The sequence below is a fragment of the Salvia hispanica genome, chromosome 6, assembly GCF_029641045.1.
Source record: "Salvia hispanica isolate PSC_SH4W2 chromosome 6, Shi_PSC_v1, whole genome shotgun sequence".
NCBI lineage: Eukaryota > Viridiplantae > Streptophyta > Magnoliopsida > Lamiales > Lamiaceae > Salvia > Salvia hispanica.
Window position 1 is genome coordinate 10,614,816 of NC_142697.1, and position 72,089 is coordinate 10,686,904.

Consider the following 72,089-nt stretch of genomic DNA (forward strand, 5'->3'; position numbering starts at 1 on the left):
CCGGAGATATTGGTGAAGTGCTCGGAAAGATCGTCGACGAGATCGTCGAAACTGTTGATGAGTCCGAGAAGGCCGGACGACTTCCCATGGCCTTCGCAGTCGATGCCGTGGACTTCATACCCGGCCTTCACTAACCGATCAGCACACCCTGTCAATAAACTTTCACCAATTATTCAAAATTAAAATTAAACGATTCGAATTTTCCATGAATTGTCATATATATCGATTATACACACCTCTCATGGAGATGCTACACTCCATGGCGTATCCATGGCACAGGAAAACCAGAGCCTTCGCCTCTCTATCCGCTGGCGCCCATCGGCAACTGAACAGCTTCACTCCACGTCGACTCACTATGAATTTCTGTATCCAAAAATTATATAATTCAATTTTTTTAAATTCAAGGATTTTGAATCACTGGGTTTAATTCTAATTACCTCTTCGTACATGACGTTGTTGTTCTTCTCAAATTCCTGCAAAAAAGGAAAAAAGGCTTAGAAATTTGTTAATTTTATATAGAGATGTGTGTATTCTTCTTATTCTTACCATTTGAAAATCGAATAAAATCTTGTGTGGGAGATATGAATTGAGGGGTGGAGTTCGTGTTTGGACGCTATTTATGGAATTTGATTGGGACGTCCAAATCGACGGCTAACTCTTTCCTTATGGCTGGCTTCGTCAATTTGACTAATCTTATCTACTTTTTTTTTTTATAAAACGTGATATTAATATTAATTAGGGTGGTGCCCAATAATGCGCAAATCGGAATCATGATATAACGGATTTTTGGGATTCGACATCTGGAGGGGTATTTAAAAAATAAAACTAAAGTTACTTTCGCTTTTTGAAATAAAATTCAAGATTAACTAGTCCGTTGTTATCCTTTTCTTTGCAGTTTGCATTTTGGATAGAAAAATGTTTTTTAGTTTAAAAAATATATAATTTGTTTGGTTCATAAGATCAATCACACGATTTAAAGTTAGATGAATAATTATGAGATATTTAGTTATAGCTAACCTATTATGACTGAAATAATCTCATAACTTAATCCTTGATTATAATATTTTGATGCTATTTTTTCTTGGAAACTAAACACGACCTTAAGTGTTTATTTTATTTTTCTTTATTAAAATTCGGACAATTGCCTGAATGATTTCTTGTTTCACAAGTATAAATTAATTTTACGTAAAGTTAGGAATAACCAAAGTTAATGACGACGTATTAGTATCATTAATTTGGTTTATGATTTTTTGCATTTGAACTTTTTTTTACAGCGTGTCACCGGACAGATTGTTTGTTTGTTATTATTTACATGGAGCATTTAATAATAATCTTAGCTTGTTATGTTTCTAAATATTTTTATATAATCAACTTACCGGTTTTTTCGTTGTCTTTCGTACTCCATATCTTTTATCCCATTGTGAAGGCTATTATTTCATTTGATCTGCTGGCAGAAATATTATTAATATTAATTATTATTCCCTCCGTCATGAAAGAATATACTCTTTAGATTCGGCACGAATTTTAATATAAAATTGGTAAAGTAAAAAAGACGCATAGAGAAAATGTAATTAAAGTATTGGTGGTAGAGAATGACTCCACTCATTAGAGATAAAAGAGTTTTAAAAACTAGAAGGTGCATATTTTTATGAAACGAACTAAAAAATAAAATAGTGCATACTTTTATGGACAGAGTAAGTATATGGATAACTTCGTACTTTTTAATTTTTCAAATTTAGTGTAAGGAAGTGGGAACTAAAAACCCCAGTCGCATTAATATTAAATACTTTCAATCCAATTTGTAAAAGAAAATTATGATAATATTTATGATAAATATCTATTATTAAGATACTGTCTTTTAGGGTATTCCCAGAAACAGATTCAGTGGAGACAAGGTGAATTTCTCAAACGTCCGAGAGATTCATAAATCGGGATCCTGATACGTGTAGATACAAATGATCTAATGGGAGTAAGAATTTCCAAGAATATTTGGAATATTTCATTTTTGAATAGAAGAGTCATTTTCAAATAGTGTTCAATCAATTATGTACATTAAACAATATTCGATTAATGGGTCTATTACCAATACTTTCACCATCGACAACAAATACTAGTATGTCCCAACATGAAAATAATTGGAAATAAAACCAACAATTCCCAAAATTTACATTTGAATGTCAACAAAAATATTTTATCGCCCACAATAACCTAGCTATTAGACTTTGGACATGCTTAAATATGTATTCCCGTCGTTCGAATAAATTATACTCACTCCGTCCACAAATAATAGATCTATTGTTATTCGGCACGAGTTTTAATGAAGAATTGGTAAAGTAAGAGAGAGGAGGAGAAAAAGTAGGTAAAGTAAGAGAGATAGGGAGAAAAAGTGAGTAAAGTATGAGACATGGAAGAAAAAGTGGAAAAAGTATGAGAGATAAACTTTCCATTTTTAGAAAGTGATCAACTTTTTGTGGACGTCCCAAAATGACAAAAGTGATCTATTTTTTGTGGACGGAGGAAAGAGTATGAAACGTTTGCATTTCGGCACGTGATTTTATGTAGTGTAGTTTTGTGAATTTAAGAAGAGAGATTAAAGTAAAAAAGGAAAAAAAATAGAGATAATGTAATTTCCATTTTAAAAAAATATTTAATTTTTAATAGAACAGCCCAAAAAGTGAAAAGTTTCATTTTTAATAGACTGATGGAGTAAATGTCACGTGTGAGCTTTTGGTGTGTCACACATATTATGGGGGCCCGTAAACATTGTTTCGGACATATGAGAATGAGTGAACTTGTTGATCACGTTTCCCAGCTAAGCATATAAGAGCATCCGCAACGCGGGCTCGATTTTGGCTCGGTCTCGTCTCGACGAGACGAGCCAGCATCGAGTCAGCGTTGCGAGGCTCGTCTCGTCTCGACGAGACGAGACATCTCGTTGCGCGACGCGACACGGCGAGGCCGGCCTCGAGCTGGCGAGACGACGCGTGCGCCCACGTGGCGCGCGCTGGAGCGTTGCGTGACGCCCACTCGCCGGCCCGCGAGTGGGCGTCGTAATTATGACGTAATAAATTTTTTTTTTATAAATTCGAAAAAATCGAATTTAATAAAAAAAAAAAAAAATTTCAAACGGTCAAATGACCGTTGGGGACCAAACGGTCGAATTTTTCAAATTTTTTTATTTTTTTTTAATTTTTTATTCTTCTATAAATATACTCCACACTTCATTCACCATTTTACACACAAACACAACTTTCATTCCTCATTCCTCTTCCATTTTACACACAAACACTACTCTCAAATTGTTGAAAAAATGTCCGGCGATGGAAACTCCAACGGCGGCGGCTCCGGCGGCTCCGGCGGCTCCGGCAGGTTCGACTTGAACTCGTTCGACGATTGGGCGAGCATGTACAACTGTTTGGGTACTCCCGGTTCGTCGCCGGGCACCCAAGGCTCGACCACCCCGCCGGCGTACCAAACACCACATTTTGATGTGGATGCATACTATCGTCCCTCCCCCCCCAGAGGTACGGGCAATCGCCGGGATTATCCCAAATTCCGGAGAATTTTTTGGCGCCTGATCGCAATTTGCCCGACTGGCCAATCGGTGGAGGCTCCGGCTCCGGCTCCGGCAGGATGAACCTCAGTCTCGGTGTCAATGCCGAGGAGGAAGAGGAGGAAGAGGAGGCAGCGGCTGCAGAGGTTGGTGGAGACGGCAGCCGACATGCATACAGCCAAGCTGAGACGTTGGCTCTGTACGACACTTGGATCAGCGTCTCGTACGATCCTGTCGTCGGGAATCAACAAAACCACAAGTTCTTTTGGGAAAAAGTTACCGGACTTTACAACGCCCGAAGGCCGACGAATACCGTTCCCCGCAACGTGAAGATGCTCCGCAGTCATTGGGAGCGAAGCGACAAAGATGTCAAAAAATTTTGCGCGATATACAGGGGAGAAGAGGCGAATTATCAGAGCGGAGCCAGTGGAGCCGACATTCTGAGAGCGGCGTTGCGGGTCTTCAAAGACGACGTAGGCAAAGATTTCAAGCTTGTCGATGTTTGGTCGCAAGTCCACCACCTTGACAGGTGGGCTGGCGGTGTCGAGTCGGCCTCGGGCTCGAAACGCACGAAGCGCACGGCGCGTGGCCACTACTCGTCTAGTGATGGCGGCGAAGGCAACACCTCACGTGAGGGCACGCCAACCGATGATGCAGGGGGGTCTTCTTCCGGTGCACGACGTCGGCCGCAAGGGACTAAGGCGGCGAAGGCGGCTAGAGCCAGGGGGAGAGCGAGAGCGAGAGGGATGGGCCGCGGCGGACCAAGCCAGGCGGGCGAGGGCTCGGGCTCCGGCACGGGCACGGGCTCGCACACCCTAATGTCCATGTACCTAGTCGCCACGATGGCGGACCTCTCAAAAATGAATCCTGGCCAAGTTGCAGCCCATATGGCCGGAATTGAGTATATGAGAGCTCAACTTGGTATAGTTGTACCGCCGACTTCGGGGGATGATGATTCGCCGGCGGAGTAGTTTTTTTATTTTTTAGGATTTTAAATTATGTACTTTTTTTATTTTTTAGGATTTTAAATTATGTATTTTTTTCTATTTTTTAGGCTTTTTTTAAGTTGTAATATTTATTTTATTTTAATGAAGTGTGTTTTTATTAATTGAATTTGTTGGAATTAAAAATAAAAAATGAAATTGAATGAATAGTTAAGAGATGGTTAAGAGATGGTTAAGAGATGGAGGGTTGCAGGTGCTGTCTCTTAGTTAAGAGATGAGCTGAAAAGTACAGTGGGGCCCATGAATAGTTAAGAGATGAGACGGTTAAGAGACAGATAAGAGATAGCGTTGCGGATGGCCTAAGCTTAGACATATCTATTGCAACAGGGAGCAATAAGTGAGGTTTCATCTGTTCCATGTTAATTGAGTTATTTTTTTTATTTTAAAATTTTTTAAAGTAATTAAATTATTTTTATTTTTGTCAAAAAGTAATTTTTCTTTTTTTCCTCTCTTCATCTCTCTTATTTTATTCACTGTCCATTTAACACACTATTCTAGTATTCATAAACTCGACGCAGAAGAAATCAAATAAGAAACGGTGGGAGTAGTATACGCCTAAACTAAAACTAGATGTTGGATTGTATGGATAGTTACTCATAATTGTCCAAATATAAATTCTTTCCATGCTAGGGCTGTCAAATCGTGCGTGCTGGGTCGTTATCGTGTCAACCCATTATCGACCCAATCCAATCGTGTCCCAATCCAACCCAACCCGAAATCATCGGGTTCTTATCGTGTCCCGACCCAACGGGTTCGTGTCGGATTCGTGTGTGTTATCATGTACCCAAAAAAAGAGTAAACTCTCTATTAATGATAGTAAGTTAGCTTGACACGACACTATAACGACTAAAACATGATGTTATTATACGATTTAAACATGATATTACACGATAAAATAAAAAATTACCAAATTAAAATAATTATTTTCTTAATCAAAATAATAAAATTAAAGTATAGTAACATTTAATCTATATAATAAAATTAAATAATTAAAAAATAATAATTTTTAATAAAATCTAAGCATAATATTTTTTTAAAAATCATAAAAAATTAAGTTTAATTAATAAAATTAAAGTATAATATTTTTTAATTAATTAAAATTAAAGTATAATATTTTTAAATTAATTAAAATTAAAGTATAATATATTTTTAATTAATTATAATTAAAGTATAATATTTTTAATCAACAAAAATAACTAAAAATTAAAGTTTAATAATTTTTTAGTTAATAAAAAATAATTTTTTTTTCTTAACATGTAACACAAACCCGACCCAAACACGACCCGATATCTTCATGTTCTTATTGGGTCGACCCTATAATGACCCAAATCCTGAACGTGCGTGTTCGTATCGTGTTAATTTCGTGCCGGTCCGTGTCGTGTTATCGTGTCGTATCAAAAATTGCCAGCCCTATGCCATCAACGTCGGAGCATTTTTTTTTTTTGGGCACACACAGAAATTAAGGAATGCATATTTTAGCAAATTAAGTGAAGGGTAGTGTACAAGAGACAGTAAAATCTAGAATGCATATTTTAGTAAATTAAGTGAAGGGTAGTGTACAAGAGATAGTAAAATCTAGATAAATAATGAGATACTATAGTAGATGAAAGAATAGCGCAAAAAAAAAAAAAGATAATAAAATACTTCATCCGTCCCGTAATAGGAGTTATATTTGGATATGACATGAATTTTAAGAAATGTAAAGAAAAGTAGGTTGAATAAGTTAGTGAAATATGAGTCTCATTTTTATATATTAATTTTATAATAAAATGAGAGTGAAATAAGTTGATGGAATGTGAGTCTAATTATCATTTGTAGTAAAAGTGAAATAAAACTTTTATTATGGGATCAGAGACCGAAATTATAAAATATAACTCTTATTATGAGATGATAAGGATAATAAAGTAAGAGAAATTAAATGCAACAAATTTTTAAAAAAGTAAATAAATTAATTATAATGAAACGACTCGAACACTCAGCAATAATGGAACAAAGGAGGTACTACACTTGTTTAAAATTTTGAAGACATGTTTAACTACTAAATTTTTTTTATCTTGAGCTCATCCACAACGTAGGCCTCTCTTCGTCCCTCTATGAATTTATCTATACCTCTCATATGCCATGTGATCATTCATCTCTTGTTTTTTAGCTAGACAATAACTCTCATAATCTTTCCCCACCCATCTATCTATACTCGTGCTCCCTCCGTTACCAAAGAGTATAAATACTTGCTTCGGCACGGGTTAAAATCATAGTTGGAAAAGTAAGAGAGAGATAAAAAGAAAAAAATTAGTATTGTTAGTGAAAATTAGTCCCACCTCACTAGAGAAACAGGAATTTCCAAAACTAGAAAGTTCATAGGAGTACTTTTTGAGGACGGACTAAACAGAAAATAGTTCATACTTTTTAGGACGGAAGGAGTATATTAGTTTACACTATTAATTCAAATTATATAATAATAATAATAATAATATTTATTGCTAAATTAAAATTATAGTAAATTATAGAAAAATAATTACTACAAAATAATCATAATAATAAAAAGTCTTTTCCAATCTTAACTATAAGTATTCTAATAATAGTAACAATAATATTATTATTATTATTATTATTGAATTATAAAAAAGTAACACAAACCCTTCCCTCCTTCCCCAACTTATTAGTGTTCTTTTTCACCAGTGGCCAAACCAGAGGCCTCTTTCATCCCCCTCCCCATCCATGGCGCTAGTTCGCATCAACCCTGCCCCTCGTCATCCAGCACGGCCCGCACGCTAGCCTCCCCTCGAGGTACAATGGCGGTGCAACACCCCCCCGTCCACTTCTATGTTGCTAATGATCTTATATCGTAAAAAGTGTTATCTTGTACTATTATAAACTCATATACGTATGAAATACTGTATGCTTTGGGTAAAATTAAACATAATCATATTGCACTATGCCTATTTTCAATTTGAAGTTACCAAATTCCTATGAGATTAGTTTTAGTGATGTTTATAAATTTGGAGACCAAGTACATAAACTCATGTATATGAATTTTACGCATTCGGTAAAGTTTAAACATAATCATATTGCACTATCCCTAATTTCAATTTGAAGTTACCCAATTCCTATGAGATCACTTTAGTGATTGATGCTTTGGAGGCTAAGCAAGTTATTTTTTTTTTTAATTGATTTTTTAGTTAGTAGAATTAGTAGATGAAAAAATCTGGAGTAATTATTTTTCCTTCTATCAAATTATGATTTATTTCTTATTTATTTCCTTTAAGTTTTATTTTGTCATAAGTTTAGGATTTTCCTTTGTCTATGTAAAAGCCTCATTGTTGAACTAAAAATACTGATTTTAAATATTAATTCTGTACTTACTAATAAGAATATTAATTTTACTTTGAGTTTCTATACTTGGAGTTCTCAATTCATTGAGTTATTTATTACTATCAATTTAATAATTCTCTATATGTTTCTGCAGTAGAAATTTATCTTATTTATGATGGTATTGTAAGTTGGTTTTTGTTCAACAAGTGTTTCTATATTCAATTTCTTAACAATGTAGTTACCTATAGCTATAGAAGAAAACATATTTATGCATAGCATGATATGTGTAAACTTTCATGATGTCATGTAACACTTCATAAAGTAGTAGTAGTAGTACTATAAAAGTGACATAGATAGTGATACGTACATATTTTCTGGATGTGCTTTGGGGTAGTTGCCTATATCTAGAAATCGTCATTAACTCATTAATGCATGTTGACTGTGTAGATGCAATTTATTAATAGTGGAAATTGAACTTTTCCATTTTGGAGTTCTTGTATATGATTATTTTGCTATTTCTCGTATTAATGGCGTTCAATGAAAATATGGCGAGAGCAAGAACAAAACTGTATTGACCTTATCCACTCCATTCACATTTCTTTTCCACTTTTAGACCGTTGAATGTAACATTAGTTATGTGTTCCCTATTTATTCATCCCACTTGTTAGAACAAGAAAAAATTTGTTATTGATCTTAGGCCAGTCGACATTAGTATTATTTATTCCCCTTGTTTTACTTAAAGTGTAAGACCTTGGAAGTAATCCAGATGTTTTCGTTATAAAAAATAATCATATATTTTGTTATTTTGACTTATTTTATAAAATTAATTAATTTTTATTTTTGAGAAGTTATTATCACATAATTATATAATTATATGAGTCTCACTAGTCACTAACAATAATTCAATTACTTTTTTCTTTATATCATATAGTTTTATAGTCACGTTGATAACTGAAAAACGGTTTTCGACTTCAATCCTACTTATAATGTGATTGCCTAATTCTAAGGAAGATGACCCTTTTTAATGGGCGGCACAAAATTTATGCAGTTTTATTTTGTATGTTAAGTGGAGAGAGTAAAAAGTAAGAAAGAGGGAATAAAGTAGAGATAAATGTGTTTTCATTTTAGGTAATTGGTCATCTTAATTAGGACAAATAAAAGAGGAAAGTGAGTTATCTTTAATGAAACGGAGGAAGTACGAGGCAAGTGGTCCTCAACAAACCATAGATATGTTTTTTGTTTTGTATTATTTTGTTTTGATGGGGATGAGATTCAGATGCAGAACAGAAAATGTGTTTTAACATGTGTAAAGTACACTTTATTTTTCTTTGGATTTGGGCATATGGTCCGGTCACTACATGTAGACACGTGAAATAAATTGCGGAGGTCTTTTTCATCAGGGAACGCGTAAATAACCATGTACCCTACAAAATTAATTCAATGCCGTCTCCTTCCATACTAGTTGTAGGTTTTCAATTTTTTAATTACTCTCTCATAAAAGTATATTTTATTTCCTTTCTCCTCTGATCCGCAGAATAGTTCATATTTATTTATGAAAATATTTTTCTCATTCTTTTTTACTTTATCATTTATGGAAGTCCACCATTCATTCATTATACAAATTGAACTATTTTTTTCTCCTTTTTTACTTTATCATTTATGGAAGTCCACCATTCATCCATTATACAAATTGAACTATTTTTTTTTCTTGAATGACTTATTTTTAATTTTTTATGGGACAAATGGAGTATTTTTGTGCGTACTGTCATAGGGTAGGGTGATCCTTTTATTTTTTTAGTTTATAACTTTCTCAACAAAGTTTCAATATCTGGTGCATGGGATATTTTTAGTTTTTAAATTTTATTCTTTCTTAACAGAGTTTTGTCTATTTACATTTTCAATTACTACCTGAAAATTTGTTATTTTAGTTTAAAATTCTCTCCGTCTTAATTAAGTTGAGTCAAAAACTTTTTGGACACAGAGATTAAAAAAATATGTTAAAAAGTGGGAAAGACAAAGAAAGAATAAAGTAGGTGGTGGAAAAGTAAGAGTGACGGGTCAAAAACAGAAATGACTCAACTTAATTGGAACTCCCAAAAGGAAAACGATTCAACTTAATTGGAACGGAAGGAATAATTTATTGTATCTATATTTATAGCATTGTGATTATATATGAAGTACTTTTATTTTATTAACTCATTTTGCAATATTTTTACAATATCACAATCTCTATGTCTCTATTAATATAAAATGGTACTAATATTTACTTCGAATCCATAAATTGACAATTATGATGCGAAAAACTAGTACCACTAGAATAAGCTATCCGCTTCGAAGATAATAGAAGTGTCATTGTCGCGCTGTATTGTTGTTAAATTTTGTCACTGACTTCTTTACTTTTTTGGTTCTGTCACTGCTCATATGAGCTTGGCAAGTATGTTAAGTGGATGCTCAATAGCTAGGTCGACTTATTTTAGACTAGATATAACTGCAAGTATATGGTGCAATTATAGTCATGGGCAAGCATAGAATATCGTATAACCAGAGATCAATGAATTAATCCCAAGCACTACGAATCAACTGTTTCTAGTTTCTACTATCTAGACAATTGTTTGCTAACTCTACTATAGTCATAGACAAGCAAAAGGTATTGTATCCATAGAGACCAATGAATTAATACTAAGCACCATGAATTCTATCGAGACAATTTTTTCTAAATTGAAAGCATAAACAATAAAATAAAGGGTTTCAAAAAAAATAAAGCAGAAATCATTGTATCTCCCCTATAACTCTACGAAAGATTCGGCTAGACACATGTATAGCAAAAGTCCAACAACTAATAGTAGAAATCATGTTAAAACTAAACTAACTACACCCTTGTTCGAAGGAACCACGAAGATCCGTCTGCAGCCCGTTGAATGGTTAGGAAAGTCTGTTCTTCAACCCGTCGCTCTATGGTATGTGTGTGGGGTGAGGAATTGTGTTGAATTTGTGTGGAATAAGTTTGTCACACTTTCCTTTTTAGTTTGTACTCCCTCCGTCCCACAAAAGATGTCACACTTTCCTTTTTAGTTTGTTCCACAAAAGATGTCACATTTCTCTTTTTGGAAAAAGTTTTCCCTCACATAAATATAAAAATTATATTTTCTCTCTCCATTTAACACACAAAACAAAACCTCCTAAAATCTCGTGTCGTCCCTGATAAGGCTCGTTTCATGCATTGGTTTTGGGTTAAAATTCTGTGCATTTGGGGCGCTAATCTGTGTTTATGAGTTCAGGTGCGTAGTAAATCTGTCGGACCTAGGAGTTGCTGTTACCTGACCTGGCAGATGCAAAAGAGATGGAATTGAAGTAAAAATCAGAAGTCGTTGTTCGGACCTGGGAGAATTAAAAGTTGGCGACAGGAGCAGAATGGAGTAAGAGCAAATTATTTTAAAGGGTCTTATTCAAGGGAAAAAGCGTCTAACTACTAGAGGGATACCCTAGGGATCAGAGCCTCACATATATAAAGAGCTCAACCTTGAAGAACAAGACAACCACTTCTACGCACACTCTTAGCTCAAGCTCCCGTTCCATTCCTAAGTTCCACACTTTAAATTTCTCATTTCACTTGTTGCGCACTTGGAGATGGAGTGATTCTGGCCACCGTGGTTCTCATCGTTGTTTTGCTGCTGTGTAACACCGCCTTGTGAAGGCGAAGAAACAATATTTACTTTGCTTTGTTTAGTTTGCTTTCGGTTTCAAGTACTTGTTGGTTTTTAAATTTCGTAACTCTAGTTTCTGACTTTGATCTGCTGGATTCGAACCTATTTCTCGTTGTTATGGAAGTTCATGTTGGTTTTTGTTGGATCTTGCTGAGTTGATGTTTATTTCTTGCCTTTTACTTTCGCTCTTGTTTATTGTTGGATGTTTGGAGCTGAAATTTGTTGGTTTGCTGATGAAGGTTGTGGATTTGCGTATGGAGATGCTTGGATTTGTTGAATCTTGGTGGATTTGAGTTGGAGTTTCGTGTATCCGGTGTCTGCTGTTTACGTTGTGCATGATTATGGCTATTTACTTTCTGTTTCCGCATCCTTTAGGTCCAGTAGCGTAGATCTGTTAGTTTAGGCTTTAATTTCTCGTTTTAAGTTTAGATCTGAAGTTTGCTCTGTTTTTATGGTGTTTAATACTCTGTTTTATCTGCTATTCTCGTTTGATTCCCGAAGAAGATGAAGTTGTTGGTAGTTAGAACCAGATCTGCTTTTGTCAGTACTTTCTGCATATGTACTTTGCTTTTTCTGTTTGTCCCCCAGACCCTGTCAGTACTATCTGCATTGTCTTTTTACTTTTATGCATGCTTTTCCAGACCCTGGTAGTTTAAGGAAACTTGTCCCCACTTTTCGCTTTATACTTGTCTGTCCAAATTAGGAAAGTTCGTCTAGTTAAATTAACTTCAGTTGTCTTAGAACTTCAAAATATTTCGTTTCTCTAAGTCATGCATGTTCCGCACGTTCTCATTTCTCAGACCCAGTAGTTTTAAGTTCTCGACCCACAAAAATTGCGTGGCAGCAGCTAGCCCCCTTTTCCCAAAACATCCTCAAATGCAGTTTCGTAACACATTCGTCCTCGTGGGATCGATTCTTTACTTCCCTTTGCTAAGTTGTAGTACAGTGGGTTGAGGTTTTGAACAAATAGAGTGCATCCAACGACCCCTGTCTGATAGTTTCATGATCTTCTAGCCTCTGAAGTCTAGTCGAATCCTCTTGACCTGTTAGATTGAGTGATATCACAAACCGCACGCATCACTCTAAGCTTCTTCACCCAACGAATGAGAAGGAAATTCGAGGATTCTTGGGGCATGCCGGGTTCTTGAAGGGGTTGGCAGCGGAAGCGCATGCATAAATCAATTACATAATAATCAGATCTATTTAGCGGATTATTTAGACAAATTCTATTCGCGTAATCATCTCACGTATCATGCTCATAACTCAAATAATCACATGCTTTAAATTAAATGAAATCTAAAACATGCTGTTCTAGGGTTTAGCCATTATACCTTGATGATTCTCCAAAGAATCGAAGATAGCTAGCGCCTTCTCCTCGTGAAGATCTTTAGTACAAAACCACGGATCTTCTGACTGGTTCCCGGACTGTGAACTGATATCAGGGTGGGCTGATCTCACCAGCGCACTAGGACTTAAATAGAGAAGACAGAAATCCTTTCCCACGGAGGAGAAAAATTCGACCTCTACTAGGAATAGAGAGGGCCGAAAATTTTGAGAGAAAAACAAGTGTATTTTCTGTCTCCTTTATTCTCCTATTTATAATAAGTCACATATTGGGCCCAGACAGGGATCTATGGAAGGCTTTGGATATGGGTTCCTCCAATTAGCTTTTTACTAATTGAATTAAACCCAATTTAATATAAGCTTAAAATTGGAATATTACGAGCAGCCACTACAGAAGTAATACTGCACTCCCCATCCAAATCCGAAATTACAAGTACTTCGGGTTTCCAATACTTTATATTTATTTCCCGCACTTAAGATAGAAACATCCATTAATTAATTATTGTCTGCTATGGACTTAATTAATTAATATCTTGTTTATTCCAAGAGAGGACTCAGCAAGAAAATCTTATTCATTATTCATAGAGTAATTAAACTCCAACTAGCTAGGTTCCGAATAATAAAACCTTATTTCAAGCTTCTCTTGAGGATGTTATCAAACGAGACTCACCTCGCGCACGATTCAACATAATAGCAATCCTAGCACCGCTAGATACTAATCACCACTACCCAATATACCAGGCTTATTGGGTTACAAAAAACCCGCACCATTTGGTAAGTCAAAGTAGTGCATAATCAATACCGTATGCTCAATGCTAACGTACATTGATTTAGAAATAATTTACGAGACCTCGTCTTTCAGTAGATAGCATAAAGACTGTCTCGCTGTTAGATCCATTCAGTGCTATACCACACCAACGTCATCTTATTTCAGTAAAGCTTAGAAATAATCGGACTGACATTGCAACCTTTCACGATAGGTAGTCTAAGCCTATCTAGGTTGTGAAATTCTTCTTTTTCTTTGTTTAGAACTGACCGTGTTACCTTAAAGTGGACGACGCCCACAACCAGTCTACTAAAACAAAGACTTAGACTTTGTTAAATTACTTATACATTTAAATATGCAATTAACATCCATTAAATGTAAAATATAACAACATTATGACAAAAATAATCTGTTTATTCATTTGGAAAATAAAATAAGAGTTTTAACAGTATTCAATCACTCGAAAGGTGATTTCTAGTATACAAACTCTAACAATCTCCCACTTATACTCAAAACAGCTTTCGAGTATACAAAAATTGTGCACTACGTCTAATTCTCCCACTTATACTGAAAGCGAGTTGAGGTCTCGAGCGAGTCGAACTCCCATTCCTTCTACATGGCGTTCGAACGGTTTGACCGCCAATGCCTTAGTGAAGGGATCTGCCAGGTTGTTCTCTGACGCAATCTTGACCACTTGTATGTCTCCTCTCTGCACTATATCTCTGATGATATGATACTTCCTCTCAATGTGTTTGCTCGCTTTGTGAGCTCTTGGTTCCTTCGAATTAGCCACAGCACCAGAATTGTCACAATAAATGGTGATGCTCTTGGGCAGATTCGTAACCACACCTAAGTCCATAAGAAAGTTCTTGAGCCATACAGCCTCCTTTGCAGCCTCCGAAGCGGCCACATATTCGGCTTCCATGGTAGAGTCTGCAATGCATTTCTGCTTTACACTCTTCCAAATCACGGCTCCACCTCCTAAGGTAAACACATAGCCAGAAGTAGATTTCCTCGAGTCTTGATCAGCTTGAAAGTCTGAATTAGTATATCCCAAAGGGCATAGCTCGCCTGCTTTGTAAACTAGAACATAGTCCTTAGTCCGTTTAAGGTACTTGAGTATGTTCTTTACTGCAGTCCAATGTCCTTGGCCAGGATTTGATTGATATCTTGCTACCATGCCAACAGCAAAGCAAATATCGGGTCTTGTACAAAGCATAGCATATATGAGACTACCAACAGCCGAGGCGTATGGTATCTTTCTCATCTCTGCTATCTCAGATGCTGTCTTAGGACACATCTCTTGAGATAAATGGATGCCATGTCTAAAAGGTAAGAAACCTTTCTTGGCATCTTGCATGCTAAAGCGACTAAGTACAGTGTCGATGTAGGGTTCTTGGGATAAGCACAACATTCTTTTCTCACGATCCCTAAGGACTTTGATGCCTAGAATGTATCCCGCGTCTCCCATATCCTTCATCTCGAACTGGTTCGACAACCAAGTTCGTACTGATGACAACATCTTTTTATTGTTTCCAATTAGAAGAATGTCATCTACATATAAAACTAAGAACACCACATTCCCTTTTTCTACCTTCTTGTACACGCAGCTCTCGTTAGGGCATTTCTCGAATCCAAACTTATTAACAGTTTGATCGAAACACTGATTCCATGATCTAGATGCTTGCTTGAGGCCATAAATGGCTTTCTTAAGCTTCCAAACCATGTGCTCTTTGCCCTTGACGGCATAACCCTCGGGTTGTTCCATGTAGATGGTCTCCTCAAGACTGCCGTTCAAGAACGCAGTCTTAACGTCCATCTGCCATACATCCCAATCCATGTAAGCTGCAATAGACAATAGTATCCGGATCGATTTGAGCATGGCCACTGGGGAGAAGGTCTCGTCGTAATCGACACCTTCCTTTTGGGTATACCCCTTAGCCACTAGTCTTGCCTTGAAGACTTTAACTCGTCCATCGGGTCCACGTTTACGTTTGTATATCCATTTGCTCCCAATGGCAGTACAGCCTTCGGGTAGGATGGACAAATCATAGACGTCTTTGTCTATCATAGATTGTAGTTCCGAATCCATTGCTTTCACCAATTCGCAATGATCGATATCCGCCTGCGCCTCTGCAAAATTCCAGGGATCTGGTACACTACTGTCCGAGGAGTGATCCATAGATTCTCCCAAACCAATGTACCTTTCGGGCTCATGAGAGACCCTCCCACTGCGGCGCGGCACTACAATGTTAGGTGTAGTAGTTGAAGGTTCGGGAATTGGTTGTACTAATGGTACTTGTTCTTGGTTAATGGAACTTGTGACTGAAGTGAGCTCATCAAGAGCTACCTCACTGCTGGGTTTATGATTCCTAACAAAGTCTTCCTCTAAGAATGTCGCGTGAGTACTCACAATGACTTTCTTGTCTCGGAGACTATAGAATTCATAAGCTTTCGAACCTTTGGGGTACCCTATAAACAAACATACCTCTGTCCTTGAGCCCAGCTTAGTTGGATCCTTTTCCAAAACATGAGCTGGACACCCCCATATCTTGAGATGTTCTAGATTTGGCTTACGCCCAGTCCACAACTCATATGGAGTAGCAGGAACAGATTTTGACGGTAAATTGTCTAAGATATGACTTGCGGAAAGCAAGGCATGTCTCCAAAACGAAATAGGCAGTCGTGCATAACTCATCATCGATCGGACCATATTTAACAAGGTCCTATTCCTTCTTTCAGCTACGCCATTCTGCTGAGGTGTGCCCGGCGCAGTCATTTGGGATTCAATTCCCTCTACTGATAAGTAGTCCAAAAACTCGGCACTGAGGTATTCGCCTCCACGATCAGATCGCAGGCTCTTGATACGTTTTCCATGATGCGTCTCAGCATAAGCCTTAAACTCCTTGAACTTGTCAAAAGCTTCAGACTTAAAGCGCATCAAATAAACAAATCCAACTTTCGAGTAATCATCAATAAAAGTGATGAAATAGCGAAAGCCGCCTCTTGCCTCGGTTGACATTGGTCCACACACATCAGTATGAACGAGTTCTAGTGCTTCCTTGGCCCTATTTCCTTTCACTCTAAAAGGTCTCTTGGTCATCTTGCCTTCCAAACAGGATTCGCACGTGGAAAATGATTCAGTATCTAGCCCTTTAAGAAGGTCTTGATCCACAAGTGTTTGAATCCTCCTTTGGTTGGCATGACCAAGTCTAAGGTGCCATAGGTCTAGCTGTAAGCGTAGCAGTTTTAAATTCCCAAGTTAAGTTTATTTTCCTCAACCCAAGAAAAATGCGTGGCAGCAGCCAACCCCAAAAACAAGTCCAAATCCTTGAACATGATTATTACGCATCCATCTCTGTGGGATCGATCCCTACTTCTCTATGCTAGGTTTAGTAAAGTGGTTGAGGGTTTTTGAAAGAGTGCTCTGTGTGTCCGACGACCAGGATTTTCCGACGACCAACGAGTTCCTAGACCGCGTGATCTAGAGGATTTGCTGGACCTAGGGAACCTATTAAATTCTTTCTGTGCGCACAGTGTGTTTACCGACCAGAGTTTCGCTCTTTTCAAATGGCGCCGTTGCCGGGGAAGGATGACGTTTATTGTTATTGCATTTAAGGATTTGGTGTAAATATTTTAATTTCTGTTATTTTCTTTCTATTTGACAGTTTATGAACGCAGGCTTCCATTCTGGAAGTTGGGCGAGCTCATCTGGGTCAGGGAGTGGCCAATACAAGTGGCGAGTCAAGGAATCTACGTCTACCATCACCACCAGGTCAGGTTTAAGGACGAGAGACCCATTCCCGTTCGAATTAGAAAGTGAGAAGGAGTGGAATTCATCGGGAGAAGAGGACCCGAAGTCGTCAACAGAAACAGAGCATTCCGAGATCGAGGAGGAAGAGGACCCGAATATGGCTCATCTAGTAGACCCCGATCCGGAGATAGGGTCACTCACCGCACATCTCGACGGTGAACCTGCCCATGCTATAGTCTCAAACCCGCGTCGGAGGTCGATCGATATCAAAACGAATGTACTCGGAGTTCTACCTATGTTCTCTGGACGAAGGAACGAATGCCCTTATGAATTTTTGAACGAGTTCAGTAAACTATGCAGCATTCAAAAGCGACCCAACGAGGCGACAGAGGAGGACTACCGTCTACGAGCAATCCCGTTTGCTCTCAAGGGGGAGGCGAATACTTGGCTGCTAAGGCTCTCACCGGACTCGATCAACACATGGAAGGACTTTAAACTAGAGTTTTTGGACTACTTTTTTCCGTCCAACAAGACGAATGCCTTGAAGAAAGAGATTCAGGAGTGCAAGCAGGATTACGATGAGTCTTTGAGTTCTTATTGGTCCCGGTTCAAGGGGCTGCTGGATGCTTGTCCGAACCACAGGATGATAGAAGCGGAGACCTACTATCTGTTCTACGAAGGTGCAAATCCTGAATCAAAGGACTTGATGAACTCCTCGAGCGGGGGAAATTTTACCAAGAATAAAGCAAGTGAAGCTAGGGAAACCTTGGGAAGGCTGATCGAGGCGAAGAAGGCCTATGATAACCCGCGAAGCATATTGAGGAGAGGGTCAGCCAATGCAGTAATAGAACAAGATGACAAGAAGGTGGAAGATAGGATCGATAAACTGGAGAAAGCCTTGCTGAATGCAATTGAGAAATACAATCCGCATGCTCCAGTGGAAATTGAGAAACCTCCTGGTCAAGAGGAAAGGCAACTTCAGTCGTATTACAGTCAGCCCTGCGAAGGGGAGTGCCAAGCTCAAGCAAATTCGATGGGAAGTTGGAATCTCAACGGAAGTTGGAACCAAGGAAGATAGAGGGATGCTCCATGGAGGACTCACCCAAACTTTAGATGGACTGACCATGATCAAGGCCAGCCACCCCCACTTCAGCTCACGAATTATGCACACCCTCCGGAGAGGCAATCCAACTGGTCAGGGAAAGATCAAGAGGGGCAATTGCAACTGGGGTACAGGAATCAGGACCATACTAATTGGGGAAATAGGAATCAGAACAATCCAGGGAGCTCCTATGTGCCACCTCATCAGAGAAACAACCAAGGGAACTACCAGAATTCTCAACCAAATCATCAAGGGAATCAGGGATCTGGTAACCAATACAACAATCATCAAGGTAATTATCATCAGAACCAAGGTCAAGGGCCAAATTCTAATCAGTTCAGCTCCAGATCACAGAGGAGTTTGGATGACATGGTCCACGACCTAGTGAATTCACAGCAGTTCATGCAGAGTAACCTGCACTCCAACAATGACGTGGTGCACAAATTACAAGACGCTCAGTCTGAGCATAAAGCCGCCATGGATATGATGGCAAAGCAACTGTCCCAGATCGCAGTCTCCTTGAATGAGATGCGGGGAAATGAAGGGAAGCTACCTGCCACCGTCAAACCGCCAGACCGAGCAAACATTAGTCAAATCACCTTGAGATCTGGGCGGGGTTATGAAGGACCGACGTTGGAAATTGATGAGGAAGTGCCTATGCAGGCTAGTGAAGGAAAAAAGAGTCAGCTGCATCAAGAGGATAGCTCTAGACCCAGGGAAATCCTTGTTCAGGAAGACCTCCAAAAGGGATATTTAGGGGGATCCCTCCCTCGATCAAGGGACCCATTCTTCCTAGACCCAGAATCTGAACAAGTGAGCAAGGAAGGGAACAAGGGAGTTGATGAAACCCAGGCTGGGACTTCCACCAATGCAGTAAAGCGACCAAAGCCATTTCCATACCGAGGGCAAGCAAAGAAAAAAAAGGATGATGCAGAGGATCTCATGGAGATTTTCAGCAAGTTGGAAATCAACCTGCCATTCTTGCAAGCCCTAAAACTGCCTGCTTTCAGCAAGTTCATCAAGGAGTTCATTGCAGGGAAGACCAAGCCAGATGGGAAGATTGTGATCGGGGAGAATGTGTCTGCCGTGATACAAAAGAAGAGGATGCCCTCAAAATGCACCGACCCAGGTATGTTCACATTACCCATCTCTCTAGGGGACATCAAAGTAGAACATGCTATGTGTGATCTAGGGGCGTCCATTAATGTTTTACCGCTTTCGATCTATAAGAAATTGACTGGAGTGAGGATGGTTGCTACCAAGGTAGTGATCCAGTTAGCAGATAGAACTTGCATCTGCCCTGAAGGAGTGTTGGAAAATGTTATAGTCAAAGTGCATGATTTTCTATATCCTGCTGATTTTTATGTGATCAAGATGAATGATAATGAGTGTGCTGAGTCTAGTGGTGTACTTTTAGGGAGACCATTTTTGCGTACCGCTAAGACCATTATCGATGTCTTCGATGGAACGATTTGCTTGGATTATAATGGGGAAAAATATACTTTTAGCATGGACGAGGGGATGAAAAGGCCTTTAGATGTTGAGAACCTCTATGCTATTGATGTAATTAACCCTTTGGTCCAAGAATATCTTGAGACGGAATTAATGCAGGGACAAATTGACAACTCGGAGTTGAGCCATTCAATTGACAGAGAAGTCGTGGGATGGTGTGCAGCAATGAACACAACAGGATTGACAGATGAGGAACTCACGGAGGCCATTATGGAAGTTTGCAGAAGCCCCGAGTCAGCCAAATCTAAGGGATCGGCTCACGTGGCTAGTCTGGAGAAATCTCCTGGGTCTGGGAAGGAGGCATTTCCAGAAATTGCGGACAAAAATCCCCTGCCCCAGGAGACGAACGGAACAAAGAAGTAACTGAAGACGCTTCCACCAGGCCTCAAGTACGCTTACTTGGAGGAAAATGAGACATTTCCGGTAATAGTCAACAGCAACCTGACCAAGGAGCAAGAGAAGGGGTTATTGGAAGTCATCAAAAGAAACAAGAAAGAAATAGGGTGGACTCTCTCGGATTTGGTAGGAATAAGTCCTGATCTTTGTATGCACCACATTCGTTTAGAAGAAGGTGCGAAGGCTCATCGAGATGCACAACGGAAATTGAATCCGAACATGCGAGAGGAGGTCCTAAAGGAGGTGTTAAAATTGCTTGCCCTAGGGATCATCTACTCCATTCCAGACAGCGAGTGGGTCAGTCCTGTCCATATGGTGCCCAAAAAGTCTGGAATACAGGTTGTTAAGAATGAAAAGAACGAGCTGGTGCCCACTAGACTAGTGACAGGGTGGAGGATGTGCATCGACTACAGGAAGCTGAACGAAGCCACAAAGAAGGATCATTTTCCTCTACCTTTCATTGATCAGATGCTAGAAAGACTGGCTGGCAAGCAGTACTTTTGTTCCTTGATGGATACAGTGGCTATTTCCAAATCTACGATTCACATGCCCCTTTGGTACCTATGCATACCGAAGAATGCCGTTTGGATTGTGTAATGCACCGGGAACCTTCCAGCGGTGTATAATGAGCATCTTTTCGGATCTGTTGGAAGTATGCATTGAGATATTCATGGACGATTTCACCGTATACGGGAACTCATTTGATACTTGTTTGGCCAGCCTTGATCTAGTGTTACAGAGATGCCAAGAGAAGCATTTAGTATTAAATCTGAAGCCCGACTATGAATCTGAAGAAGCTGAAGAAGAGCCTATTCCAGGACGTCCGGAAGTCTGGCTGACTAAAGAGCTGCTAGAGGAGATGAGGCAGTTCGACGACCAGAAGAGGACCGCAGTGTACAAGGAAAGATGTAGCGCTGTGAAGATGGCCAAATCTGGGAAGCAGTACAGCTCAAGGGAGCTCAAAATGATTGCATGTGACAAGGAATTCCGCGCTTGTATCTATTCGATAGGATTTGAGTGGTTACTATAGCACAGCCAGGAGAGGGTGCCGGTGGATCTAGCAAGGGAGTTTTTCTTCACCTTTCGATTGAAGCACACCACTGATCTTGACGCGGATTCAATAACATTCAGGCTTTTTAATGATGAATATGAGATGAGCATCCGAGAATGGTCTCTGCGAATGGGATTGTTTACCCAAGCCGAGGATGAAGAGGGGGCATGGAATGACAGGATGATCGGTGTGCCGAAGAACACACCGGGTTTCAAGGTGCAAACGGCATGGGAACTGATCACTCACCCCAAGGCGGGAACGTTTAAGTCCAGCTACTCCAAAGCCTCTCATATCGAAGACCGAATTCTCCGCTTTGCTCAGACGTTTGTAAGCTACAACTTGATGGGAACCGCTAATTCAGCTCTTACAACTACCGACCTCTACTTCACATGGTGCATGGCGAAAGGCGTGAAGGTGCACTTAGGCTATTGGCTGGCTCAGGCATGCCACCAAATGACGAGCAACCCTGCGCGTCATATGTATACCTGCCACCTCCACGGCGCCTACCTCCAACGAAACATAGAAATGAAAATTGCCAAGGCCGCTCCTTTGGTAGTCATGTGCGAACCCCCGGAGGTGTTCAGTGTTGATTATTTTTTCAACAAGGGGTTGCTGCAGACTCATGGCGCCAAGACCCTCTTCTACTCGTTAGGAGACAAGGTCAAAGCAGAGCCTGAGGAAGCCGAGGAAGCCATGCCAAGTGAAGAGGTTGAAGAGCTACGAAAGGAAGTCCAGGATGTGAAGAAGAAGATGCAGTTGATGAGGAAGGAAATGATAAAGGAACTTGGTGGGATCAGAAAGGAATTGAACGGGAATCGGGAGGAAGTGAAGACCCTGAGGGGCAACATTGCAGATTTGGCGGTGAAGTGCGCCAAACAAAATGAGCGAATGACGGAAGCGGTGGAGCTTTCGATGAAAATGTTGAAGTGGCTGCAGCAGACGCTCCCCTTGACCCAGTCGAAGGTAACTCCTGGGTCCAGCAGTGAAGTCAAGCAGCCCATCCAGAGCAGTCCCTTCGTCAAGCGACCGCAGCAATCGCTCAAGCAGTTGATTTCCTCGCCCGTTCCCAAACAAGTTCCAGCCCCATCTAAATCAAAGTCTATAGTGAGGAAGCCAGTACCCGAATAGCCAGCACAGGAAGAGGAAGAGCTGGAGCAGCCAGCAAAGAAGAAAGTAAAGATGACCCGACCCGGAATCCCACCCCAGTCTGGCTCTCGAGGGAGCCAGCCCCAGAAGTGAATCACCACCCCATGACCAAGTAACTTTTAATTTTCTTGCTTTCATTTTTTTTTTATTATTATTTCTGTTACCTATGTGTGTTTTGTAATTGTTTGTGTCTTCTCCCACTTAGCCCACTGTGTGGTCTAAGTGTGAGAAGTTTGTATTTTCTGTTTTATTGTGCTTTTCTCCCACTTAGCCCAATGCTTGGTCTAAGTGTGAGAAGTTTTTGTTTTTATAAACTGTTTTGTTGTTTTGCATTGATCTCTCTGTTTCCCCCCTTCACGACGATGGGTTGGGGACAAGCTTGAGTGAAGTGAGAGGGGGAGAGGAGTCAACGCATGAATTTGTCTGCATGTTAAGAGTCTTTAGGTCTAAGTTTTGTTGTGTCGCATGAGCCAGTGAATATAATACGGCATGATTCCCTTAGTGAAAGTAATTGAAAGTAGGAGGCATTTCAACGTAGAAGTTTTTTTCCTTTAATAAGCCAAGTCAATCTGAGTGAAGTGAGAACGATGGAGGATGCCTTTTGCTTACTTAGTTGTGAAGCCCTACTATAATAGCGAGTTATAAGCCTTAAATAACTTCGAGCTAACACATGTTTAAGAGCCGCCACTGAATGCTTAGGGAGAAGAGTTGTGAAGGAGAAAAAAAAATAGGAAATTGGGTTATGAAGGTATAAGCTGGACGAAGTCCAGGGTAAGGTGTTATAAGCTGGACGAAGTCCAGAAGAGAGGAGGAAATGGAGGAATAAGCTGGACAAAAAAAAAAGAGAAAAAAAAGGAGAAAATAGAAAAATATATAAGGAGGAATAAGCTGGACGAAGTCCAGGGGAGAAATTGTCTAAAGGATAGGAACAATAATAGCCTGACCCAGGAAAAGGAGGAACTCTCATAACCCGACGCTTCAGTGGTGTGGCAATAACTTAAGAGAGAATCGATCCTAACATCCCTGGTGAGGAATGAGTGATCGAGTGAATCCAACAATTGGGTAAGAAAAAGGGCTATCTTGACGAGCTGACAGATTGGCTAGGTAGAGGAAGGGAAAGGGCCTATTTAGAGCAGTGCAACCTATTGGATTGACCTTAATCTTGTGGGGACGGTTGCCTAAAAGTTGAAGCTAGCTCATGCATGTGTGTTTATTTGTTTATGTGTTTGTATGTTTTTTTTCTTAAAATTTTTATGTTTTAAATTGTGTCTAGGTCTAGGAGTTTGTCTAGAGTCTAAAGAGTCGGTCAGGGGATAACCTTGCTTGAAATTCGCCTTATTCTATTTCCTTTCTCTTGTCTTTATACTTGAGGACAAGTATGGTTTAAGTGTGAGCAGTTTGATACGGCTAATTTCATGCATCGGTTATATGGTGAAAAGCGTTACATTTTGCTGGGTCTAACACGGTTTATAAGTCAGGTGTGTGACAGAATCGCTAGATCAAGGAGGTGCAGATGGAAACAATCTAGCGAAGGAATGAAGTAAAAATGAGAAGAATCTAAGGGAAAAGAAGGCGTGAAGGAGGGAGTCAGTAGCTGAGGGCAACAAAGTCTATCTATACCTCGCTGGGCCCCACTCCAACGCCTATAAATAGAAGAGCATGCAACACACAAATCATCACTCTTTTTCGCTCACTCTTAGCTCACACACATAACACACACTTGGGAATGGGAGATCTGGGGTAGTTTCGGTTCCGAAAGGGTTCATTTCTTCAGAAAGTTTCAGTCGCAACACCGTCCGCTTGAGGGCGAAGATACAATCTCTTTAAATTTCAGTTTGTTTTGCACTTTCACGGTCGAACTTCACTTTTGGGAGTCGATTCGGTTGTTGATGCTACTGATTATCTATTCACTTTTGTTTGTTTGCGTTTATCTGTGATTTTTCAAGTTAATTTACATAGATCCTGCTGTTGAGAGTTTATTTTGACAAGTTATATGTCGATCTCTGTTTTTGCTGCGGTGGTACTCGATCTGGGAATTTGGTGATAGATCTGTGGTTTGTTGATTGATTGGAGGTTGTTGTCTAAATCTGAAGTTATGAAATGTTTCTTTTAGTTGGAGTTTGTTGTCGGACGCTTGGATCCGGAGTGGATTTAGCGTCTGAGGTCGGATCCGAAGTGATGAGGTTGAGTTGTGCATGGATTTGAGCAATCTGCTTGCTTTCTGTTTTACTTCGTCTAGCATCTGTAGATCTGTTTAGTTCTTCATTGTTACTCTTTAAAATGGTTTAGATTCGGTTTGCTCTGTTCCGATTTGGTTCATGTTGTTTTTATTCTGAGTTTTTACGCAATTTGGTTGAAGAAGATGATGTCGCTGTTCGTTAGTACTAGAGTTAGTTGTTTTGCCAGCTTTTCGTCCGTACTCTGTTTTTTTTCAGTCATGGTCCCCACGGTCAGTTTGTTTCCCAGGTCTAGGTAATTAGAGTAGTTTCTTAGATCTAGTGTTTGTTCGGGTAATTTTCGTGCATGCTTTTGTTGTTTCGCCTAGGTCTAGCTGTTAGCGTAGCAGTTTTAAATTCCCAAGTTAAGTTTATTTTCCTCAACCCAAGAAAAATGCGTGGCAGCAGCCAACCCCAAAAACAAGTCCAAATCCTTGAACATGATTATTACGCATCCATCTTTGTGGGATCGATCCCTACTTCTCTATGCTAGGTTTAGTAAAGTGGTTGAGGGTTTTTGAAAGAGTGCTCTGTGTGTCTGACGACCAGGATTTTCCGACGACCAACGAGTTCCTAGACCGCGTGATCTAGAGGATTTGCTGGACCTAGGGAACCTGTTAAATTCTTTCTGCGCGCACAGTGTGTTTACCGACCAGAGTTTCGCTCTTTTCAATACCTCTAGGAAAGATTGGAGTAAGCGTCTTGGTGATGCCCTCTGGGCCTATAGAACCGCTTATAAGACACCAATTGGAATGTCACCCTACAGATTGGTATTTGGAAAAATGTGCCACCTGCCCGTGGAGATAGAACACAAAGCGTATTGGGTAGTCAAGGAAATGAATATGAAGGCTCATGCCTGTGAGGAAGAGAGGAAGCTGCAACTGCAGGAGCTAGAGGAATTGAGGCTGGAGTCATATGATTCAGCCATGTGGTATAAGGAGAGGACCAAACTCTGGCACGATAAAAACCTTCGGGTCAAGAAGCTGCAGGTCGGGCAGAAAGTACTCCTTTTTCAGTCAAAGCTCAAGCTCATGCCTGGAAAGCTGAAGTCCAAGTGGATAGGCCCATACACAATCGTTGGCATTCGAGTGCATGGAGTAGTGGAAATTCAGGGAGTCAATGCTAACTCTGTTCCTTTCCTTGTTAATGGTCATAGAGTGAAGGTGTTTAGGGATAGTTCGGAGTTGTGTGAAGTGGAAGAAATTCCACTCCACACACTTTCCACTATTGCCTAGTAAGCCATGTTTAAATATTCTTCGGGAATTACTGAGTCAGGTAGATAGGGTAAAATTTTTCCGATAAACTGACTGGACCAACTAGTTCCCAAGAATATTTAAACATTTAGATGTAAATAACTTGAATAAGTTTTTTTTTTTATGAAAATACAAAAATATGTACTTCTAAAACCCAAAGAGAATTTTAAATTCTGAGCGTCTGAGAAAATGCACAAATTTGGAAAGCTTATCTCTTTGACCCAGATACTCAGCAAATTTCATTTTTTTTTACTAAGTGCTTAAGTTAATCGGTTCGAGGGAAGTGGAGAAAAATCAGGGGGAAGTTTAAAATTTGAATTTCAAAAAGCTGGCGAGGTGTACGGTTGCTTGCGTCAGAGACGCGACCGTTCGCCTGCAGCCAATCATGGCATTTTATTTTCTTTTCTTTTACTTTTATTTCTTTTATTTTTTCTTTTATTTTCCTTTTCCTAAAATAACTTCCCTAAAAAACTAATTAACTTCCATCTCCTAAAATAATTTCCTCACAACTCCCAATTCACAATTTCTTTTTCTCTCTCTGTAGTTCTGAAAACCACCACCACCGCTAATCTACCACTGTAAACGAAGATGCAGAGAAATCCGATGGCGCGCTCAACCCGCGGAAAAAATCCACCGAAGGAAAAGGCGAAAAAGACGTCGGCAGAAGCAACGAGTTCGAACCCTACTGCCGAGAAACCGCCGGCACCACTACTCGAAGAAAATCCAGTACCCACACCGGCGGTAGTTCAACCACAGCCAGAAATCACACCAGAAAACCCAACATCTACACTAGCTTCCGCCACGGCAACTAACGAGGAAGTTCTGGATCCCGAAGAGGTAGTGAGAGAATTCATGGAGAAGTATGAGAATGTACCGAAGGCGAGCAAATTCTTCGCTAACATCTCGGAGGCGTTTCGGAAGCAAGAACAAGAGTTTCCTGCCCTAAGCCCACTTACAATCCCACCAAGGCCCCAAACCTTAATCGAAACACCCACTGCACAAGCCTTACCCACACACCAAGAAAACCCCCAAATCTTGCCCGAAACCCTAACCCAAGAAACGAACCCCCCAAACACTATTCCTCAAATAGAAACTGAGCCCCTTGCCGAGCCTTCTGTAAATGAAGAAGAGTCCGCCGAGGAGGATGACGATAAAATGGATACCAATGAATCCGAGAGAGAGGAGGAGGGGGGTGAACGAGTTGAGCAAGAACAAATACTGGATGAAGAGGCCACTGGGTCAGGGGATGAGGGAGATAAGAGAGAGGGTATAGACGGTGGAGAGGGTGCTGAGGAAGGGAAAGATAAGGTGGAAGAAACAGAGGGTGTGAAGGAGACAGAAAGGCAGGATCTGGAGAAGCTTATGGGTGATGAGGAGGGTAGAGTAGGTAAAGAAGGTGAGCGGTTGGTGATGAGAAGGCTGAGAAGGAAGAGGAGACTGTTGATGAGAAGGCTAAGAAGGAAGAGGAGACTGTTAGTAAGGAGGCTGTTGAGAAGGAAGAGGAAAGAGACGGCGATGGAAAAGGTGCCGAGAAAGAAAGTGAAGAGATAGAGACGGAGATCGTAGTGGTAGACGACACTACTACTGAGGAGCAAGGGACCCCGACAGATGAGAGGTTGACAAGGAGGCAGTCCCGCCAGAACAGGAAACAAGAGGATGAGGCAGAGGAAGATAGGGCCAAGAGATTAAGACTGGAGGACACAGAAGAAACAGGGGACGACATCCCCCAGGTTCAGGAATCTTTGGCGGTCGAGAAGGATATTTCTCCGGAGGCCCTGGAAACGAGATATGAGGCAGAGAGGAAGAGAAAGGGGAAGCACACTGCTAAGCCCCAAAAGAAGAAATCTCGCCCAGCGTCCATCACTGTGGTGATTAGCGAGCCGGAGGCGATCCGAGTGCCATTTGCCGATCCGAATGGGAAGTCCGCGAAGTCCGGGAAGAAGTTGTACCTCTCAGACCTGAGGGATCTGGGAGTGGAGAAGAAGTTCATCTCTTACTTCAAGAGCATCAGGTTCGAGTGGCTTCTAAACCACAGTGAAGAGGAGGTACCGGTGGCTCTGGAAAAGGAGTTCTTCACGGCCTTCAAATTCAAACAAACTACGGATCTCGACGCGGACTCAATCTCATTCAGACTGTTCAATGAGGAGATGAAAATGAGTATCAGAGAGTGGTCACTAAGGATGGGACTACTCACGCCCGAGGAAGAGGAAGAGGGGACCTGGAACGAGAGGGAAATCGACGCACCCAAGAATACAGAAGGTTTCGATGCTGAGGAGGCCTGGAGGATGATTGCCCACAAGAAGGTGTCCAAGTTCAAGACAAGCTCATCGAAGGGAGTACACATCACTGATCCAGTGCTCTGCCTAGCACAAGTGTACACTGGGTACAATCTCCTGGGTCAAGTAGGTGCAACCCTCACCACTCCAGAGCTATACTTCATGTGGTGTATGCTAAACAATGTGAAGGTCCACCTCGGGTACTGGACTGCCCATGCATGCTAGAGAGTCAGAACCCACTCCGACCGCGATCTCTACACTTGCAACTTGCTAGGAGCATACCTCCAGAGGAACGTGTCAATGAAGATAGCCGACTCGGTCACTAACCTGCCAATGTGTAGCGCCCCAGGGTACTTTTATCTCGCATTCTTTTGCAACAAAGGACTGACGATAATGAAGGACGATGTGCTGAGATTTTACGAAGTGGGGAAATTTGATGGAACGAAGATAAAGACTGGGAAGGAGGACGGAGAAGGAAGCGAGAGAGTGGCTGATGAAGGATGGCAAACCAGGATGGAAGAAACGATGTTGAGGCTAGGTGCAAATATGGTGCAGCAACAGGAGATCTTGCTGAAGCTGCACGAGGAGGCGGTAACTCAAAGGGAGATGATGACCGCGCAAGCTGCGAAGATGGTCACTGTGGTTGACTAGAAGATCCTCCGGGTCCAACAGCAGCGCATGCCCCCGAAGTTGCCCACAGAATATAGGCAACAAGCCCCAGGAGTCACCTCAGAGCAGCCAACATCCAGCGTCCAGGAAATGCCATCAGCCAGGAAGAGAAAGGACAGTGAGACCACACCCGGTGTACCAGTGAAGAAGGATACCCCTAGGCCAGGGGAACAGAAGGCCAAGAAGGATGATGAACCCAAACCAAGCCAGAAGAAAGTGAAGACAGTGTCCAAGAAGTGTGGTCCCACGGGGGACCAGAGCCAGAATTAACCCCCCCCCCTAAACCAAGTAATTTTAAATTTCTGTTTTTTTATGTCTTGTTATGTTTTAGTTTTTTTTACAAAGCATGCTCGTATATATGTGTCTGTAAGTATCTATGTTTACCTATTAAGTATGTATATATGTGTTAGCTGTCTTCTCCCACTTAGCCCGATGCTCGGTCTAAGTGTGAGAAGTTTATGTTGATATAGCATGCTTTGGTATCTGTTAATTTGTGTATCTTCTCCCACTTAGCCCGATGCTCGGTCTAAGTGTGAGAAGTTTGTTTTTATATAATATGTGTTTTGTGTGTCTGTTGAGTGCCGCACTAACTTAGCCCTGATTTCCACTTCACCGAAAATGCTTGGGGACAAACATGGTGAAGTGGGAGGAGGGGGGAGGGAGTTAGTGCAAGTTAGTGTCAAGCATGTATGTCTGTTTGCTAGGTCTAGGAGTTAGTAGTAAGTCGTTTAATAGGAAATTTTGTGTTCATGCATAACTGGTAAATAGAAAGCAAAAGCCCCTTAGTGAGAGTAATTGAAGAGAGAATGCATGTCAACTTTGATGCTATTTTCCTTAATAAATCAAAATCGGTTTGGATGAAGTAAGGACGATAGAATATGCCTCGACTAATCTAGTTGTGAAGCCCTCCATAAAAGTGAGTTATAAGCCTTAAACACTTCATACTAACACAAAATGAGAGGGCTGCCACTTGATGCTCAGGGAGAGAACTTAGAAGGAGAAAAGTTTTGGTGATAGAAATAACCTCTTGGGCCTAGGGAAAGGGTACTGGAGGTATAAGCTGGACGAAGTCCAGGGTCTAAAAAGGAGGAATAAGCTGGACAAAGTCCAGAGAGGAAAAAAAAAAAAAAAAAAAAAAAAAAGGAGGTATAAGCTGGACGAAGTCCAGGGAGGTACAAGCTGGACAAAGTCCAGGAGGGAAGGAGAGAAAAAATTGTAATAAGAGTAAAGACAGAAAAACTCTCTGACCCGAGGCATCAATGGTATGGCAATATAAGAGCGAACGATCCTAACATCCCTGGTGAGGAATGAGTGATCGAGCGAATCCAACAATTAGTAAAGTTAGAGGCTATCTTGACAAACTGACAAGTCGATTAGATAGAAGAAGGGAAAGGGAAGATTCGGAGATTGTAGGTTCTTGGATTGACCTTAATCTTGTGGGGATGGCTGCTAGAAAATGAACCAGTTTATGCATTTATGTGTCAATGTGTTTTAGTATGTATGTTTTCTTTGTCTAAGTCATGTCTAGTAGTTTGAGTCTTTTTCCTTTTAGTAGAGTCGGTTAAGGGGAAACCATGCATTGAAACTTTCCTTATTCCTTTTTCTTGTCTTTATACTTGAGGACAAGTATGGTTTAAGTGTGAGCAGTTTGATAAGGCTCGTTTCATGCATTGGTTTTGGGTTAAAATTCAGTGCATTTGGGGCGCTAATCTGTGTTTATGAGTTCAGGTGCGTAGTAAATCTGCCAGACCTAGGAGTTGCTGTTACCTGACCTGGCAGATGCAAAAGAGATGGAATTGAAGTAAAAATCAGAAGTCGTCGTTCGGACCTGGGAGAATTAAAAGTTGGCGACAGGAGCGGAATGGAGTAAGAGCAAATTATTTTAAAGGGTCTTATTCAAGGGCAAAAGCGTCTAACTACTAGAGGGATACCCTAGGGATCAGAGCCTCACATATATACAGAGCTCAACCTTGAAGAACAAGACAACCACTTCTACACACACTCTTAGCTCAAGCTCCCGTTCCATTCCTTAGTTCCACACTTCAAATTTCTCATTTCACTTGCTGCGCACTTGGAGATGGAGTGATTCTGGCCACCGTAGTTCTCATCGTTGTTTTGCTGCTGTGTAACACCGCCTTGTGAAGGCGAAGAAACAATATTTACTTTGCTTTGTTTAGTTTGCTTTCGGTTTCAAGTACTTGTTGGTTTTTAAATTTCGTAACTCTAGTTTCTGACTTTGATTTGCTGGATTCGAACCTATTTCTCGTTGTTATGGAAGTTCATGTTGGTTTTTGTTGGATCTCGCTGAGTTGATGTTTATTTCTTGCCTTTTACTTTCGCTCTTGTTTATTGTTGGATGTTTGGAGCTGAAATTTGTTGGTTTGCTGATGAAGGTTGTGGATTTGCGTATGGAGATGCTTGGATTTGTTGAATCTTGGTGGATTTGAGTTGGAGTTTCGTGTATCCGGTGTCTGCTGTTTACGTTGTGCATGATTATGACTATTTACTTTCTGTTTCCGCATCCTTTAGGTCCAGTAGCGTAGATCTGTTAGTTTAGGCTTTAATTTCTCGTTTTAAGTTTAGATCTGAAGTTTGCTCTATTTTTATGGTGTTTAATACTCTGTTTTATCTACTATTCTCGTTTGATTCCCGAAGAAGATGAAGTTGTTGGTAGTTAGAACCAGATCTGCTTTTGTCAGTACTTTCTGCATATGTACTTTGCTTTTTCTGCATATCCCCCAGACCCTGTCAGTACTATCTGCATTGTCTTTTTACTTTTCTGCATGCTTTTCCAGACCCCGGTAGTTTAAGGAAACTTGTCCCCACTTCAAAATATTTCGTTTCTCTAAGTCATGCATGTTCCGTACGTTCTCATTTCTCAGACCCAGTAGTTTTAAGTTCTCGACCCATAAAAATTGCGTGGCAGCAGCCAGCCCCCTTTTACCAAAACATCCTCAAATGCAGTTTCGTAACATATTCGTCCTCGTGGGATCGATCCTTTACTTCCATGTGCTAAGTTGTAGTATAGTGGGTTGAGGTTTTGAAGAAATAAAGTGCATCCAACGACCCTTGTCCGATAGTTTCATGATCTTCTAGCCTCTAAGTCTAGTCGAATCATCTGGACCTGTTAGATTGAGTGATATCACAAACCGCACGCATCACTCTATTAGACATCTTCAGTCCCACAAGTGTGACATCTTTTGTGGGACGGAAGGAGTATATATAGTGCCCTAAGTTTCCAAATATGAGTAGGATTTGAAAACCCCAAAAATAGGGCAAATTTTAACTTCTCAGCATGTTTCACCCGGTCGGGCCGGGTAGGGTTATGAATGACCCTACTCGGTCTGGGTAGCGTCTCTAGATGGGGACGTTTTCTGCTGACTTTCACCCGGGGGCCGCTTGGACACGAATTGTGGTCACCTGCTCGCTTGATGGGATTGATCTCATCCCTGTTTCATGTTTTCACCATTTTCTTTTCCCCTTTAACCTATTTCTTTATACCTAACAACAAACTCAGTCATATAACCAATTAGTACATGAATGATTGACAAAAAAAAAATAGACAGTAAGTTATTAAACTTGACAATAAATACATCAACCATCTAATCAAAACTAAAATATAACAATCTTATCAATGCCCAATAACGATGCAAGATTCAATATATCAAATTATAAAATGATATTTTTTTTTGATTATCCATACTACTCCATCCGTCTCCCATTAATTATTTACTTTGGTTCTTGTACGGGTTTTAAGAAATGTGAAAAAAAAGTGAGTTAAAAAGTTGGAATATGGAACTACTTTTATTTATTCTTTTTATAATAAAGTGTGAATGGAATAAGTTAGTAGAATGTGAGGCCTACATACCATTTATGGTAAAAGTAAAACTGAACAATTAATAGGGGACGGACGAAAATGACAAAAGTGGACAATTAATGGGGAACAGATGGAATAATCTAGATAAAATTTTATGGATGTATTGAACTTAATGTTTACGTGGTGTTGTTCACATATTTTATAAAACAAGTATATGTCGATAAATGATAAATTTATTTATTTAACTCTATTTTATCAACTTTTTCTCATTTTTTCTTAATCCCTCCATCCCATAACGTCTCACAGAAATATTCACATTCTAAATTAGAAATTTTCTTCTCTCTAATGAGATATGACTCATGTTCTACTAACAATCATTTAACTACTTTTACTCTTTACCTCTTTCTTACATTAGCAATTGCGATCTCACATATTTTATTCATTTTTTCTGCTTCATGCTCTTATTTTATCAATTTTTTATTAAAATCTATGTCATTCCAAAATTAAAGTTAGCTAATACCATACATAAATGGTATATTGTGATACCATAAGATTGAAATGAGAGAAATTAATCATATCCATCATCATAGTTAGTTAGAGATAGCTATTTAAAAGGGAAATTGAATGGCAAACAATGCGAGATTCACATTTCCTGGATTTGTTAGTTGAAAAGCAGGCATACATATGATATATCCCTCCCCAATTTAATAGTAACTGAAAGCAACAAATTAAACAGAATGACAAGCTCCGGGGAAGCATTTCCGGCAGTCGAATTGGAGAAAGAGTTGCATCCGGGCAGCAACAAGGAATTCGAGGTTGATTCCGTCTCCTCCGCCGTCGAGGTAATCAAATCATATTCACACTACAAAACTCGTCTTATTTATATAATACGAGTATATGTTTGTGAAGAAAGAAGCGGCTGCTGCAAGGAAAGAGCGGGAAAGGAAGGATGCACTGCGTAGCTTTAAAAAGGCGATCATCGTTTCTGGGATCGTCGTAGCTGTTGCCGGCGCAGTTTTCGCCGTAACCAAGAAAATCAGAGAGAAAACTGTCGCAGGCGCAGTTTTCACCGTAACCAAGACAATCATACAGAAATCAATTTAGATTAATGTTTTTTTCGTAAATCTTCTCTTTTCGTGCTTTCTCATATTTGCTAATCCATAAATTCACCTTCATATCTTCTATTGGATACATTCAAATCCTCATTTTAAAGACAAAATTTATTGTTTAATTTCTGTAATAGGAATGTGACGTATCAAAATCTAACCAATCACTCCTTCAAATATAATGTCACAAATTTATGGGCTCATTGTGCGAAGAACAAATAACAGCGTTGGAAATTTTCTTTTTAATTAATTATTTGATTCCCTAATTTACCTCCATACCATAAAATTAAGGCAAAACACATCCTTAAGTCCTTGTACTTTGATTGTTTATTTCAGTAGATCCTTATACAATTTTTCTGTTTTAATAAGTCCTTGTACTTTTATATTTGATATATTCAAATCTTATTTAACGGAACCGTTAACTTTTCCGTTAAAAATATGACATATCATAATTATTTAAAATATTCCACCTAATATCCTAGTTGGAAAATATAAAAAAAAGTGGTAAAACAATAATTCGATCACTTTTTCATCCATCTCCCTCAATCTCTCTCTGCATTAATCTCCCACTCCGTTAGCGCCATTTTTTTGTAGCAATGGGGAGCGGCAAGCAGCGCTGGAAAATCTCCTTCCACAAATCCTCCTCATCGCTGCGCTCAAGCAGGTCCAAATTCCGGCCGAGTTCCTCTGCCCTCTCTCCGGCGCTCTCATGGCGGATCCTGTAATCGTCTCCTCCGGCCACACATTCGAGCGCAGCTGCGTCTCCTTCTCCTTCCACTCCACTCTCACCGGCACCGCCACAGATTTCTCCACCATCATCCCCAATCTCGCCCTCAGATCCACGATCGTCAACTGGTGCCTCCTCCATCGCCTCGACCCCCAAAACCCCTCGCCTTTCACTCCGCCAAGAAAATCATCCGTCAATTAATGCCTCCGCCACCGCCGCCGGTCGAGTTTAATCGGATACCTAGCGTCAGCAGCTCGGAGAGTCCGCGACGCCGTGAACTCCGCTCCTTCTAACCACTAGGCCGGCGTGCTACTCCTCTTGTTTTACCTCTTTCTTTATGTTATGTTATATTTTTGGATATTAGGTGGAATATTTTAAATAATTAATATATGATGTGTCATTTTATAACGGAAAAGTTAACGGTTTCGTTAAATAAGGATTTGAATATATCAAATATAAAAGTACAAGGACTTATTAAAACAAAAAAATTGTATAAGGATCTATTGAAATAAACAATCAAAGTACAAGGATTTAAGGATGTGTTTTGCCTAAAATTAATTAATAAATATGTTACATGACATAATCTAAGTGGATGATTACCCTAATCTAATGGCTAGTTTTGATATGGGAATGAATTTTGATTTGTTTCATTCCATATATATAAACCAAATTTGAAATATTTACCACAAAAAAAGCATTTTAATTTTTATTAATAATACAATATATATTTAAAAAAAATTAACCTCACAAATAAATTAATAAATTAATAATACTAAAGCGGAAAATTTAAAGTCCCATTAAAGTCCAAAAGAATGCTAGCATTTCAACGGGAAAATGACAAATGTAGTAGTACTCCCTTTATCCCGAGGTAGATGTCATATTTGGGTGATACCATAAGATTTTAAGAGATGTTGTTTTGTATGATAAGTGGAGGAAGAAAAAATATTTTTATATTATATAAATAAGAGAGGTAATATTTTCTAAAAAATGAAATGAGATCTCTTTTATGGACAAACTAAGAAAAATGTTTGATACTCCCTCTGTCCGCGAATAGGAGTCTCGTTTTTCCATTTTAGTCCATCCGCGAATAGGAGTCCCGGTTCACTTTTACTGTAAATGGTAATAGGGTCCCACCTTCTACTAACTCATTTCACTCACATTTTATTTAAAATTAACATATATAAGTGAGACCCAGTTCCACTAACTTTTTTCCACCCACTTTTCTTAACATTTCTTAAAACTCGTGCTGCCCATGAATGAAATTCCTAATGGCGAACGGAGGGAGTATCTATTTTGGGATGAAGGGTGAAGGGAGTATGAAATACAGCGTAATTAGTTAAAATCTTTTATCTTTTACTTTTATAAAAAGAGTAACTACTACATGTTTAGTCTTTAGGATATGAGTTTCCAAATTGTAGCTCCTAGCCAGGGACGGATCTACACTTATAGAAAGAGGCCCACCTCATATTTTCATATCCATGTATATATTGTATATTTTTATTATATATTTCTTCTATTTCTCACTAAATACTCCTCCTCAAATTTTTAAAATTTCCTCATCTATAAATTTGCCCCTCTCCCTATATATTTCTTGCTTCGCTCCTATTCCTAGCAAAAAATTAGCATGGTTATTCTCTAGTATTTACATTATTCATGTATGAGATCATTTTTCATCTATTTATATATTTTTTTTGATGAAAACGCCCTCTAATCTTAAGGTCATCTTTGTCTATTCATATATTCCCCACCTGCTATGAAGTGACATAGATTGATTTTTTTTTTTTTTTTGTCATTTTGATATTGAGTGTGCAATGAAGGAAAATCGAGCTAGAAAGGCATATGAGTTTATATTTACAAATACTTTATAAAAATTATTCATGAATAAAAATCACATTTTTTTATGTCCCTTAAATAATTCCTTGTAGCTAATTATATGTGATTATAGATTTATTTTAGGTACAAATTTAATATTTCCTTCGTCCCTATGTAGACTCATTTCTTTTCGGCAAAAGATTTAAGAAAAATTGTTTTAAATGAGTTAAGTAAAAGGAGAATAAAGTAAAAAGTAGAAAGGTAGAGAGATGAAGAAAGTGTAAAGTAAAAGAGAGAATAAAGTACTTTTTGCCAAAAAAGAAATGACTAGGTTACAATAGGATAATCCGAAAAGGAATACGACTTAGCTATAGAGAGACGGAGGGATTGAAGAAAACCTCCTCGCAAGGAAGAGTGTTTTTTCTTTCCCAACAAATTGGCTAGCATATTGCCTCATTCCCTAATATCAGTTCATCACAACAGAGTATCAAGAATTAATATATATTGGAAAAAAAAAAAAAAAAAAAAAAAAAACTTCAGAGAAGAGGGAAAAATCTAGTAACAAAATTACACGTTTTTCCTTCTGAATATCCCAATTTATTACTTCCTCCGTTCTAATGAAATTGACCCTTTAGGGTTGACATGAGTTTTAATACATAATTTGGTAAAGTAAGAGAGAAAAAAAAAGTAGTTGAAATTGTGTAGTAGATAGTGGCCCTATAAATGAAAAAATAAAGAAAAAGGAGAAAAATGTTAACATAAATTGATATGTGATTATTTGTATGGGACAGACGGAAAAAGGAAATATGGCCAATTTTTATGGGACGAAGGGAGTATTTCAGAATATCCACCATTGAAATTCTACTTATTCTTTTTTCATTTTAGGTTGTAGATCTCAGACTCTATTAAGTTAATACACTCATATTTTATTATTCCATAAAACTATACAAAAGGGAGATTCACGTACTAATTTTTTGCTCGTTTCTTCATAGTATTTTTTTAACACTCATATAAAGTTAAAATCGAAACTATAAATGGGACGAATGGAGTAAAATGAAAGCTAATTCAATTATTCCAAATAGTAAAAAATTATGAGCAATAAGGATATAGAGAAAATTAGATTACTACTCCATCCATCCCTTTTAAAATGTCCACCTTTGCTTTTTAGTTTGTCGCATTCAAGATTTCCACTTTTTATATTTGGAATTAAATCAATCCCTCCTCTCTCCTCATTAAAAAATTAAATCACTTTTTTCCTCTACTTTATCACAAACTAAGTATTTATCACTCAAGAATGTGGTCATCTTGAGTGGGACGGAGAGAGTACTCTAAATATCGGCCATAAAGGCGGGAATATTTGGCGCCATTCCTTGTACAATTTGGGCACCAAATTTAATCAATATAAATCCCTAATTCAATTCAAGCAAAATTCACATCTCATTGTCGATTAATCTACATCTGAAGCCCTAGCAGCAATCTCTTTCCAGATTTCTCGATAGCGTATTTGAATTTATTTACTTTTTTTTAGAAGAAATGGATACATCGAATCCCGCGGCTTTTGTTAACGCCGAGTTGCTGCGGATGCATGTAGGCCGGAGAGTGCGCGCGGTGATCCAAGTGCTCAGAAACGACGTCGGTTCAATAACCGGAAAATCCACCGACGAGCAGGAACTGGTCGTCAAGGGGCATCCTATTAGCCCCCTCACCACTTTTGTTGAGGTTATCGGCTTCGCTGACAGTAACCGCACTATTCAGGCCGAGATCTGGACCAATTTTGGAGATAATTTTGGTATGTTTTATTGTGCGTTCGTAGTCGTTTGCTGTTGAATTTGTGTTTTGTTCTCTTAGTTTTCAAGTTAATTAAGGTGATTTTGAAGTTAACCGTTGCTTCAACGGTTGAGGGTGATTAAGAGTCAAAATTACAGTGTCATTTTCGCCCAATTTGAAAATAAGCTTTTTAGATTAGCAATTTGTGATCTATGGGGAAAGATTTTGTTTTAGCATTGATTGGATTGTGATTAAACAATAACAACTCTGTTTTGTTTCTGCAGATGTATCAGGCTACAATACTATTTGTCAACTTGCAAATGGAGATTTCAAACACTTTGTTCATCTAAGCTGGGGATGAATGAATCCACTCACAAGTAGGACAGTTGTTGAATTTGTTACCATATGCTCTGAATTTTTGGTATCTGAATTTGAGCCTTTTATGCCTTCTTGTGGTATTTGCTTCTGTTGATCCGACAATCCAACCAATGCTCGTTCCTTGATTTTGGATAATCAAATATAACAATCGGAAAACCATGTCAGTAGAAATCTTGAGGATCTCAAAGCTCGCTGCTGATATGTTTGTGATTGCATTGCTATCGTATCTGCATTCCAACATGGCCATAACCTAATTTGGTTTCTTTTAGAAGCATCGATAAAATAACATCAATTCGGAATTTGAATACATAAATACTCATTCCATTCTGTTGTGCTAGAAGACAAAGAACTCAACATGATATAAATAACAATAACAAGCACAACAAATTTATGTAAAACATGGAGAATAGCTCATGTGAGTTGATGATGGTGCAACGGAAACAAAATGAAGAAAACGATGAGTGATTCTCTGATGTCACAATCATGTATTACAGCATTGTTCCAAAAGTCAAGCTATAGTCTACATATAGTTACTACATTATGGAATGAAATTAAAGGATATTAAGATAGACGCGAGGTTCGTGAGGGATAACTATTCAAACATTTAGATAGCAAACAAGTGAACTTACTTTGGTCACTCTAATGGCTACCTTTAAAGAAATGTTGTGAGGTCTTCAGGTGGTTCGATCCAAACACTCTCAAAGGGATCCTGTTCCCCCCAATCGTAACGCTGCTTCCGCGGATAGTACCTCCCATTGTCGAGTGAATATGAAACACAGCGTTTCCCATAAAATCGAACCTTTGAGAAGTAGACATTGTTTCTCATTGTCCCAAGAAGATTTGTCCTAGCATGGGAAGACAGAAAGTTAGCAAAGAGTGCCATGCCTCCCAAAGTTTGCATCTCCACCCATACTTTATTTGTCTGGTCCAACTTATAAATCACAGGGTTTATTGCAGAGCAAGTGTAAATCACAAAAATATCTCCATTATGCTCTGCCATAAATTTTCCTTTCCACCAATTTTTCACAAAGAAATTCTCTGGGCATTTAGGCGGTGGTACAGAATGAACGGCCCAAGTGCTTTTTTCGGGATCATAAACCCCCAGCCAGCCGGTGAGACTCAAGCAGTAGAAAAGACCCTGGCAGTAAACTAGCTTATTCCAAATGCTGCTAACAAACGGTAGACGGTTTTGGTAGTTCACAGTGGTCCATTCGGTTTCCCCTGGACGACACGTGCTAACTGCAACAACTGTGGGGCTCACATGCTTAACTGTGAAAAGGATGCAGCTAGGAGATGTTGGAGCAGCGGAGAAAGCAACTATCTGGTACATCAATTCTAGACTAGGCAAATTGATCAACTCCCTCGTGTAAGGGCAACAGAAGAATACAGACAGCGTTCTAGGATTGTATAGCAGCAACCAACCATCCTTGGCATAGCAAATCCTAGAGCCATCTAGCTCCGGCAACTCAAGCCAATACGTTTTGCGCTGAGAAGGGTCATAGAATTCATACAGGTCACCGAATTTCGGGAAGAACATAAGCCATGGAGGCTTATTAGCCATTCTAACAGATACAGCAACAGCTAACCATTCTCTGCAAACAGCAGAAGCCCGGATATTGTCCCTCAAGCTTAACTGAGAGAGAATACCTTCCAAAAGCTCTGTTGGGAGCTGCGATTGTGTTAGTTTCTCGTCTTGCTGTACTTTCGAAACTCCTCTGTTGTCTCCGATTGCTTCAGACAACCTACACGTGAAATTCCATACGGTACATTCAAATCATTGTAAGCACTACCAAGCTAGTTAAATAGGATATATTACGACATCTAAGTATGCAAGCAAGAGCAAAAGTGCACAATTAGAAGATCGCCTCTGTAGTACGATTCGAAAAGGAATTGTAAGAAACAATGCCCTTTGGAATGCTAAAATGACTGATGAGATTAAAGAAGTTGCAAATTGTAATGCTATTAAGTAGTCTAAAAGGGTGCACATGTTGATTGATCTATCGACAGATTAGAGAAACATGCTGGACCCATCACCGAGAATTTGCAGTCACATAGGAAGAGAAACACATTGCACCCCTGATTCTCACATGGCTATCACTTTCGCCATTAGGAAAGGCTGATGATCTTCAAAAGCCAGCCATCACCGACAACTTATTTTTTCGTAACAACAAAAATCTCAACTTTTTTGGAGAACAACAAAATCAGGAGCAGATGGAAGATAGAACATTAAACCAAAGGCCATCAGGATGGATGGTGGACTACAATTTCAAACATTACGTACCACGAATATCTTACACTGTCGATGAAGCCCATACGTATGAATTCAGCGCGAAAAAAACGATATTTATTCAGAATTCAGAATCCCAATCTGCATTTGGGATATGGTTTTTACAATATTGTTTAATTCAATAGAACCCTACTCAGACCTCAATTTGGTACAGTAACCAAATTTCCATAAATTGCTGAAATAACGAATTGCCCAAATCTCATTCCCTTCAGAAAATCAAATCTGCTAACACAATACAAGGAATGGGCAAGCATTGAACTCTATAAGCCCAATTCATTCAATTGAAAATAGTCAACAAAATTCAAACAGCTGGTGCATACTCAATTGTCAATTCAGCCCAAAACCCACCAATTACGACAATCAAAAACACAAATTTCATTGACGTGAAGCGTGATTACAAGTATATGATTCAGATAATGAGTCGACAATTGAAGAAAGTAGAAATAAACTCACAACTTCATCTTTTTTCTTCTTCTTCCAGCCATAATTTGTGAAACCCAGATTGAATTTCACCGTTTCCTTTGGGTTCAGTGTGGGGGAAAAAAGTAGGGAGGAGAGGGTTGTGAAGGGAGAGAAATGAGAATGATTGCGGTGTCAGGGCGTGTGAGAGTTTGCTAATAAAACATGTTTCCTACTAACACGTGTGGGTTTTGATTTTCTGTAAATTATTACTCTTTTTGCTCTTACAAATTGTTTCTATCAATATTTTAACACTCCATCCGTCCTCCAATAATTATCTAGCATCGATTTTAAGAAATATAAATAATTAAGTTGAAAAAGTTAGTAAAATATGAATCTCACTCTTATATATTAATTTTATAATAAAATGTGAGTGAAAGTTTATAATAAAATGTGAGTGGAATGAGTTAATGGGATATGTGATATACTTACTATTTATAATAAAAAGTGAAAGTTTTATTCATAAAATTTCATCGCTAGATGAGTTACTATCCCTACCAAACATGTCATTAGTGTCATTAGTGCAGAATGAGTCTCACCACATTAGAGAGAAGAGGATTTCTGAAATTGAAATGTTCATAATCTTTGAGGACGGACGAAAAAGGAAATAGTGCACACTCTTCAGGACGGAAGGAGTATTATTTTATACTCTATCTGTCCCATAGAAATAGTTTATTTAGGGTTTACACGAGCTTTAATGCGTAATTGGTAAAGTAAGTAAGAAGGAAAAAAATAGTTAAATTGTGTAGTAGATTGTGGGACTCATAAATGACAAAATAAAATAGAAGGGGAAAAATGTTGTTAAAAATGAATAGACTTATTTCTATATGACTGAGGGAGTAATAGTTATAAGTAAAATGAATTAGAGGAATATATGGTCCACATACTTAATGTAGTAAAAGTAAAACGAGATATTTATTGGGGGTGATCCAAATAACAAAAGGACATTTAATGGGAACTTAAAAGGGATATTAAATTACTCAACTCAGAAGAAAATTCGTTCTTATTTGACTTATAATATGGATAAAAACGCCATGTTTATTCAGACAAGCTTAAGAGCATCCCCATCCGTGCTCTTTGCTAAGAGCACGGAAGTGGACCCGGAACCACTTTTACTCCTTATCCTTAGCTAAGAGCACAACACCCACATCCGTGCTCTTAGCTTAGGACAAACTCAAGGGTCCCACCATTTTATTATTCAATTTAAATAAAAACATTTCCACAATATTAAAATGCATTAAAAATACCCGAAATACTATTACAAATTACAAAATAATTAAAATAGTCGAAAAAATAGTCGGCAACGAGCCTTTCGTGGGCTCCCTCTCGATCACGATTGATTTAACGACGTTTTGATCTAGTTGGTTCAGGAGGAGGGGCGGGGGTATTGGCGGCGACATAGGCTCCACAGGCGGCACGATATTGTTCATAATATTCTTGTTCTTCGCGCTCCGATTCCGCAATGAGATCGGTGAAATCCATTTTTGAATTTTTAGAGAAGGTTTGAGTGAGAGAGGAAGATGTAGATGATTTTGTATGAAAAAGTATGAATAGAAGATAATTTGATGTGAAAAGTGGATGATGAATGTGTGTATTTTATAAATGATTTTGGGATAAAAAAAATTCACAAAAATCCAAAAAAAAACGTCCATAAACAGCTCTATTTTTTGGGAATCCAAAAATATATATTTTTTAATTTTTGATATTATTTTGAATTATTTCTGATTTTTTTTTTTAAAAAAAAAGAAAAATCAATTTTGTCAATCGCTAAGCCGTTGGCCAATCAAATCGTGCCATGTAGGGCTGCTCAGCGGCACGAACACGCTCTTAGCTAAAAGCAGCGCCGTGCCGCTGGCACAGACGGACGACTCGCAGCGACGGACGAGTTCGTCCTTGCCGCTGGCACGGACGGACGGACGGCTTTTTTTATACCGCAGCGGATGCTCTATGTAGTTGTAACTATTGTTATGATCAATTTCTGGCTTCGGTTGATTTATTTTATGTTTCAACTTTTAACTGTAATTTTGTACCTCATTGCAGATGTAGTATAGATTTATTATAAATTTGTAATAAAATTCCTATGGTCGATATAAATGGAAATTTTGTATCGCATATATTAATTGTCAAATGACATTAAGCACGTGGAATTAAATTAATAGATTTGTGTTAGGGGAAATAGTAAATCAGCCTGATTTGGCACATGACTTACCAAAAAAATCGAAAATAGAATCATAAAACTACTATAAAATCAAGATTTTATTCTCATAACTTCTTGCACTTGATTCTTGATGGAAAATAACATCATTATCTTCCGTTGATTCACATTATTAAAATCCCAAAGGAAAATATTCTGGAGACATAATGTCTCCAAGCCATAATGCTTAAAATGGTAAGTATGTATTATATTATATTTTTAATTAAATTTATATTTAATATATGTACTTTATTACCCCTACATTAATTTGTTTACTAAATACACCTATTTAAGGATATAAATTTTGATTATGCATAGATGATGCATGCATTTAATAACATGCTACAATCATCTAATCGTTTAAAACATGATTGGATAACTTTTTTTATATATGCTCATTTTAATGCATTTACTTAAAGATATTTCTTTAAAATTTTAAATATTAATTTTATTAGCTTTATATATTTAGTGTACATTTTGTCTACAAATAAAATAAGATTTATCAGCAAACAAATAATTTCAGACTTCTTAATGAATTAGTCTTTATAAATGTGAATTTAAATAATTTTTAACAAATAATTAGCGCTATAAAATATAAATAATTAGTTATCTAATATTTTTGAACTGTAAATACTTAGAGTTACTATAACATGTGACAAAAAATAATTACTTTGCAATTATAATACAATAATCTTCAATATTGATAAACTTATTCTTTTAATCACTTTTTATTCACAATAATCTTTAAAAAATAATAAAGTTTTTAGCTCACTTTAATATAACACCCAACACATTAAAATTTGATAATGCTATATTATATATTAATACTACTAATTAAGTGAGTATATGGTTTTGATTTTAAGAATTCTCTAGTTCTAATTTTTTATTTTTTTATTTTGATTTTTTTAAATTCTTAAATCTTGGACCATTACAGTTGAACCTCGATAAAATCATATGTTCTTATATCATTTATTTCATATTTTAAATATATTAAAATATTTAACTATAACATGCAATAAATTAAATTTGATACATGGTGTACGAATGCTAATTGAGTCTAGTGTTTATGATTTTAAGTTTAATTCTTTATTTTACAAAATTATAATTTCTTTAATTTATAATTTTTGAAAGATTATGTTTAACAGTGATCAATAAATAATCTCATACTAATAAGTCATAGCTCATCTAATTAATATTTTTAAAATATGTAATTAATATTAAAAATATGTCTGTATGGACCATTATCTTAGCTCAAATAACTGTAGCATGCTATAAATTAAAATTTAATATAGGATATAGTATTCATTAAGTTTACAGTTCTGATTTTAAGAAATTCATAATTTTAATTTTAATTTTTTATCCAAAATTTCAGTTTCTTAATTCTTAATTTTTGGAACGTTACGCATAATCTCAATTAAAAAAATTATATGTATGTTCTTAACTCAACTATATTTAATATTTAAATATATATAATTAATATTTTCTTTTTTATAGCTCGTTGCACAATTCTTTAATATTTTAATGTTATAATTCATATTTTCTCTTTTTTTAAAATAAAATATTAAAGTTTTTAACTAAATTCACTATATCATGAAACAAAGTAAAATTTTATCTATAACGTGTTAATACTAATTGAGTATGTGGTTTTGATTTTAAAATTTTCATAAGTTTGATAGTATTAATTTTTTACGTTCCAAAATTTTATTTTTTTAAAAAAATATTACAATTCGATTAAAAATATAAACACATGTTCTTAACTTATATATTTAACATTTTAAAGCTACATATTTAATATTCCCTCTCTCTTTTTTTTTGCAAATATTAGAATTCCTAACTCTAAACAAATAATACTCCGCACTATCTTATAATATTAGCAGAGTTTATGATTCTTATTACTTTTAATTATTAATCAATTAGTAGTAGTTGACATGTGGTATATTAAAATAATCTAAAATGAGAAAAGTAGATTCATCCAATTATTTTTGTATTAAATTAATAATTTCTTTGATTTTTAACATTTTAAACGATAGATTTGAATCTGAATAAAAATTAATTATATTTTCTTAACTCATCTATTTAATATTTTAAAACTATATAGTTATATTAAAATATTAGACGCCCTAGCTTAATTAAATAAAAAATATTAAATTTAGTTAAAAGCAAAGAAAAATAACAAAAAAATTGAAAAGATAATAAAAAAATAGTATATTATTTTATTATATAAACCAATCTGAATAAGATAAATGTTTAATTTTTTACATATTTTTTCATATACTATTAAATGAATGATTTCATTGTTACTACATTGACAAAATGTTTCAGAAAATTTAAGGAAAAAAATAAGTTATGAAAGAATAGCACAACGTAAAATCTATTTGAAAAAGCATATGATGCTATTTAAGTAATCAAATTATTTTACAATTAAATATAATAATTTAGTTATGTAGTGTGTTAATTAATACTGGTAATCTAAATTACTGATTTTTTAATTATTTGTTTTAAAAATTTACACGACAAAATGGTTTTGATTGAAAAATTTTTAAATTCATTACTCTAGCTGCATGATTAAGTTTATCTCCAATTAACATATATGCATTTAGATAAGAATAATTAATTTGGTTAAATTTTCCTTAATTAGGTATATATCTATTTAATACTTTAATGTTAGGGTAAATTAGTCACAATGTTATTATAACTTGGAGACATCTCTAAATCACTACTCAATTCCAAACAATACTTATATATTCGTCCATGCCAAACGACTTCCAACACTATACGATAGTTTACTTCTGGAAATTGAATTTTCGGTTGCTCCAATTTTATTATACTACTATTTAATTGCATATGCAAAACAATATGATGCAGGAGGGAACTACATATTTATCATAAATTTATGTGGGGCAAGTCTCTTAGTTTAAACCCTAAAAAAAATAGGTAAAATGCATTAGGCAGTTAATTTCAGTATAAACTAGAAACTGTAGAATTCGTAATTCCAATTTTGTTTTCAGTTGGATCACAGCCTGGCCTCATAATGGGCCAGATAGAGGGCGGGAGGCCCATATAAAAATGGGTCGGAGCCCGCATCATGTGTATATAGAGAATGATCTTAAATTTTGCGATCAGCCCTTTGTTATTATAATATTTTAATGGTTTGTTCAATAGGATTGTAGATACAATCATAGAACTAAAATAAAAATTACGATAAAAACTAACATAAGAATCAAAATAAAAAATAAGATGAGAACCTATATTTTTATTTGGTAGATACGATTAGAAATCAAGATAAAATTAGCTAGGTGTTTGGCATCTAAATTATTTTATAAATTAAGACGTAGAGTTACATTTTTTTATTCTCTTCTCTTCACACTCACTGTCCTTTTTTAAGTAAAAAATAAAAATAAAGCCTAATGTCGATACTGATACTATCAAGTTAAAAAAGACGTGGGCCGAGAACTTTTAAGTTAAGGCCCACCGAACACCTGCATTATAATATTGGACAAGGATTAGTAAATAAATCTAAACTATTTGTAGGACTTTGTTAGGATGACACCACTTTTAAAGTGAAAACGTAATAATCACGTAACATGCAATCTTTGATATATAGGTAAGCAATATATGATACATAGGCAAACAACTCAGTATAAGATTTTAAACAACAACGATACAAAATCAGAACACTATGATGATATTATAGCTAAAATGACCATCTAAGCAAGCAATCTGCGAAACATAGACAAACAATCTATGGTAAGTATATTTGGTCGCATTAGATTAACTCTACGCAGAGTCAAATGAAATTAGTTAGTTCCACGTTTCCTGTTCTATATTCTTTACTAATAAGATACTACAACTAAACAAGTTTTACAAAATTTTGTGTGACTTTAAGATTTTAAGACTTCAAGATTCATACAATGAATCATGACCAATTCAATTGTTCAAATATGATGGAGCACTAACAAAATCGATCCATTTTTACGAAAATTTACTTCTAAAATAAAATTCCCAGATTTTCTCTATTTTATTAATAAACCAACATCTCCTTTGTTAGGCCTTTTTAGGTAGGCTCTTAATACTTATTTACACGTGATCCATGAATTAGTAATGGAGTATATTGGGACTATTTCACTGTCTATATTGTTGCAAAACTAATTCATTCCAATATTCTATTCGGGAAGGATCAAGTATCACATCGACATCTCACTTGTCTCTTGCATAGTTGCATTATACTGGTGGGGCAATAACTATTAAATTAGTTTGATTGCTCAATTATTATTGATTTGGAGCCTCCTAGAGTGGGCAGAGATTTTGGACAACCACCCTATCATCACATGCTGTGATTCAATAACAAGAGACACTAACAACTAATGATTTAGAACAAGTTTGCAAAATAGAATAATGTACCCGCGGCATAATTTGATTAATATTGCGTACAAATTATATTTGCATGTACTAACACTATTTTAACATTTTATTTTGTTAGTATTTTGTTTCATTAGAGCATCCCCATCGGTGATCGTCCGCAAGGACGGCGTCCGTGCGGACGGCGCGTCACACCCATGTCCGCCGCTTTGCTCGCACCGACGGCACGACGCTGCTCGATAGTAAGAGCACATCCGTGCCGCTGAGCAGGGCGACGTGGTACCGTGCGATTGGTCAACGGCAATGCCGTTGTAATTTCCTTTTTTTTAAAAAAAACATCGAAAATAATACCAAAAATAAAAAAATAAAAATTCGGATTCCCAAAAAATATAGTCGTTTATTACCGTTTTTTTGAAATTTTTTTGAAATTATTTTAAATTTTTTTAGTCCCAAAATCATCTATAAATACACACATTCCTCATCCATTTTCAACTACATCTCATTCATCATCTACATCTTCCTCTCTCACTCAAACCCTCTCTGAAAATTCAAAAATGGATTTCACCAATATCACGGCGGAAGCGGAGCATGAAGAACAAGAATACTATGAACAATATCGTGCCATTTATGAAGCCGATGTCGCCGCCGCCACTCAACCAACTAGATCAAAACGCCGCTACATTCCTCGTGACCGGGAGGGAGCCCATGAAAGGCACGTTGCCGACTATTTTTCCGATACGCCGTGGTTTACGGAAGATTACTTCTGGTGCCCTTATTGCATGTCAAAACGGTTGTTTATGAGTATTGTCAACACATTGTCCGCCTGTGTTCAATACTTTCAATCACGTAGAGACGCAACCGGTCGACAAAGTCTCTCGGCGTTGCAGAAGTGTACTTGTGCCCTCCGACAACTTGCTACTGGGCAAACGACTGACCTCTTCGACGAGTATTTGCATGTGGGTGAGTCAACTGGAATCCTATGCCTCAAAAGTTTTTGCGACGACATTCGTTCTGCTTTCGGTGAGGAATTCCTTTGGGCACCTACCACCGAAGATTGTTAACGGTTGCTCCATCTTCACGAAACAGTCCACGGTTTTCCCGTTATGCTTGGCAGCATTGACTGCATGCATTGGAAGTGGAAGAATTACCCGAATTGTAACAACCCGCCCATCTAGGGTATAATAAATGCGGCGATCGTTAACTAGGCGGACTTAAATGCATCAAAGGTCATAGGCTAGGGTTCCATTTAAAAAGGGATTTAACCAAAGCATTTAATGAACAATTAAAAAGGAAGAGAATAATGCCCTAGCAAAGGAATCCAATCAAAAAGGCTATCGCAATAAATGCTTATCAAAGTTTCCAAAATAATTCCAACTGTTTCATATCCAAAATATTCCCACGAAATAACAGAGTTTAACCCAACCAATAGATCACAAGTTTTCATAATATAGCGGAAGCGATCAAGAGAGAAGTGAGGCTATGTATGGAGACACAACGACACTTTAAGTACCAACAGATCATCTTATTATTTCCTACTCAACACCGCCGCCACCGCTCAACCTGCACATAGGGAAAACACATGCAAGGCTGAGTACTTATAATCATACTCAGTGGGCTCATTGCCGAAAACAGTTTTATCACAATTATAGTTATCATGCCATTTTCAAGTGTCCATCGGGGTTTTAACTTTAGAAAGACCTGAGGCACCAAAATATATTCTTTCTCAAATATCACGGTCGCGCAACCATTTTTCACATCGACGTTTACCATATCCTCATTCTACATGACAAGGAATGCGGCCACAATCCAGGTCACTAGACCGGCCGACCCGTACGCCAGCACTCGGTCTAACATTGGTGTACACTAACCCAAGTAGAGTTTGCGGCTCTACAAGGATCCGAATTCGATTAAATCAATAGTGGCATAGCCACGAGGGATAGGCACGACAAAACAAATCAAGGCATGATAACACATATCTCATTCTCATCAATATCAGTTTAGGCCAATGTCCTTATTTTAAAAGAAAGCCCACCTCGTCGGCTTATCTCGAAAGTATTCTCTTCTCCTCGTTTATCACGCTGAGAGCGCGAAGTATCACCTTTAAATTAGGCGTATCACAAATCAGTTTCAATCATTGATCTCAAATCATGCATGTCTCCCATATTTCCCTTTTTCCCATTGATAAATCTTTAATATCATCATCCAAAATCAATGTATGATTAGCATATCATTTTTATTCAAATAACAACTCCAAAATCACCATTAAATCGTGTCACGCATGAGTGTTCCACACACACAACACACGCACACGATCACAACACATGTGCACGCCTCCCGAGGCGTGCACACACACACACATCCATGCATCCCAATTTCATCAATTTATTTCCCCTTCACTCAATCTAAATGCATGTGGACTCAAGAACACCGATTAATCGGTAGAAGAAGAGGAGATTAAAGATTAAAGTACCTTTTCCAAAAGAACAAACGGTAGAAACAAGTTATAGCCTTGATTCTTCAATAAAATCTTGAACTTCAACTTGAATTCTTCTCAATTGATGAAGAAATCTTGAAGAAAACTTGAAGAAATTTTGGAGAGAGTGGGGAGAGAAGTTTCGAAATTTTTGGAGAAGTGGGACGCCGGTTTTGTGTGCTAGGGTTTGATCTCTCTCTTATATTTATAGAGTGCCAAATAATAATATCCCATAATTAAATAAATCAAGATTTGGAGGATTTGGTAGAGATATAGTAGAGATTGGCGTTAATTTGGTTGAGAAGCATGGGGATTTCGAAAATTATAGGCTATTTAATTAGCCTATAATTTAAATTCAAATATTTCACGGAGTAGAATAATATATCACGGAGCAAGAAAAATAATAAAATCCCCTCCAATAAAAGGAAAATAGGCGTGTATTTTTCCTCTTCCAACAAGGAATAAATTCAAATCCTAATTTAATTAGGATATGGCAAGATCTTCTTAGATATGGCAAGATATGGTAGGATATTTTAGCATATTTATATTTATTCATGGAATAGAATAAATAAGAGATCAATAAATAAATAATCCCTTCTCCCACAATATATGAGATTTTCGAAAATCTCATGGAAAAACAAAGGTGGAGTTTTCGAAAATTCCATGTAGGAATTATAGAGTATTTGGACTTTGGATTTAATTTGGATAATTATCCCAAACAAATAATTAAATCCAAGAATAATATTATTTCTTCTCCAATAGTCATAGGGGTCGAAAATCCCACCAACAAATAAGGAATAATCGGACTTTGGATTTAATTTGGAAAATTCTCCCAACCAAATAATTAAATCCAAGAAAAAATAGGATTTCTTCTCCAAATAAAAATAGGAGGGATCGAATAATTCCACATGATTAAATAATGCTCCTATTAAATTCTCACTCATCCCTTAGGAAAATAATTCACCCACAATTATATTTCTCCGCATCAAATATTCACACCCAAACAATCATTTCTTCACTTTCTCTTCTTTTTCTCAACGCATTGACCTTTCAACGGCCACGTCATATTTTTCCCATCTTTGACTATTCAATAGCCACGTCAACATTTCAACAAGTTGACTATTCAACTCAATCTCAATTCTCATACGCAATTAGGTCACAAAGACACCATGCAATTAATTACTCATCAAATAATCCACATATCAGCATTTAAGGCATTTAATGCAAAAATTTTATAACCCGAAAATTAGGGTTTGAAAAAGTGGGGCGTTACATTCCACCACCCTTAAAAGAAATTTCGTCCCGAAATTTGGTACCTCATGGAAAAAGTTCCGGGTACAGTTCCTTCATCTTGTCTTCAAGCTCCCACGTGGCTTCTTCATATTCGTGGTTCCTCCATAGCACTTTCACACTAGCAATGGATTTATTTCTCAAATTCTGAACCTTTCGGTCCAAGATCATTTGGGGTCTCTTTTCGTAGCTCAAGTCGGAATTCAACGCGACTTCTTCGTAGTGAATCACGTGCTTCGGATCGAACACATATTTTCGCAACTGCGATACGTGAAAGACGTTGTGCACGTTTCCAAGACTTGGCGGTAGCGCCAATCGATAGGCTACGGGTCCTATTCCTTCTAGAATTTCGTAAGGCCCAATAAAACGTGGTTTTAATTTTCCTTTCACACCAAAACGTGTTATCCCTTTCGACGGGGACACTTTAAGAAAAACCTTATCGCCAACTTGAAATTGTAAGTCAGTTCGTCGGACGTCAGCGTATGACTTTTGTCTGTCCTGGGCTTCCTTTATTCTCACACGAATTTGTCGAACAACTTCAACCATCTCTTCGACCGCATCGGGTCCTAGCACCCGTCGCTCTCCAACTTCATCCCAGTAGAGCGGCGATCTATATTTTCTTCCGTATAAGGCTTCATATGGCGCCATGTTGATTGTTGCTTGGAAGCTGTTATTGTAAGCAAATTCAATAAGCGGTAGTACGGTCTCCCAACTTCCACCGCGGTCGAGTATCACAACTCTCAACATATCCTCGAGGGTTTGGATCGTCCTCTCGGATTGCCCATCGGATTGCAGGTGAAACACCGTGCTAAAATTCAATCGCGTTCCAAGCTCGCGCTGTAGACTAATCCAAAATTTCGATTTGAACTTCGGGTCACGATCGGATGTAATTGTCATTGGAACTCCGTGCAATCGCACGATCTCCTTTATGTAGATCCGAGCCAGCTTGCTCGATCCATGAGTTACCGGAATCGGTATGAAATGCGCACTCTTGGTAAGTCGATCTATAATCACCCAGATTGCGGTGTTCCCATTTAGGGTCTTTGGCAAGGCCGTCACAAAATCCATGGCGATGTGCTCCCATTTCCACTCGGTTATCTCCAATGGTTGTAATTTTCCATGCGGTCGTTGATGTAATGCCTTCACCTGTTGGCAGGCTAAGCAACGTTCTACAAATGCCGCAATATCTCTCTTCATGCCATTCCACCAAAAGGACTTTTTCAAGTCTTGGTACATCTTCGTGCTTCCAGGGTGGGCAGTGTATGGAGTTTCATGAGCTTCGCTCATGATCTCGTTCTTAAGTTCCTCGTTGTTTGGCACGCACAACCTTCCTTCAAAGGTGAGGGCATTGTCGGACTCCTCACTAAATTTTCCGGATTCACCGGTTCTCACTTCAATTCGGATTTCCTCTAGTTCCGCATCCATCCGTTGCGCTGCAACGATTCTCGTTTTCAGATCTGGTTTAACCACTAAAGTGGCAATTCGTTCTTCCACTGTTTCTGGTGCTCTTATCACTTCTAATCGCATTTTGCTAAATTCTCTTATCAAGCTCTCCTCTTCCGTTAGAAGAGTAGCTATTTGCGAATGATCTCTGCGGCTCAAAGCATCTGCCACTACATTTGCTTTGCCGGGGTGGTAGTTAATGCCACAATTGTAGTCCTTCACTAGTTCGAGCCATCTTCGTTGTCGCATATTCAAGTCTCTCTGCTCGAAGAAATACTTTAAGCTCTTGTGGTCCGTAAAGATTTCACATCTAACTCCGTAGAGATGATGCCTCCAAATCTTTAGGGCATGTACCACTGCTGCTAACTCCAAATCGTGCGTTGGGTAGTTCAGCTCGTGTGGTCTTAATTGTCGTGACGCGTAGGCGATCACTTTATTATTTTGCATCAATACGCATCCTAATCCAACCTTCGAAGCGTCGGTGTAGACTACGGAATTCACTCTAGATTCGGGCACAACTAACACTGGCGTGGTTATTAACTTTTCCTTCAAGAGTTGAAAGCTTGCTTCACACTCTGGGGTCCAATTCACCTTGACTCCCTTCTTAAGTTGTTGCGTCATTGGTCTCGCTATCTTGGAGAATCCCTCAATGAATCTTCGGTAGTATCCTGCCAATCCTAGGAAACTCCGAATTTCGTTTGGTGTTGAAGGCGACTTCCATCGTTGTACCGCCTCAACCTTGGCGGGGTCCACTCGGATTCCTTTTACCGACACAATGTGTCCTAGAAAATTCACTTCCTTCAGCCAGAATTCACACTTGCTGAATTTGGCGTACAACTTTTCGGTCCTCAACGTCTCCAACGTGATTCGTAGGTGCTCCTCATGCTCTTTCTCGTTCTTAGAGTAGACTAGTACGTCATCTATGAAGACTAAAACGAATTTATCCAAGTACGGATGGAATATTCGATTCATCAAATCCATGAATACCGCTGGGGCATTCGTCAATCCAAACGGCATCACCACAAACTCGTAGTGGCCATATCTTGTGCGAAACGCAGTCTTGGGTATATCCTCCCTTCGTACTCGTAGCTGGTGATATCCGGACCTCAAGTCCATCTTTGAAAAGACTCCTGCTCCTCGCAGTTGGTCAAACAAATCATCTATCCTTGGTAGTGGATACTTGTTCTTTAGGGTCAATTTGTTTAGCTCCCTAAAATCGATGCACATCCTCATTGATCCGTCCTTCTTCTTCACGAAAAGTACTGGTGCGCCCCACGGCGAGACGCTAGGCCTAATGAAACCTAGGTCCATGAGTTCCTGGAGTTGTATCTTTAATTCCTCCAATTCTTTTGGCGCCATTCGATATGGTGCCTTTGATACGGGTGCGGCTCCCGGTTCAAGGTCAATTGTGAACTCCAATTGTCGATCTGGCGGTGGTCCAGGTAACACTTCTGGAAAAACGTCTGGAAATTCTTGCACGACAGCAACATCTTCCATCTTCTTCTCATTCTTCTCCTCTCCATGGAGGTAGAAAAGATAGGCAGTTCGCCCTTTTTTCATCATTGCGGTCGCTTGAAGCGCGGATATGATGGCGGTTCGCCGGTTCATCAAGATTCCGTGGTATATGGTGGGTTCGCTTCCCGGAGCTTGTAGAGATATCTGCCTCTCCTTACAACGAATCGTCGCAAAGTTCATTGTCAGCCAGTCCATTCCCAAGATTATATCGATATCCTCCATTTTTATGACTCGCAAGTCATGAGCGACTATCTTAATTCCTCCCAAAACAATTCCTATGTTTGAGCACGTTCTAGATATTTCTATCATTCCTCCTACTGGTGAGGACACCATCATTCTACGTTCAGATTCGCTAGTAGGCAAGCTCAAAGTGCGCACACATAATTCAGATATAAACGAGTGCGATGCACCCGTATCAAACAACACAACAACGGGGGTGTTGAGAATTTCGCCCATACTTGTCAAATTTCCTTTCCCACGTTCCTCTTGTTCCTTCTTCGGCTTCTTCTGCTCCAGCGCGAATGCTCTAGCTTGGGGAGGAAGTCTGGGGCGGTGAGGTTGTTGTTGCCGCGACGATGGGTCGCGATTTCCTCCCGATTCATTCGGCGGTGCCCTTTCCGATTGACGGGATCCCTGATCGTTCTGTCTCGATCCCGATCCTATCTTGTTATTTGGACACTCCCTAGAAAAGTGACCGTTTCCTCCACAAGTGTAGCACTTGATCACGTTCTAATATCGGCATTCTCCGAAATGGTACTTAGAGCACACATTGCATTGTGGTGCCCTAGGTCGGTAGTCTCCTCTCTGGCTAGATGTACGCTGCCCTCCTTCGTACTGGGATCGATGCTAGCTCGACTGGTGCCGTTTTCCATCGTGCGAAGCTCTAGGCTCATCCCACTTCCGTTTCTCTCTGGAGTAGTGCGGTGGGGGTAAAGACGAAGTAGTGTTCTCCTTAGCTTTCTCCTTAGGCATTGCTGCCTCAATATCTAGCGCAAGTGCTAATGCTTCGGTGTAGGGGAGTCTCCCTCGGCTGGCCAACGACATTCTTATCTCGGATTTTAGTCCCTCACGGAACTTGTCGGATAGCTTCTCATCGGTGTCGACTTGATCGGGGGCATACCGGGTCATGCTGTTAAGCGCTCGATCGTACTCGGTCACTGTCATGCGTCCTTGTGTCAGATTGTGGAATTCCGCTGCCTTTGCTTTCCGATAGCTCTTCGGCACATACTTGTTGTATATTTCCGTCTTGAAACCTTCCCACGTCATCGCCTCTACTTGGTCTCGTGGCATAGTCTTCGTTCTAGTATCCCACCAAAAGTCGGCTGCCTCAGTCAGCTGATGGGTCACACAACTCATGCGTTCTCTATCGTTGCATCTCAAAATCGCGAAGATGCGCTCTATTGCCCGGATCCAAGATTCAGCCTTGGCCGGTTCTCCCAATCCGTCAAACACATGTGGCTTTTGCTCTAAGAATAGCTTCACGATTTCTCGATCGACCGGAGGCGGCGGAGGCGGAGGAGGTGGAGGATGCGGAATAGGTTGTGACACGCTGTCCTCTTCCTCCGTTTGAGGAGTTTGTTCTCTGTGGCGTCTTGGTGGCATTCTGATTTATCAACACAAAATATTCCCATGATTCTAACAATAGTCACGTGGTATAGTTGAATAACAAGGTTCATGGGTCAATTGTTTTAGAGTATATGGCCAAGCACAAGATATCAAAAGTTCGTCACGTAGACGGATTGCAAAGAGTAGTGCCAATCAACATTGTTACCAAAAATTGGCTGCGTCAAGGTTATCAAAAGATGAATGTTTCCATATCATCAAGGCAATTGCACTTAAGAAGCAGTCGTACAATTTAAGTGGCGAGTACAGGGCGCCATAAGGTATTCAAAAATGGTGGTGCGACAAGAGGCATGATGTGATGGCATGATAACATAGTGATAATTTGTACCATGTACGAAAGGCAATCCATTGAATAAAAATATCTCCCCATGGCATATTAATAAAAAACGTTGCCTCATAGAGGTCTTAGTATCAATGCAGAAAAACGAAAGATTAGCAAAAATCATGAGGTAGAAAAATCAACAATCAATCCAAAACATGGGGGAAGCCAAAACAAATATTCCACGACTATCACTCCTAGTCGATGTCATTCATATCCTCCTCGGGGTCATCGTCCTCATCCATTTCCAAAGCAGGTCCTTCCTCGTCCGGTCCCTCATTCTCGCCATATTCACCAACATCCGGGGGCGGCGGAGTTATCGCACGCATGTCCTCCACGTTTCCATGGATAATCAAAGGGTTAGCCGCATTAGCCTTAAGTCTTGGCCTAGTAGGAACACGATCAACATGCGGCTCCTTATCGCGACGATACCTCCATCGGCGGGCCTGTCCCGGCGGATACTTGTGCGGTGGGGGACTAAGCGGCGGTCCATCCCTCGCAGCTGCCATGGCTGGGAGTAGCACTCCTATCAAGCCGATTATATCGCCTCGAGGCTTGTACTCTGGCGGACTGAACCATGTATATGGCAATGCAGCTTGGGCAGTCCATTTGCTCCAAGGACTCGGCAGAGTGTGGATCAATCTCGAGATCCTTGCGTGATGGGTAACTCCTCCATACGCGTACGCATCCATCCAGCGATCGTAGAATTCAGTGACATAGGTTAGGAGAAAGGACTTTCCATCCCACTCAAACTCTAGGTAGGTTTCGACAAGGAAAACCTTGTTTTTCGCGTAACGATCGCGCATCGGTGCGTAATAATGATTAGGCATCTACAAAAGAAATCTCAGCATCAGAACAAGGATCGAAGAAATTATCAATAGTGTATAAGATTTCAACTGATGCTGAGAGTACGATGGATATATATATATATATATATATATATATGTGTGTGTGTGTGTGTGTGTATGCGTCGAACGACGGAGGTGTGAAGGTAATATCATATCAAGAAATAACGGAATTTCCTTTCCGTGCCAAAAGGTGTGTGTATATATATATATATATATATATATATATATATATATTTTCGCGTTTCAACGCTTCGCAATTCGTTCTCATAAGTCGCTTGCCTCGTATTCGACGTTTGATGCCTCCAAGTTCGATATTATCACAAAATTTTCATTCACGGCACGACTTACAACTATGTATAGCGGCATGCTCAAGTTCATTTTCATAGATGTCGTTCATCACATATCACGCAAATCACAATCATATAGAATTTTCATAGAGTTTTATTCGTTCAACTCATAACAGTCTCAACATATAATCACTTGCATAACAACATTTATCATTTGTTGTGCATAATCACATTTTGCAATTTCGCATGCATGCATAATCATCATTTTATACTCCATCACAAATTTCCAAATATCACAACAACTCCCATTCGCTTCAACTTCCAATATTTCATAATTCAAATCAATATTCAAGAGATACTTGTTACCTCATTCATCGTGGTTGAGCGGAGACGAGTTGCGGTGTTGAGCCTTCGACGATTATCCATTAATCAATTTACACAAATTTCAGATTTTTAATTCAACAAGACTCTTGGGTCCAGAGCGGAAAGAACGATCGCTCTGATACCAACTGTAACGACCCGCCCATCTAGGGTATAATAAATGCGGCGATCGTTAACTAGGCGGACTTAAATGCATCAAAGGTCATAGGCTAGGGTTCCATTTAAAAAGGGATTTAACCAAAGCATTTAATGAACAATTAAAAAGGAAGAGAATAATGCCCTAGCAAAGGAATCCAATCAAAAAGGCTATCGCAATAAATGCTTATCAAAGTTTCCAAAATAATTCCAACTGTTTCATATCCAAAATATTCCCACGAAATAACAGAGTTCCCAACCAATAGATCACAAGTTTTCATAATATAGCGGAAGCGATCAAGAGAGAAGTGAGGCTATGTATGGAGACACAACGACACTTTAAGTACCAATAGATCATCTTATTATTTCCTACTCAACACCGCCGCCCGCTCGCCACCGCTCAACCTGCACATAGGGAAAACACATGCAGGGCTGAGTACTATAAACATACTCAGTGGACTCATGCCGAAAACAGTTTTATCACAATTATAGTTATCATGCCATTTTCAAGTGTCCATCGGGGTTTTAACTTTAGAAAGACCCGACGCACCAAAATATATTCTTTCTCAAATATCACGGTCGCGCAACCATTTTTCACATCGACGTTTACCATATCCTCATTCTACATGACAAGGAATGCGGCCGCAATCCAGGTCACTAGACCGGCCGACCCGTACGCCAGCACTCGATTTAACATTGGTGTACACTAACCCAAGTAGAGTTTGCGGCTCTACAAGGATCCGAATTCGATTAAATCAATAGTGGCATAGCCACGAGGGATAGGCACGACAAAACAAATCATGGCATGATAACACATATCTCATTCTCATCAATATCAGTTTAGGACAATGTCTTTATTTTAAAAGAAAGCCCACCTCGTCGGCTTATCTCGAAAGTATTCTCTTCTCCTCGTTTATCACGCTGAGAGCGCGAAGTATCACCATTAAATTAGGCGTATCACAAATCAGTTTCAATCATTGATCTCAAATCATGCATGTCTCCCATATTTCCCTTTTTCCCATTGATAAATCTTTAATATCATCATCCAAAATCAAGGTATGATTAGCATATCATTTTTATTCAAATAACAACTCCAAAATCACCATTAAATCGTGTCACGCATGAGTGTTCCACACACACAACACACGCACACGATCACAACACATGTGCACGCCTCCCGAGGCGTGCACACACACACACACACACATCCATGCATCCCAATTTCATCAATTTATTTCCCCTTCACTCAATCTAAATGCATGTGGACTCAAGAACACCGATTAATCGGTAGAAGAAGAGGAGATTAAAGATTAAAGTACCTTTTCCAAAAGAACAAACGGTAGAAACAAGTTATAGCCTTGATTCTTCAATAAAATCTTGAACTTCAACTTGAATTCTTCTCAATTGATGAAGAAATCTTGAAGAAAACTTGAAGAAATTTTGGAGAGAGTGGCGAGAGAAGTTTCGAAATTTTTGGAGAAGTGGGACGCCGGTTTTGTGTGCTAGGGTTTGATCTCTCTCTTATATTTATAGAGTGCCAAATAATTGTAACGACCCGTCCATCTAGGGTATAATAAATGCGGCGATCGTTAACTAGGCGGACTTAAATGCATCAAAGGTCATAGGCTAGGGTTCCATTTAAAAAAAAAGGGATTTAACCAAAGCATTTAATGAACAATTAAGTAGAAGAAGAATAATGCCTTAGCAAGGAAATCCAATAAAAGGCTATCACAATAAATGCTTATCAAAGTTTCCCAAAATATCCTCAACTGTTCCATATCCAAAATATTCCCACGAATTTAAAAGTATTCAACCCAACCAAAAGATCACAAGTTTTCATAATATAGCGGAAGCGACCAAGAAAGAAGTGAGGCTATGTATGGAGACACAACGACACTTTAAGTACCAACTGATCATCTTATTATTTCCTACTCAACACCGCCGCCCGCTCGCCACCGCTCAACCTGCACATAGGGAAAACACATGCAGGGCTGAGTACTTATAATCATACTCAGTGGGCTCATTGCTGAAAACAGTTTTATCAACAGTAGTAATTATCATGCCATTTTCAAGTGTCCATCGGGGTTTTAACTTTAGAAAGACCCGAGGCACCAAAATATATTCTTTCTCAAATATCACGGTCGCGCAACCATTTTTCACATCGACGTTTACCATATCCTCATTCTACATGACAAGGACTGTGGCCGCAATCCAGGTCACTAGACCGGCCGACCCGTACGCCAGCACTCGGTCTAACATTGGTGTACACTAACCCAAGTAGAGTTTGCGGCTCTACAAGGATCCGAATTCGATTAAATCAATAGTGGCATAGCCACGAGGGATAGGCACGACAAAACAAATCAAGGCATGATAACACATATCTCATTCTCATCAATATCAGTTTAGGACAATGTCCTTATTTTAAAAGAAAGCCCACATCGTCGGCTTAGCTCGAAAGTATTCTCTTCTCCTCGTTTATCACGCTGAGAGCGCGAAGTATCACCTTTAAATTAGGCGTATCACAAATCAATTTCAATCATTGATTTCAAATCATGCATGTCTCTCATATTTCCCTTTTTCCCATCGATTATTTTCAAAATCATCAATCAAAATCAAAGTATGATCATCATATCGTTTTTATTCAAATAACAACTCCAAATTCACCCTTAAATCGTGTCACGCATGAGTGTTCCACACACACAACACACGCACTCGATCACAACACATGTGCACGCCGACCGAGGCGTGAACACACACACACACACGGTCTCGCACACACACACTCACACACATGTATCCCAAAATTCATCAATTTATTTCCCCTTCACTCAATCTAAATGCATGTGGACTCAAGAACACCGATTAATCGGTAGAAGAAGAGGAGATCAAAGATTAAAGTACCTTTTCCAAAAGAACAATCGGTAGAAACAAGTTATAGCCTTGATTCTTCAATAAAATCTTGAATTTCAACTTGAATTCTTCTCAATTGATGAAGAAATCTTGAAGAAAACTTGAAGAAAATTTGGAGAGAGTGGGGGAGAGATTTTCGAAATTATGGGGGAGTGGGGCGCCGGTTTTTGATCTCTCGGGTTTAGGATCTCCCATGTATTTATAGAGTGCCAACAATAATATCTCTAATTAAATAAATTAGAGATTTGAGAAGATATGGAGAGATTTGAAGAGTAGTTGGCGTTGAAGCCGTTGAGAATTAGGAGGATTTCGAAAATTTAGGCTATTTTAATTAGCCTATACTTAAATTCAAATATTTCACGGAGTAGAATAATATATCACGGAGCAAGAATTAAATAACTAAAGTCTTCCCAATTTAAAAGGAAAGTGGCGTGACTTTTTCATTCTCAAAAGGGATTTAGATTTGAAATCCTAATTCAATTAGGATATGGCAATATCTTCCTAGATTTGGCAAGATATGCTAGGATATTTTAGCATATTTATATTTATTCATGGAAGAGAATAAATAAGAGGTCAAATAATATAATAAAAATAATCCCTTCTCCCATAGTATAAGGGATTTTCAAAAATCCCATTATATGACAAGGTTTCGAAAATTTCATCACAAATAAGGAATAATCGGACTTTGGATTTAATTTGGATAATTATCCCAAACAAATAATTAAATCCAAAAATAATATTATTTCTTCTCCACTAATCAAGATGGCCGAAAATTTCCACCCATTTAAATAATGCTCCTATTTAATTCTCACTCATCCCTTAGGAAAATAATTCACCCACAATTATATATCTCCGCATCAAATATTCACACCCAATCAATCATTTCTTCACTTTCTCTTCTTTTTCTCAACGCATTGACCTTTCAACGGCCACGCCATATTTCTCCCATCTTTGACTATTCAATAGCCACGTCAACATTTCAACAAGTTGACTATTCAACTCAATCTCCATTCTCATACGCAATTAGGTCACAAAGACACCATGCAATTAATTACTCATCAAATAATCCACATATCATAGCATTTAAGGCATTTAATGCAAAAATTTTATAACCCGAAAATTAGGGTTTGAAAAAGTGGGGCGTTAATAACAACTCTAAATTTAGGGCTTAAGATCAAAATGTCAATACAATAAATTAAACATATCAACATCATATTTTGAATATGTCAACACAGTTTCATATTGGCATTTTACATGTATTAAGTTAACATATTATGTTAGTTATATTGATATAAAGTTGTTGACGAAATATGTGAAAACTTACAAAAATATTATCAAATTTTAACATCGAAACATATGCATGTAGGATCTCGTTAGAATCCTTATAGATGTATCTTTAATTTGATATATGTTTTGTGAAAAAATAATTTAAATCAATATAGTTACATGCATTTTATGTTTTGAGATATTTTTTAAAAGTTAGTTACAACTAATTTGTTGTTAATTGACATAAATACCCTAATTGACTTTTTTCGTTCAATGTATTTATACTCGGAGTTGAATAATCTTGGTCCTTGATTTAAAAATCTATGTCTATCATTTAGTTGTAGTTAACAATTTAAGGGTGAGTTAGCAATATAACACAACACCTTTATACTAGTGTAAATAGTTAAGCTTTTTAAAATATTTAAACAAAAAATATCAATAAAATTGATTTTAATTAAAAATACAGAAGTAATATGAGTAAAGTAGTAAATATTTGAGTTTTTATTGACAGGACAATATCTATGCAGTCTTTATTCTGTTAGTGTTTGATCATATTTTATTTTGGAATGTTTTATTCTAGTTGAGTAATTTCTGTTTGGGAAAATAAAGCTACTTATTTTTCACACTATATATATAATTTATACTACTTTATTCGTAATCTCATTTTATTTTTTAAAATATATATTTGTGCTCAAAAGATATTCTCCAACAATAATTAAAGGAAGGAGTATATTAATCCCACAGTACATACTCTCTCCATCCCGGATAATTTGGGTCACTTTGACCGGGCACGAGTTTTAAAAATTGTGATGAAAAGTGGGTTGAAAAAGTTAGTGGAATGTGGATCCGTACCTTTATATATTAGTTTTATAATAAAGTGTGAGAAGGAATGAGTTACTGGAATATGAGGTTTACTACCAAAAATTGTAAAAGTGAAATGAGACAAATTATGTGGGACGGACCGAAATAGAAAACTGAGACGAATTATCCGGGACGGAGGAGTAATAAACAACCACCGTAGTAGATGAAATCAGCGGTCAAGCAGTTGAAACCATCCCACCGAATTCAATTATTCAAACCCAAAATAACTCATATATTCAATTCTATTTTTGTTACAGTAACATTATAGGCCAATTTATATCTTCTGCTGCACCTTCTATTATTCTCCCATTCCCACCACTCTCTCTACGAAATTTCCAAAATCATCATCAAAAAAAAAAATTCAATCAACATATTTTTTCTCCTTATTATATCATCAATAATGCCTGATCAAGTTGATCTCGACCGGAAAATCACACTCGCCGATGACGATCCACCGCCAAACGAAGCCCCGCCGGAGTCATTCTGGCTATCCAAAGACGCCGAATACGACTGGTTCGACCGGAATGCTTTTTACGAGCGAAAGGATTCAACGAGAGCCAACTCGAATACGAATTCGCAGCGGTTTCCGGTTAGCTTGAAGCCCAAGGCATCCATATTCGGACTCCCGAAAACTCAAAAAACCGCCTTCGTGGACTCCAAACGCAGAGCTTGCAAACCGGCCAGCATAAGGCTGTTTCCAAAGCGGTCCGAGTCGAAGCCGACCGCTGCCTTGGCCGAACCGGGTTCGCCCAAGGTTTCATGTATGGGGCGGGTTAGATCTAAGCGGGGCCGGCGGAGGTCCAACTCGGTGAAAAATCCGGGCGAGAAGCCGAAAACCGGGATCTGCTCGAAGGTGATGAGCCTCTTCCGGTTGAAGAAGGGCGGGAGTCGGAGAGTGATGGAGATCGTCATGGTTGACGACGTCGAGCCGGCGCCGCGGAAGAGTGTGAGTGTTGAAGTGAGGGAAATTCCGGTTAGTGGTGAACCGCCCGGGTTGGGAGGGATAACCCGGTTCGCGTCGGGAAGGCGGTCTGGGTCGTGGGTGGCTGAGGAGATAAATCCGGCGGAATTAGATGGGCATGGGAGTAGTAAATGTTGAAAGTCTTTGGGTTTGTTGGATGACGTGGCACGTTGAATACCTGTTTTTTCTTAACCTTTTTCCCTTCATGCTTTTTCATACTTTTTGGTGCCGTAAGATTTTTTATTTTTGGGGTTGGTAGTAATAGTATATATTTATAGGTATGCATTGTGAAATTGCGGTCATTGTAAATATTGATCTTTGTTTCCTCGTCTTGGAGTTGCAATATATTCTGCTTAATATAACAAAAATTGCCAGAAAAGGAATCTTGTTCTGATCAAGGTGTTTTAATCTTAAATTCGGAGTAATTTATAGTTCATCTTGTTAATGGTTAACTAGATTTACAGTGATGGATCCAAGTATTTAATAATAACTAGATTTATAGTGTTAAGGATAAGTATTGTGAGATCCATTTTTCAAAGAAAAGTCAAATGATGTTTGATATTACTTTTTTTTTTTTTATATAATTTTTAATTTCTCACGGCTAACAAAATATAAAAATAGATGCAACAAAACATATTGAATCTAAACCAAAAAGAAAGAAGATTAAACAATAGTTAATGTGGAAATAGGGATAAATGCCATTGATGGAAACTTACACCATGCTAACAAGCATTTATAGCTAAACATTCAAGGAATTCACAAGCCTCAAAGTATACCTTTACTTGATCCATGCTTGAATTAGCAATTGATGGAAATTTCATACTTGAACTAACACTTGATGGGAAAAGCAACCTAGAAAACTAGAAATTGGATACAAACCCTCTAAGGGAAGAACAAAGCTCACAAGCTACGAATTCAATGTTCAACCAAGGAATAAAAATGAAAAAGGTGCTATTTACAGTTTAGGCCTAAAATTCAAGGAAATGGCCCACAAAATCTAAGTCCGTGTGATTCGCCCGGTCGGGCGTTGTAAGGCGCAAAACGCCAGCCCGACGAACTTTCTGCCCAAATGTGCAAAAACATGCAAAACGCCTGCTCGGGCGTTTTCCAAGCCTCATTTCGCGCGGCCACACGTTTTCTCTGGACTCGCCCTCTTTTCTGCGCGGCTTTAGTAAATCAGCCATAACTCTCTCCACCAGACTCCGATTAAGGCGTGCAAGGTACCCACGGGAAGCTCTTTCAAAGCCGAAACATTGGTGGCATTTTTAGAGCATTTGGAAGTCATCTTGATAGGATGATCACTGGTTGAATCCAACTGCATGTAAAATCCCCGATGCACGGCTTCCATGATCATATCATATAGTCTTCTCTACATTATTCTCTCTCTCATTTTAATAATACGAGTGCAGAAAAGTTAACAGAACTCCTAATGGCAAATGGAAGGAGTATTTTATTTTCATCCGTCCCTTAAAATTACTACTCCCCCCATCCCAGCTAAGATGACACATTCCTTGGCCGGCACAGGATTTTAGGAGTTATTTATTAATGTGTTTAATTGGAGAGAGAAAAAGTGCATGCAAGTATTAGAATAGAGAAAAAAAAAAGATGAATATTTTTATACGAGAGAGAAAAAGTTGTTGAGTGTAATAATTGGAGATAGAAAGTTTCTAAAAAAGGAAATGTGTTGGGACAAATTAAAAAGGAAAACGTGTCATGTTAAGTGGGACGGAGGGAGTATAATTTTAGTATATAGTTTAGGAAGTGAATCCCGCAATTCTGGATTCACCAATGAAGGAAGCATATGACAATATTTTCACTATATTCATTTTTATCCATTTTGCAGTGTCGTGAATTTATGATCCGTAAAACCAGTACGCCATTAAAGAACTTCGATTCTTGACGTAAACTAATCTTTCCGTCCTATTCAATATGTCCATCTTTTCTTTTTGATTTGTCCCACTCAGAACATCCACAGTAGGACGGACTAACCAATAGCCTAGCACTAGGACTAACCAAAACACCTCCTGCCACATCACTAGGATATCCCACTGCTCGCCACATCATCAGGACTAACCACATCCCAGTAATGGCCTAGCACTAGGACTAGCCGACGCCCTAGCCAAACAAATAAATTGACATATACGATTAATTCATTTTAATCGTTGGTGTTTATTAAATATGAAAAAAATGAAGTGCAATGAGTTTTAAATATAGAGTATAAATAAAAAAATAAAAAAATCGGCTTGCCGATCGGTGTCCGCGCAATAGCGAACTAGCGATCGGCTAACGGTTTAAGTCCGCGGATGAGAGCTAGTCCTACTTCAGGACGTCCGTCGCGTTAGCCTAACGCAATAGTGGACGTCCCCACTGATGGAACCGGCAGCGGAAGCGGTGTTGAACTTGATTATCATAATTTTACAATTATTAATCACACCAATAAATCACATAATAATCAGATCTATTTAGAAGATTATTTAGACAAAATCTATTCGCGTAATTATCACATGTATCATGCTCATAACTTGAATTAATCATGCTTTAAGAATAATGAAACCTAAAACATGCTTTTATACGGAGCAGAAAAATACCTAATTAATTCTCCAAAGAATTGAAGATGGCTAGCTTCTTCTTCACGTGATGCTTTGAATACTAGACCACAAATCTTCTCTCTGGTTCCCGAACTGTACTCTAATATCAATGTGGGCTGATCTTACTAGAATACTAGGACTTAAATAAAGAAGACAGAAGAAATCCTTTTGGGAATAGGAGTGGAATTCGAAAATTCCTACAGCTAGGGAGGCTGAAATTTTCGAAAATTACAAATAATGAAATTGTATATTTCTGTCTCTTTTATTCTCCTATTTATATTAAGTTCCTTTTGGGCCTAGACATGGATCTATGGAAGGTTTTGGATATGGGCTCATCCAATTTACTTTTTACTAATTAAATTGAACCCACAATTTAATATAAGTTATAATTGGAATATTACGAGCAGCCACTATAGAAGTAATATTGAACTCTCCCCATCCAAATCCGAAATTACAAGTAATCCGGGTTTCCGTTTAACTTTCATTTCCCGCGCTTAAGATTAAAATGTTCATTAATTAATTAATGTCTGCTATTGACTTAATTAATTAACTTCTTGTTAATTCCAAGAGTGGACTTAGCATGAAACGCTTATTTATTATTCATAGAGTAATCAAACTCCAACTAGCTAGGTTCCGAATAATAAAACCCTGTTTCGCGCTCCTCTTGAGGACATTATCAAACGAGACTCAGCTCGCGCACGATTCAATATAATAGCAATCCTAGCACCGCTAGATATTGATCACCACTACCCAATATATCAGGATAATTGGGTTACGAAAAACCCGCACCATTTGACAAGTCAAAGTAATGCATAATCAATACCGTATGCTCAATGCTAACCTACATTGATTAAGAAACAAATATTATCAAAACCTCGCCTTTCAGTAGATAGCCCAAGGTCAAGTCTTGCTGTTAGATCCGTTCAGTGCTATACCACACCAATGTCATCTTATTTCAGTAAGGCTTAGAAATATGCGGACTGACATTGCAACCTTTCTCGATGGATAGTCAAATTCCATCTAGGTTGTGAAATTCATCTTTTTCTTTGTTTAGAACCGACCGTGTTACCTTAAAGTGGACGACGCCCACAACCGGTCTACTAAAACAAAGACTTAGACTTTGTTAAGTTAACTTATACATTTAAACATGTATTAACATCCATTAAATGTAAAACATAACAACATTATGACAAAAATAATATGTTTTATTCATTGGAAAATAAAATAAGAGTTTTACAGTATTCAATCACTCGAAACGTGATTTCTAGTATACAAACTCTAACACCCACGCCCTAACCATTAGTCCGTGCTCTAGTCCGTTCTCTAGTCCGCTTCTCTCAAGATGTCTACTTTCTATATTTGGAAAGAAATCTCTCTCTTCTTTTTCCTTATTAAAATATTCAACTACTTTTTATCTCTCTAATTACTTCACCTAACAACTCCTCCTAAAATCCAGTGTCATTCAAAAATATGGATATCTTGAGTGGGACGGAGGGAGTATCAAACATCTTTAACAATATAATGGAAATTTAAAAACATTAAAGATTCCCTCCGCCCGCAATAAAAGTCCTATTTAGTTATGACACGAGTTTTAACAAATGTAGAGAAAAGTGGGTTCAATAAGTTAGTGGAATAGGGGTAGAATAAGTTGGTGGAATATGAAGCCTACTTATCATTTATGGTAAAAGTGAAATATGATTTTTATTGTGGGACGGACCGAAATGACAAATTATGACTCTTAATGTGGGACGAATGGAGTAGTTAGTTAAATTAAGCATTTTCTCCCACCTAAAAAAATAGAGAGAGTGATATTTCTATTTTTAAAAATATGTTACTCTCTTCGTCCTATTGAAGATGACTCACTTTCCTTCTTAGCTTATTGCACTCAAGATGACTCATTATTAAAAATGGAAACACTTTTTATCTCTACTTTATTCTCTCTCTCTCTCTCTCTTACTTTACTCTCTCCACTCAACACACGAAATAAAGTTACATAAAATCATGTGCCGCCCAAGAAAGAGGTCATGTTCCTTGGGACAGAGGGAGTATTTATAGTGGAACATCCTATAAAGAAAAATGGTACACTTTGATTGGGACGGGGAAGTATATAAAAATAGGATCCATCTTCCACTAATATTTTTAACTCACTTTCTACTACATTTCTTGAAATCTGTGTCCAGTCAAACATGGATTTATATTGTTGAACGGAGGGTGTATATATCAAATTAAAAGTAATTTTGTAAAGAATTTAACAATAAAGAAAGTAAAAATATAGAAGATAAGTAACACGAGAATAAAATATGAAAAAGAATACAATAAGACAAATTAAATAGAAACTACTCAATTATAATGGGATATCCTGAGGATTTTCTTAAAGAGGAATCTAATGTAAATATAGTGGAATAATGTTTGATCTTGATCCTATTCTATTCTAAAATGAAAAGTTTGATAAAATTGGGATTTTTTTTTATAATTGGAATAAAAAATAATTCGACTCAATACTAATAGAATAAAAAGTACTCTCTTCGTCCCCATTAATTGTCCACTTTTGCCATTTTCATCTATCCCTCATTAATTGTCCACTTTCATTTTTACGATAAATGGTAAATAGGCCTCCCATTCCACTAACTTATTCCACTTACATTTTATTATAAAACCAATTAATCATAGTGAGACACATATTCCACTAACTTTTTAACCCACTTTCTTTTACATTTCTTAAAATCCGTGTCGGAACCAAAGTGGACAATTAATAAGGAATGGATGGAGTTCTATTATATCAAGATAATGCATGTATAAATGTCAATGTAGGCATACATATATATATATATATATAGGGATGTATTCAAATCCTTTTCTAATATTATGTCCAATTGTTCTTTTTAATCTTGGTCTTCCATTTTAGAGATCTAATGGCCCAAAATAAAGGCTGATTTATTTACTTTTAATCCTTAAAATTCACGACAAGGGCTGATTAGTAATACATAATGGAGTTGGTTATGGTAACTCCTTGATTTTCTCCATATCATGATCCCAGCGGTTTTTTTTACAGAAATAATCGATACATTCTTTTTCTTTCTCGAATCTTTCTCCCTTTTTCTCTGTTGAAGACATTCCAACGTTGAACACAAGCGTTGTTGAAACATTATCCGTAAACTATTATTTTTGGTTTGTCGCCGAAAACCATTTTTGGGAGCAATCGTTGATTGATTTCGTTTTCTACAAAATGGAAGAAGGTAATTAAATTTCTCCATTGTACGATTATAAAACCGATTGGCTCACTTGAATACCGATTAGTTGGAGTAATGGTTCATTGCAAATAATTTTTTGTGATCGATACAATAAGTTTTTATGATCGTTTCCGTAGTCTGTACGTGTTTGTATATTTGGCACAAGTTTCATTTATTCCCCAAGGGTTTAGCAATGCTTGGGGGCTAGGGTGTAGTACGTAGTAATTACCACGTCTTCTCTTCAAAGTGAACGAGTTTCAGTGATACGACCTCACTTGGTGGACCTATGACGAGAGCCATGACGAGGCGGCTTCGGGATGGACTCGCAACTTTCATTCAAAAGTCCAAGCGGGAGGAGCCTAGGAGGACGGATGAGCCAAAGTTGAGGATCGTGCTGAAGAACGAGGGCCGGCCGGAGATTTCAGAAGAAACGTCCGGGTCGGGCGTTTTCACATGTGAAAATCGCCCGACCGGGCGAATTGCCTGAGGACGCGAGGAGGACGCCCGGCCAGGCGTTTCGCGCGCCCGGCTCAGTGTGGAAATTCACCCGGGAACAGGGAAAACGCCCGGGCCGGGCGTTTTGGCCTGTGAAAAACGCCCGACCGGGCGATTCTGCCGTTTTTAGATTTTGTGGGCCAACTTTCTATTTTTGGACCCTTAGTATAAAAACCTCTTGATGTTATTCCATTTTCCTTGGATTTTTGCTGAATTAAAGTTTCTACCCTAGAGAGTTTCCTCTTTGAGGATTGTATCCAATTCCTTCCTTGAAGGTTGCTTGTTTCCATCTTTGATTGATTCAAGTAAAGGTATGCATCAATGGAGTGTATCCATTGAGTAGTGGAGCCAAGGGGTGATAGAGCTAATGAAAGTTGCCTAGGGTTGTCTCCATCTTTTTGGTTAAGGTCCTATGGTTGTAGCTCTCTTATCTCATCTTTATACACATGCTTTCCATTCCAAATCTTCCATCCATTCTTGTTTAGATTCAATTTTTGTTGGTTGGATCTTTATTATCTTGTGTCTTGTGTTGATAAATTGAAAATCAATCTCCCAAAAATAGTTAGATCAAGCATCATTAATTGGGTAATCCTTGGGAAATGGATCATAAAATACATGGATCCACATCATTTGGTATCTAGAGCCTAGTACCCACTAGGTGTTTGATCTTTTGTTGCTTTGGGTTGGGTTATTTTTCCTTTTGGTCTTTTGTTTTTGCTCTGTTTTGTTGGGATGATCGGATTGATCAATTGTGCTTAGATTAAGCTGAAATTTGGTGTGTATGATCTATGTTATGTTACCTACGTACCTGCAAAATTTCATCAAAAAATTCCTTCGTTTGCCTAGTTAACCGTGGAGATTAACATCATTGCCCTGTTTTGGCATAGTTGGGGAAAACCATATAAAACATATCCAATCATCAAATCTGACTATATATGGCTATTTTTCCCTTGATCTAGAGTTGTTGGGAATCTATCCACTAAAATTCATCCAAATTGGGCGCGGGGATCAATACCAAAAAAATTCATAAAGATCAGCCAGATTTCAGCATAAAGCTTCATCCCATGTCTTGTGTTCTTTAGTGTGTGTGTTTGCTCTAGGCCTAGTTTTCTTTGCTTTCATATGTTTAATCATTATTACTTTGGTATTTACTACTTGGTGTCCATATGTTCTTGAGGTGTATACCTTGATTGAGTTGTCCGGGCGCCAACGAGTGGGAATTGGATCGAGAGTGTGTGATACTAGCCCCACTATATTCTAAACCTACCGAGTGACATTGGTGAGTGACTTGGGGGGTGTTGGGATATTACATTGGGGTGAGTTAGCTTCTTAAATCTCTTTTCTTATTTTGCTAATATCTAAGGCTAGTTTCTAGTCTTTGTTTCTTGTGTTTGTAGGTAACTTGGATGCCTCCTATTACTCGATCTAACAAGATGGGGGACATCCATGAGGAGGAAGTAAGGAAGGGGGCGGGTTCAAGTAGTTCCAAACCCGAAGGTG

At 38.3% G+C, this 72,089-nt stretch overlaps 5 protein-coding genes and 1 pseudogene across 5 annotated transcripts in view; 3 read left to right on the top strand and 3 right to left on the bottom strand.

Annotated features, from left to right (window-relative positions):
• LOC148923202 (caffeoylshikimate esterase-like) overlaps positions 1–667 on the bottom strand; it is a 2,506-nt gene extending 1,839 nt beyond the window's left edge. Inside the window, exons 1-4 of the mRNA XM_089060372.1 lie at positions 547–667; positions 438–473; positions 237–363; positions 2–148 (exon numbers count right to left, since the gene is read on the bottom strand). Of these exons, the coding sequence (XP_088916498.1) occupies positions 2–148; positions 237–363; positions 438–473; positions 547–549 (313 nt within the window). The 5' untranslated portion in view covers positions 550–667. The remainder of the gene's footprint in view (position 1; positions 149–236; positions 364–437; positions 474–546) is intronic.
• Positions 668–33,565: 32,898 nt separating this feature from the next.
• LOC125204107 (uncharacterized) lies at positions 33,566–34,106 on the top strand. The gene is made up of 2 exons (XM_089060042.1): positions 33,566–33,748; positions 33,792–34,106. The coding sequence occupies exons 1-2, from the start codon at positions 33,613–33,615 to the stop codon at positions 33,977–33,979; spliced, it is 324 nt and encodes a 107-aa protein (XP_088916168.1). The 5' UTR covers positions 33,566–33,612; the 3' UTR covers positions 33,980–34,106.
• A 3,839-nt stretch (positions 34,107–37,945) lies between these two features.
• LOC125207449 (replication protein A 14 kDa subunit B-like) lies at positions 37,946–38,790 on the top strand. The gene is made up of 2 exons (XM_048106799.2): positions 37,946–38,309; positions 38,572–38,790. The coding sequence occupies exons 1-2, from the start codon at positions 38,054–38,056 to the stop codon at positions 38,646–38,648; spliced, it is 333 nt and encodes a 110-aa protein (XP_047962756.1). The 5' UTR covers positions 37,946–38,053; the 3' UTR covers positions 38,649–38,790.
• A 321-nt stretch (positions 38,791–39,111) lies between these two features.
• On the bottom strand, positions 39,112–41,559 carry LOC125207448 (F-box/kelch-repeat protein At1g57790-like). Its single transcript, XM_048106798.2, has 2 exons — positions 41,406–41,559; positions 39,112–40,407 (listed from the first exon to the last, which is right to left on the bottom strand). Exons 1-2 carry the CDS (start codon positions 41,435–41,437, stop codon positions 39,318–39,320), a joined length of 1,122 nt encoding a protein of 373 aa, XP_047962755.1. The 5' UTR covers positions 41,438–41,559; the 3' UTR covers positions 39,112–39,317.
• Positions 41,560–48,941: 7,382 nt separating this feature from the next.
• LOC148923203 (uncharacterized) lies at positions 48,942–56,287 on the bottom strand (annotated as a pseudogene).
• Positions 56,288–63,591: 7,304 nt separating this feature from the next.
• Positions 63,592–64,655, top strand: LOC148923204 (uncharacterized). The gene has a single exon (XM_089060620.1). The coding sequence runs from the start codon at positions 63,716–63,718 to the stop codon at positions 64,412–64,414; it is 699 nt and encodes a 232-aa protein (XP_088916746.1). The 5' UTR covers positions 63,592–63,715; the 3' UTR covers positions 64,415–64,655.
• Positions 64,656–72,089: the final 7,434 nt, after the last annotated feature.

Coding starts and splice junctions, on each gene's coding strand:
- LOC125204107 (XM_089060042.1), top strand. CDS start 33,613: ATGACAAGCTCCGGGGAAGCATTTCCGGCAGTCGAATTGGAGAAAGAG. Junction 33,749..33,791: donor ATATTCACACTACAAAACTC/GTCTTATTTATA, acceptor TGAAGAAAGAAG/CGGCTGCTGCAAGGAAAGAG.
- LOC125207449 (XM_048106799.2), top strand. CDS start 38,054: ATGGATACATCGAATCCCGCGGCTTTTGTTAACGCCGAGTTGCTGCGG. Junction 38,310..38,571: donor CAATTTTGGAGATAATTTTG/GTATGTTTTATT, acceptor TTGTTTCTGCAG/ATGTATCAGGCTACAATACT.
- LOC125207448 (XM_048106798.2), bottom strand. CDS start 41,437: ATGGCTGGAAGAAGAAGAAAAAAGATGAAGTT. Junction 40,408..41,405: donor AGAAGAAAAAAGATGAAGTT/GTGAGTTTATTT, acceptor TTTCACGTGTAG/GTTGTCTGAAGCAATCGGAG.
- LOC148923204 (XM_089060620.1), top strand. CDS start 63,716: ATGCCTGATCAAGTTGATCTCGACCGGAAAATCACACTCGCCGATGAC.